The following is a 72,089-nucleotide window of genomic DNA, read 5'->3' on the forward strand; positions in this document are numbered from 1 at the left end:
GTTTCATTGTATTGTTAAGCAATGTTTAATGAGTAATTGTTAGATATATTCTTGTAAGAGGTTTAAGTTATTTTAATCCTGTGTTGGGAATAAAGTTTGTTTTAATATACCATGTCCTTATTTGTGCATGGAATGACTCCTGGAGTGAAGTATTCTTTCCTCACAGACTTACAAATAAAATAAAAGATTGGAGTTTCTGTCCGGTATCCTAGCAACTGTAGGGATCATCCGGGATTGTGATTTAAAAAATCACTTTTACTAGACAATGCAATGCTGCATACAGCTCAAAGCAATTCTACAATCCATAGAACAGATCAAAGCTCTGAATCCCTGCCACATTCAGTCATGAGTGGGGATGGACAATGAGGCAACTGGGAGTCATCTCCATCAATATCCTTAAACTATATTGGATCCCAGAACACACATCAGCAAAGTGAGCAAAGGACCAGTCAACAGTGTGAACACATAACACTTGGGCATTGGTGCTCAGTTTAGGCACCAACCTGGACCCGGTAACTCTAGAGGTCATTTATGACCTTATTCCAAAAAGTGCTGACTTCCTGAGGTGAGGTGAGAGTGATTGCCCTTTCCATCAAGGCAGCTTTCGACCGAGTGTGGCACTAAGAAGCCCTTGTGAGAAAATACATTAAAAAAAATAAATTTAGAGTACCCAATTATCTTTTTTTCCAATTAAGTGGCAATTTAGAGTGGCCAATCCACCTAACCTACACATCTTTTTTGGGTTGTGGGGGTGAAACCCACGCAGACACAGGGAGAATGTGCAAACTCCACACGGACAGTGACCCGGGGCCGGGATTCAAACCTGGGAGTTCAGCGCCGCAGTCCCAGTGCTAACCACTGTGCTACCATGCTGCCCGTGAGAAAATACATTTAATGGGGATCGAGGGCTAATCTCCACCGGCTGCAGTCATACCTTGCTCAAAGGAAGCTGTTGTGTTTGTTGGAAGCCAATCATCTCAAGCCCAATTCACTGCTGCAGGGGTTGCTCAGGGTAGCACCCTGGCTACAATCACCTTCAGCTGCTTCATCAATGGGTTTCCCTCTGTTATCGTTAAAAGTGTGGAACTAACAAAATAATGAAGCAGTCTGTATACATATCCAGCAAGACATGGACAACATGCAGGCTTGGGCTGGTAAGTGATAACATTTAGAAGCACCAACAAGAGAGAATCTAACTATCTCACCTGGATATTCAATGACATGACGAATGTTGACAACTTGGGAGGAGGGTGGGTCTCCACTAGTTAGTAACCAGTTAATGGTATGGCGTTGGGGAGAGTTATAGAACAAAGAGATCAAGGAGTACAGGTTCATAGCTCCTTGAAGGTGGAGTCGCAGGTGGACAGGGTGGTGAAGAAGGCATTCGGCATGCTTGGTTTCATTGGTCAGAACATTGAATACAGGAGTTGGGACGTCTTGTTGAAGTTGTACAAGACATTGGTACGGCCACACTTGGAATACTGTGTGCAGTTCTGGTCACCCTATTATAGAAAGGATATTATTAAACTAGAAGGAGTGCAGAAAAGATTTACTAGGATGTTACCGGGACTTGATGGTTCGAGTTATAAGGAGAGGCTGGATAGACTGGGACTTTTTTTCCCTGGAGAGTAGGAGGCTTAGGGGTGATCTTATAGAGGTCTATAAAATAATGAGGGGCATAGATAAGGGAGATAGTTAACATCTTTTCCCAAAGGTAGGGGAGTCTAAAACTAGAGGGCATAGGTTTAAGGTGAGAGGGGAGAGATTCAGAAGGGCCCAGAGGGGCAATTTCTTCACTCAGAGGGTAGTGAGTGTCTGGAATGTGCTGCCAGAGGTAGTAGTAGAGGCGGGTACAATTGTGTCTTTTAAAAAGCATTTAGATAGTTACATGGGTAAGATGGGTATAGAGGGTTATGGGCCAAGTGCGGGCAACTGGGACTAGCTTAATGGTAAAAACTGGGCGGCATGGACTGGTTGGGCCGAAGGGCCTGTTTCCATGCTGTAAACTTCTATGATTCTATGATTCTATGAACCAAATAGGACTAGCCGCATTATGCTGCAATGCTAAACATAAGAGATAGGAGCAGGAGTAGGGCTGTGGAGTGTACACTGCCATTCAATATGATCATGGCTGATCTCTCTCTCAAGGGCAGCATGGTGGCACAGTGGTTAGCACGACTGCCTCACAGTTCCAGGGACCTTGGTTCGATTTCAGCCTCAAAGAACAAAGAACAAAGAAATGTACAGCACAGGAACAGGCCCTTCGGCCCTCCAAGCCCGTGCCGACCATGCTGCCCGACTAAACTACAATCTTCTACACTTCCTGGGTCCGTATCCCTCTATTCCCATCCTATTCATGTATTTGTCAAGATGCCCCTTAAATGTCACTATCGTCCCTGCTTCCACCACCTCCTCCAGTAGCGAGTTCCAGGCACCCACTACCCTTTGCGTAAAAAACTTGCCTCGTACATCTACTCTAAACCTTGCCCCTCTCACCTTAAACCTATGCCCCCTAGTAATTGACCCCTCTACCCTGGGGAAAAGCCTCTGACTATCCACTCTGTCTATGCCCCTCATAATTTTGTAGACCTCCATCAGGTCTCCCCTCACCCTCCTTCGTTCCAGTGAGAACAAACCGAGTTTATTCAACCGCTCCTCATAGCTAATGCCCTCCATACCAGGCAACATTCTGGTAAATCTCTTCTGCACCCTCTTTAAAGCCTCCACATCCTTCTGGTAGTGTGGCGACCAGAATTGAACACTATACTCCAAGTGTGGCCTAACTAAGGTTCTATACAGCTGCAACATGACTTGCCAATTCTTATACTCAATGCCCCGGCCAATGAAGGCAAGCATGCCGTATGCCTTCTTGACTACCTTCTCCACCTGTGTTGCCCCTTTCAATGACTTGTGGACCTGTACTCCTAGATCTCTTTGACTTTCAATACTCTTGAGGGTTCTACCATTCACTGAATATTCCCGACCTGCATTACCCCTTCCAAATTGCATGACCTCACATTTGTCCGGATTAAACTCCATCTGCCATCTCTCCGCCCAAGTCTCCAAACAATCTAAATCCTGCTGTATCCTCTGACAGTCCTCATCGCTATCCGCAATTCCACCAACCTTTGTGTCGTCTGCAAACTTACCAATCAGACCAGTTACATTTTCCTCCAAATCATTTATATATACTACAAAGAGCAAAGGTCCCAGCACTGATCCCTGTGGAACACCACTGGTCACAGCCCTCCAATTAGAAAAGCATCCTTCCATTGCTACTCTCTGCCTTCTATGACCGAGCCAGTTCTGTATCCACCTTGCCAGCTCACCCCTGATCCCGTGTGACTTCACCTTTTGTACTCGTCTACCATGAAGGACCTTGCAAAAGGCCTTACTGAAGTCCATATAGACAAAATCCACTGCCCTACCTGCATCAATCATCTTAGTGACCTCCTCGAAAAACTCTATCGTTAGTGAGACACGACCTCCCCTTCACAAAACCATGCTGCCTCTCATTAAACGTCCATTTGCTTCCAAATGGAAGTAGATCCTGTCTCGAAGAATTCTCTCCAGTAATTTCCCTACCACTGAAGTAAGGCTCACCGGCCTGTAGTTCCCTGGATTATCCTTGCTACCCTTCTTAAACAGAGGAACAACATTGGCTATTCTCCAGTCCTCCGGGACATCCCCTGAAGACAGTGAGGATCCAAAGATTTCTGTCAAGGCCTCAGCAATTTCCTCTCTAGCCTCCTTCAGTATTCTGGGGTAGATCCCATCAGGCCCTGGGGACTTATCGACCTTAATATTTTTTAAGACACCGAATACCTCGTCTTTTTGGATCTCAATGTGACCCAGGCTATCTACACACCCTTCTCCAGACTCAACATCTACCAATTCCTTCTCTTTGGTATTCATTTAGTACCTCGCCCATTTCCTCTGGCTCCACACATAGATTCCCTTGCCTATCCTTCAGTGGGCCAACCTTTTCCCTGGCTACTCTCTTGCTTTTTATGTACGTGTAAAAAGCCTTGGGATTTTCCTTAACCCTATTTGCCAATGACTTTTCGTGACCCCTTCTAGCCCTCCTGACTCCTTGCTTAAGTTCCTTCCTACTTTCCTTATATTCCACGCAGGCTTCGTCTGTTCCCAGCCTTTCAGCACTGACAAATGCCTCCTTTTTCTTTTTGATGAGGCCTACAATATCTCTCGTTATCCAAGGTTCCCGAAAATTGCCGTATTTATACTTCTTCCTCACAGGAACATGCCGGTCCTGAATTCCTTTCAACTGACACTTGAAAGCCTCCCACATGTCAGATGTTGATTTGCCCTCAAACATCCGCCCCCAATCTATGTTCTTCAGTTCCCGTCTAATATTGTTATAATTAGCCTTCCCCCAATTTAGCACATTCATCCTAGGACCACTCTTATCCTTGTCCACCAGTACTTTAAAACTTACTGAATTGTGGTCACTGTTACCGAAATGCTCCCCTACTGAAACATCTACCACCTGGCCGGGCTCATTCCCCAATACCAGGTCCAGTACCGCCCCTTCCCTAGTTGGACTGTCTACATATTGTTTTAAGAAGCCCTCCTGGATGCTCCTTACAGACTCCGCCCCGTCTCAGCCCCTGGCACTAAGTGAGTCCCAGTCAATATTGGGGAAGTTGAAGTCACCCATCACCACAACCCTGTTGTTTTTACTCTTTTCCAAAATCTGCCTACCTATCTGCTCCTCTATCTCCCGCTGGCTGTTGGGAGGCCTGTAGTAAACCCCCAACATTGTGACTGCACCCTTCTTATTCCTGATCTCTACCCATATAGCCTCACTGCCCTCTGAGGTGTCCTCCCGCAGTACAGCTGTGATATTCTCCCGAACCAGTAGCGCAACTCCGCCTCCCCTTTTACATCCCCCTCTATCCCGCCTGAAACATCTAAATCCTGGAACGTTTAGCTGCCAATCCTGCCCTTCCCTCAACCAGGTCTCTGTAATGGCAACAACATCATAGTTCCAAGTACTAATCCAAGCTCTAAGTTCATCTGCCTTACCCGTAATACTTCTTGCATTAAAACATATGCACTTCAGGCCACCAGACCCGCTATGTTCAGCAACTTCTCCCTGTCTGCTCTGCCTCAGAGCCCCACTATCCCTATTCCCTAGTTCTCCCTCAATGCTCTCACCTTCTGACCTCTTGCTCCCCTGCCACACTCGTTTAAACCCTCCCGTGTGACCCTAGCAAACCTCGCGGCCAGGATATTTATGCCTCTCCGGTTTAGATGCAACCCGTCCTTCTTATATAGGTCACACCTGCCCCAGAAGAGCTCCCAGTGGTCCAGATAACGGAAACCCTCCCTCCTACACCAGCTGTTTAGCCATGTGTTTAGCTGCTCTATCTTCCTATTTCTAGCCTCACTGGCACGTGGCACAGGGAGTAATCCCGAGATTACAACCCTAGAGGTCCTGTCTTTTAACTTTCTGCCTAGCTCCCTGAACTCCTGCTGCAGGACCTCATGCCCCTTCCTGCCTATGTCGTTAGTACCAATATGTACAACGACCTCTGCCTGTTTGCCCTCCCCCTTCAGGATGCCCTCTACCCATTCGGAGACATCCTGGACCCTGGCACCAGGGAGGCAACATACCATCCTGGAGTCTCTTTCACGTCCACAGAAGCGCCTATCTGTACCTCTGACTATAGAGTCCCCTATTACTATTGCTCTTCTGCGCTTTGACCCTCCCTTCTGAACATCAGAGCCAGCCGTGGTGCCACTGCTCTGGCTGCTGCTGTTTTCCCCCCGACAGTATCCAAAGGGGTATACCTGTTCGAGAGGGGGACAACCACAGGGGATTCCTGCACTGACTGCCTGCCCTTTCTGGTGGTCACCCATTTCTCTGCCTGCACCTTGGGTGTGACCACATTTACATAACTGCGATCTATGACGCTTTCCTCCACCTGCATGCTCCTAAGTGCATCCAATTGCTGCTCCAACCGAACCATGCGGTCTGTGAGGAGCTCCAGTTGGGTGCACTTTCTGCAGATGAAGCCATCCGGGACGCTGGAAGCCTCCCGGACCTGCCACATCTCACAGTCAGAGCACTGCACCCCTCTAACTGACATTGCGTCAATTAATTAAAATTAAAATTTAAAAAAAACCCCAAAAAAACGGGTGACTGTATAGAATTTGCACATTGTCCCTGTGTACTGCGTGCGTTTCTTCCGGATGCACATAGTACATGTGGATAAGGTGGGGGAGTGGCAAACAGAGTGATCCTTTGGAGGGTTTGTGCCAAATGGCCTCCTTCTGCACTGTAGGGATGTTCAGAAAAAGTTAATGTTCCCCAGTGCTTACATTAGAATTGGACCATTAATTGTTTAATCAAGCACACTTATTGTTTGATAGTGTGACAAATGCACAATTTTAGATATATTGGATTATAAACTTTTGGGAATTTAAGGGTTAAATGATTGTGGTGTGTATTTGACTGCAGTGGTCATGTTATTAAAATAATCTTGTTTTGCAAGACCAGAAAGCATTTAGGAGCCAGAGCTGAAATAGACCATTTTAAAACCCTGGTGTTTGACTAGGGGGGAATTCCTGGGGAGTTAGTGTGTTCTCAGCCTGGGGAGATGAGGTCATTGCTGGGTGGAACACAGCTACTCAGGCATTTTGAGAAAGGCTTTGGAGTGGAGTTCTGATCTGGCTATCCCTTTAGACCACAATTAATGTATTTGCTCTCAGAGTAGGATAGTTTTAAAAAGTATTTAAAGCTGTGCAGACTTGCCAGAGTACAAGGGTGAAGCTGAAACAATCCAGTTGAAACAGCTTTTTGAAGACATCCAGTCAGAGTCTGAAGGGTTTCCAACAGGATCCAAATCTGTTCTGGAAAGCAAGTATTGCTGTGCCATTGGGTTGTAGGATGGCATGAGAGTCTTCTTATTGTTTAATTGGAAATAGCAATAGTAGTTTCAGCATTTAAAAAAATAAATTTAGAGTACCCAATTCATTTTTTTCCAATTAAGAGACAATTTAGCATGGCCAATCCACCTAACCTGCACACCTTTGGGTTGTGGGGGCGAGACTCACTCAAACACCACACCGACAGTGACCCAGAGCCGGGATCGAACCTGGGACCTTGGAGCCGTGAGGCAGCAATGCTAACAATTGCGCCACCGTGCTGCCCTAGTAATTTTAGTATTTAGCAATATTGTTTAAGAGGTAATTGTAAGCTATTTTTGTGGGGGGGGGGGGGGGGGGGTGAGGTTAAAGAGTGTATTATTGTGTTAATAATAAAGTTTTCCTTTAAATACCAAATCCCATTTCTTTGTGCAATCACTCCTGGAGCAAAGTACTCTTTCTGCACAGTCTTACAAAATAAAATAAAATATTGGGTTTTGGTCCAGTATCCACTGTTGGGGTCTAGTCTGGGATTGCAATAATAAACCGCACACATATATAAAGGAGATACAGGTTGCAGGTTGAAGAGTTGTGATTGTAGAACACAATAAAATTGGAATTGAAGTCAAGACTTTCTGGTGCTTATTACAGATAAACTTAACAAGGGATTCTATGAATTTCACTTTCCCAACTCCTTTAGATTATCTTCTAGTTTAACATCAGCCTGTCACAGCCTTAAATTATTAAATCATAAAGAATCCACAACCCTCCGGGCAGAGAATTCCAATGATTCAGAACCCTCTCAGTGAACTACTTTTGATCATCTCAGCCTTAAATGATTGCCCCCGGATCCTGAAATTGTGAGCCTCGTGTTCTAGGTTCTCCAGCCAAGAGAAAACAGCCTATATCAGTTTCCAGGCTGTCAAGCCTATTCAGAACCTTGCAAGCTTCAAAGAAATCACTTCTTCTTCTTCTCCTAAACTCCAAGAGAGCCCACTTTACTCATTCTTTTATCGTGGGACAACCCTCTCTTCCCAGGGACTGATCGAGTGAACCTTCACTGTATCTCTTCCACTGAAGCATAGCCTTCCTTCGATATGGAAATCAAAACTGCACACAGTACTCCAGATTTGGTCTCAGCAAAAGTCGCCTACAATTGTAACAGGACTTCCTTATTCTCGTGCTCCAATTCCATTGCGATAAAGGCCTTCATGCCATGTTCACTTTCTTAATTGTTTGTTATCCTGCCATTCAAACTTTTATGTTTTGAATGTGAAAGTAAAGTATTGCACACAGAAAATCGGAAACGGGTAACACCGGAAGTACTTTGCAGGTCAGATAGCGAAGAGAGTTAAAATGTTTCAGGTTGATGACTCTTGATCAGTCCCTTTTATGTTAATGACCAGAAAAGTTAATTCAGCTTCTTTCTCCCAAGGAGTATTTCCATCATTTTCTGTTTCTGCTAAACTTCTGTGTTCCTCGTACAAGTATAGCCAAGTCTCTCAAAACATAGACCTTCAAATGTTTCACATCTTTAAAATATTATTCTGCTTCCTTATTGTTACCAAAGCGAAGGATCTTACGCTTGCCCACATGATATTCCATCTGCTGCCTTGCTGCCCACCCAATTAACTTCTCTATATCTCTTCAATGCCTTTGTGTCCTCTTCCCAGCTAACATTCCCACCGAACTTTGTATCATCAGTGAACTTTGATACCTTATGCTCAATTCATTAGTAAAGATTGTATATTTTGTTGAGGTCTCGGTACTGATCCTTGAGGAACTCCACTCATCATAGCCTACCAAGCTGAAAATGCCCCATTTATCCCGGCTCTCCATTTTCTTTCCATTTAATGATCCTCCGTCTATATTTACAGATTACCCCTATAATAATAACCTTTTATTGTCACAAGTATGAAGTTACTGTGAAAAGCTCCGAGTCGTCACATTCCGGCGCCTGTTCGGGTAAGCTGGTAGAGGAATTGAACCCGTTTGCTGGCCTTGTTTTGCATCACAAACCAGCTGTCAACGCCACTGAGCTAAACCAGCCCTACAGACCATAAGATGCAGGAGCTGAAATAGGCCATTCAGTCATCGAGATTGCTCTGCTACTCAAGAAGATTAACATGATCTTGTAGCGTAATCTCCAATTCTATTTTCCTGCCGTATTGCGATAACCCTCGATTCCCTCACTGATTAAAAATCTGTCCATCTGTCATGAACATACTTAATGACCCAGTCTCTACAGCTCTCCGAGATAAACAATTCCACAGCTTTACTGTCCTCTGAGAAATAATTCCTCCACAACTCTGTTTTTAATGGACTACCCCTTACTCTGAGATTATGCCCGCTGGTCCTAGACTCCCACAAGATGAAATATCCTCTCAGTATCTACCCTGTAAGTCTCCTGAGAATCCTACATATCTCAAGAAGGTCACCTCTCATTGTTCTAAACTTCAATGAGTACAGACCTAATCTACTCAACTTCCCTCCATACCTGTGATCAGTAGTGAACATTCTCTGGACTGTCTCGAATGCCATTATATCTTAGTAAGAAGTCTTACAACACCAGGTTAAAGTCCAACTACTTTGTTTTGAACCACTAACTTTCGGAGCACATCACCTGAGGAAGGAGCTGCGCTCCGAAAGTTAGTGATTCGAAACAAACCTGTTGCACATTAACCTCGTGTTGTAAGACTTCTTACTGTGCTCACCCCAGTCCAATGCCGGCATCTCCACATCAAGTAATCTTAGATAAGGGGACCAAATTGTTAACAGTATTTGAGGTGTGGTCCAACTAGTGGCCTTGTAGTTTTAGCAAGATTTCCCTATTTTTGTACTCCATTCCCTTTGAAATAAAGGCCAACATTCTATTTGCCTTCCCAATTAGCTGCTGAACCTGCATGCTAGCTGTTTGTGAATATTGCACGAGGACCCTCAAGTCCCACTGCATGAGCAGCTTTCTTTCACAATTTAAATAGTATTCAACTTCTTTAATCTTCCTACCAAAGTGCACAACTTCACATTTTCTGACATTATATTTCCCCGACTCCATTAGCCCTTATCTTGCATATTAACTAGTTGTGTGGCACCTTAAAGAAATAAAAGTTTACAAATTCTACTGGCTTCCTTTATACATTTTTAAAATTTAGAGTACCCAATTAAGGGGCAATTTAACGTGGCCAATCCACCTAGCCTGCACATCTTTGGGTTGTGGGGGTGAGACCCACGCAAACATGGGGAGAATATGCAAACTCCACATGGACAATGACCCAGGGCCAAGATCAAACCTGGGTCCTTGGCGCCGTGAGGCAGCAGTGCTAACCACTGTGACGCCCTGGCTTCCTTTATCTATCCTCTACATGTTCAAGAAACTAATTTCCCTGATACAAGCCACCTTGATCCTGTCTGGGTACAATTTGATGTTCTTAATGCATTAAGACTTGTTAAATCATAGATTCTGGCATTTTCCCCAATAACTAACGCAAGGTTAACCAGTCTGTAATTACCTCGACCTCCTTTTTTGAAAAGCGGCGTTGTCACCCTCCATTCTTACACGGATCATTCTGGAATCTAGGGAATTTTGGAAAAACATATAGGGTGCATCTGCTACCTTTGCAACTACATCTTTTAGGACCCTGGGGCATCGGTCATCAGTTTGCGCAGATTTGTCAGCTTTTGGTTGCTTAAGTTACTTTCCTGTGCATATTAATTACGCTAAGTTCCTCATTGTTCCTAGCTCCAAAGTTACCCTCCATTTTTGTGACAGTTTTGGTATTTCCCCATTTTCCATGATAATCCCTCCAGTCTTGGAGGAATGTTAATTTTTACTTCCAACAACTTTTATAATCAGTTTTTATATTCCTGGTTAATTTACTCTCATTTCTGCATTTCATCAACTTTTTTTGGCTTTCACTAATTTCTAAAACAGTCCCAATGTTGGGGCTTACTACTATTGTTCACAACATTGTAAGCCTCTTCCTTTAATCTAATAATATCGTTCACCTCCCCAATAACACCAAATGAATCTTCCTCACTGAGCTTCTGGTTTCTAACGGAGTATATTTTGCAGAAAGATTTGAATATGTCCTTGAAACATTTCTGACTGTTCTTTACTGCCATACGTTTTGATCTATTTACCCAAGTTAGGTTCAGTGAGCTCTTGCTTCATACATTTAGGTTGGTTGGCATTTTGCTTTGTACTCACTGTTAAACTGAATAATGAAACTTTTTTTCCAGTGGATCTTTGACTATAAGGTTACAAATGAGGCCTTGCCTCATTGTGCAACAGGAGTTTTAAAATGGTCTAGGGAAGAAACCAGGACAGGTAGAAATGCTTCTTAGAGGAATGAGCAGAGACTGGAACTCTATATGATACATACAGAGAGAATTAGAGAGTTCTGCAATGGATGATTCACACACGTGATCAAAACCAGGGACCGGCAGCCACATGGTAGCCAAGGAGACATGTTGCCAGAGAGCAAGTCAGCACTGAACTCCAGTTTATGAATGCTGATGTCAAGGGCATGGTCTGCAAAGACAGCTGCTTTCAGTACATACCTTTGATGGTGAGGCAGCTCGGAGGATATCACACCATGTCTGAGAGGGTGGGAAATTCTGCATTCTAAGTCTGACACAGAATACACCTAGATGGAGGGTGCCATCAGTGGCACAGTTCCTAGAGCTTTGATGCAAGCTCATAAAGCCCAACTTTGAAAAGCTGCACGAGTTACAAACGGCAGCAAAGGAACATAATCTTATCATGATGAAAGCAGTATCTGCTCTCTCTCAGCACCCTCTCAACCATGGCCTGTGCTGCAGCAAACTGTCCCAGCAACAGCCAAGGCATGCAGACTTCAGCTTGACAGTAAGCTCCAAGGGTTTTTGCCTTCCACCATTTCTGATGAGAAAGCTCCTGTACAAGCCACTCATAGGGGCATTCGATAGTTTCAAAAACATTGTTAGAAATCACTTCCTGTTGACAAAGGGGTGAGAAATAACATCAAGGCTTTTATTGGCTTAGCCATTAAATAAGTCACCTTTTTAAACTTGACAAATGTGTTGCAGTTTGATTTCAGGGCAGGCACTGAGGTTACAATGTCTGCACAGCACACGTCTGATCATTGGCTCAGAGGTTGGAAGATGAATGGATTGGAATTTGAGGTACTGAGAACTGTTGGTCAGGTAAGAATGAGTGAATCAACCAAAGCATTGGGCGATGAACTGATTTCGGATATCTCTGGCTATAAGCTGCTGACTTTCGTCTATCTCTGCTTTTTCTTCTTCGCTCTCATCCAAGTCTTCTTCATCGGATGAGGAGAGGACTTCAGGGACTTCCTCTTCCATGTGCAGCCCCCTTTCCACAGCAAGGTTGTGCAATATGCAGCAGACCACCACAATGCGGGAAACTCTCTGTGGACTGTATTGCAAGGGGCCCCCGGACCTGTCCAGGCAGCGGAAGCGTTTCTTGAGGAGTCCGATGGTGTGCTTAATGACCCTCCTGGTGGTCCCATGGCTCTCATTATATTTCAGCTCAGCTGGCGACCTAGGATTGGAGAGGGGTGTCATGAGCCACGTGTGGAGTGGGTAGTCCTTGTCCCCTATCAGCCAACCTTTGAAGTTCTGGCATGAGTGGAACAGTGGGGGAATGGTTGACTGGTGCAGAATGAAGGCATCATGACAGCTACCTGGAAATCGGGCGCAGACTTGCATGATTCTGTGCAGGTGATCAGTAACCAACTGCACATTGATGGAGTAATAGCCTTTTCTGTTGAAGGCTGCCGGCTGATTGTCAGGGGCCTTGATGGCGATGTGCGTGCAGTCAATGACCCCTTGCACACAGGAGAAACCAGCCATCGCAGCAAAGCCCACCGCTCTGTCGTTCTGACTGCTGGCATCCATTGGGAAACAGATGTAGTCGTTCGCCCGGGCAAAGAGGGCATTGGTGACCTGTTTGATGCACTTGTGTACCGCAGATTGGCTGATGTGCGAAATGTCACCGGTGGCACCCTGAAAGGAACCCGAGGCAAAGAAATTAAGGGCGGTGGTGACTTTCACCGCCACCGGCAACGCATGGCCACCAGGGCCAGCTGGCATTAAGTCTTGTTGGAGAAGCTTGCATAGGTCGCTGACCGCCTCCTTGGAAAAGCGCAGCCTCCTGAGGCAGTCCTCCTCGGACAGCTCCAGGTAAGTGACTCGAGGCCGGTACACCCTGTTTGCCGGGTAAAGCCTCCTCCGCGTTGTCTCCTTTGTGTGCGATCTCCGCTGCGGACCAGCTGCCTGTCGCTGGGCAGTCAGTTTCCGCTGTAGCTGCATCTGCTCATGCTGCAGTCGCTGCTGCTCCTCGCGGAGGCAGTGCCGCCGTTGCTGTTCCTCCTCTTCCTCCTCTTCATGCAGCCAAATTAAAGTTCCTAAAACTGCCCCCATCTGAAGCCCTGAGGTTGGAAAGCAAATCAGTGCAGAGGGGGAAAAAGAAGAAAGGGGCCCAAAAACAATTGGAGCAGACACAATGCTGGCCTCTTGAGCAGACCCAGGCCAATCTCAGCATTATCCAATCCGTAGCACGTTTAGGGTCAGGTGTCCCCACCCCTAGGCTGTCCTCCTGGTCCAATGGCTAGCGGCCTTACTGACCAAGTGGGCGGAGCCGGCGCGATGACGTGTTAAAATCGTACCTGGGGCGCATCAGGACCGCCCGACCCAACCACATTAAAATGGGCGGAGCCAAAGTCGCTGGTTCGATTTTGACTCCGGCCTCGACCTGGCCAAGGAGAGTCTGGGCTCAGTGATTGAAGAGAGGGCGACAGCTCGGTGCCAGGCGTTCGGACCGCTGTATGCCGACCGTTCTTGCCGCACGGGGCTACTGCCCCCAGGCCATGATCTGCAGGTTTCGCCCCAGCCGCTCGCCGCCTGGAACCCACTTCGCCCCGCCCCCACCACCTCTCCAAGCGGTGATGTAATTTGCATCACCCCCTCGTCGCCGGTGACGTAATTGGCACCGCTCATACAACACGCAAAGGGCTTGACGGATTCACGCTCCATCAGCGCGCTTGACGTGATTCGGGCCGCGCTCATCACGCCAAAGGCCAGCTGAAGCCCCTCCCACTCTGACTGAATTTGGCCCCGCCCTCAAATGTCGTTCTGCGTCTGTCCCTGCCCGACTTGGCCAATCCCGAACCCTCAACCCACGTGACCACCATCTTGCTGCAGTTTAGCAGCGGCCTGGCAGCAGAGTTCAGATATTGCTGACACTCCGGCTCTGGGGTGAGTCCATGTTTATACCCGTGCCTCCCATCTTTATAGTTGTCACTCGGGCGCAAAGAAGTCCGAATCGCGATCTCGCCTCAGGAAAAGTACACCCCTTGGAGCCACGGCCACGCAGGCGCGGTGGCGTACGTTTTGGCTAGGGCGGCTCCAGGGCCGCGGGGCAGTGTGGGTAACACAGCCACCATCCAGACATAGACCGACTGACTGACATGGCAGCAGGGGGAGGCCACTCAGCCCTCTAGACTGCTTCACCATTCAATCCGACCATGGCTGATCTGATGGTAATCTCAATCCCATATTCCTCTTTACCCTAATAACTTTTCACCCTCTTGTTCATTGAACCCTTTCAGTGCAAAAGGAGGCCATTCAGCCTATCAAGTCTGCAACGACCCTCCGAAAGAGTACTCCACACAGGCCTACGCCCTTGCCTTATCACTGTAATCCCATAACCAAACCTAACCTTTTTTTAAAAAATGGATTTTATGACATATATCAAAATGGGTTACAGTGAATAAACACCCCAGGAAACATACTTCCCAACAATCAACCATGCGGTCTGGGCAGATTTCCCCCCTTTTTCAACCCCCCCCCTCCCTCCCTACCTCAAACACGGTCACAAACATCCCCCACCTTTCCTCAAACCCCCCTGAAGAGCCCCTTAACTCATACTTTATCTTCTCTAATCGCAGGAAGTCATACAGGTCACCCATCGAAGTCACTACTCTTGGTGGTGATGCCAACTGCCACTCTAGCAAAATTTGCCGCCGTGCAATCAGAGAGGCGAAGCCAAGACATCGGCCTTCCTCCTCTCCATGAGCTCCGGCTTCTCTGAAACCCCAAATATTGCCACCAAAGGGTCTGGGTCCACCTCCTCCTCCACTATCCTGGCTAAGACCGCAAACACTCCCGCCCAGAATCATCCCAATTCGCAACCCCAATACATGTGCGTGTGATTCGTTGGCCCCAGCCCACAACTCTCACATTCATCTGCTACCCCCTGAAAGAACCCACTCATTCTCACCTGACTCATATGCACCCTGTGCATCACCTTAAAATGTATCAGGCTCATCCTTGCACACAAGGAGGTCCTGTTTACCCGAGGCAGTGCCTCACTCCATGCTCCCCAATTGATCTCCCCCTTTCAACTCTGCTTCCCATTTCTCCTTGATCTTCACCACCTGCTCGCCTCCCTGCTCCCCCAGCCACTTGTATATCTCCCCAATTCTTCCCTCCCCTTCCACATCTGGAAGCAGCAGTCGCTCCAGCAGTGTGTAATCCCGCAACCTAGGGAAGCAGAGCCTTTTGATCTTGGGCTGAATTGTGAGAAGTCCACCCGCAGGTCTTGACACTGAAAGCGATCCCTCCTGTTGTTTTTTACATCTGTCAGTATTGAAATTGTGAGCTCCAGTGGCGTGTGTCGGCAACGGCAAGAGTGCAGCAATAGCATGGTCAGAGCCCATCGATATTTATGTGCCACAGTCAGCCGAAACATATCCAAAGACTTCTCCAAACTTTAGCTTCATTGTGCGATCCATCCGCACCTCTGCATAGTCCTCTTTTTCTTTTAATGTCAGCTTTTGTCATGAATTAGAAGAAAGTGAACTGAATGGACCACAAACCCAGCCATAGTCTTCTGCATCTGTCGAGGGGAAGTAGCATTTTGAGATGTTGGAATATGAGACTGTGAACGTTGACAGCCATTGTCGCTTGCCAAAGGCTCAGTTTTGCCCTGAAACCTTGACGTTTACCTGTGATGGTCAGGATCGTCTCCTGCATTTTAGTATTCAGAAGACTGAAAATATCTGTGAGGATATGCAGCTTATCCCTCCAGTTTCAGACCTCATGAACACGGGAGAGAACCTTCCCCCATGAGAACCATCACACTTTGGTGTGTAGCAGTAAAATCCGATGTTCAGCCCCCATCTGTTGCCAATCGGCACAAGAAACGCCAATAATGTTGCTCTTTTTAATGAGTGGAATACTGTCCCGGTGGAGTCGGCCAATAATATTGGCAAATTAACTAGATATGGTAGTTATTAATGATGACATTGCTTTTCAGAGTCGCCAGGTATCAAATGATACCACCACAAGGCTTTACCGGATATCGGTCAAAGACCAAACAACCAGTTAGTTAGTTCAAGTTCAATGATAATTTAATTACACACGAGAATTACTTTGACACGCGACATAAGACACTACAAGTTAAATTACACCTAACACTACAACGACCTGTACTTAACTTCAGGCACCCGGCTTTATGCAGAGAAACAAGGCCTTTGTTCGGATCTGGCGAGGCTGAGTCTGGAGAAGTGACTTCGTTTCTGCTGGGCTCATCTGTCTGGCGGCGATCGTTGGTCTTGAACCTGCTTCTGGTCGTGATGCTGCAATTGGTTTTAGGTGTAAGCCGGGGCCAAGAGAGACTGAACACATGGCAGTGTCTCTTTTTATCCTTCGGGGGTTTCGCGCTCTTTTGGGTGGTCCTTAGCTTTGGACCCAATAATACGGCAGGCTTTGATTACTGCATTCGATTTTAGCCAATAAAGGGGCGGGTGCCTTAATGTCTGGGCGTGTCCTTAGCGGTCATTGATCTAAGCTGTTTGTGCTTCCTGGGTGAAGGGAGTGGCGCTGTACCTGATACCTGAGTACAAGACTTTTGCTCTGTGGAAATGGACCATTCAAATGCAAATTGGCTGAGGGTTTCGATCGTGTCTGGTTGTCTAGTGGCAAATATACACTTAAGCTCTTAGTTCGTCTCGACCCTGCATTGGCCATATTTTCCATGATTCTTTGCAAGTGGTCATATTTCCTTTTGTAAGTGGCCACTCCAGATGGCTACATCCCGTCCTTTTGATCCTAAACGCGCAGCGTGGTCGATCACACTCTTGAACCCTCATCCATCTTTAGTGTGCTGGTTACCCTTGGTCAAGGACAGGTTCTGCACTATGTCCTATGTTTTTGGAGCATTTACCTAAGTTTTTAATACATCACACATTCATAAATTCTAAGGGGCCACTATAAACATTTAATCATACATTTAACTTATTTACACAAGGGAACCTCCTAACTGTCATTACCTAAGCTACACTCATGCTGCTGGCAAATATCAAACGGAACTTATGTACAATACAAAATTTTTAACTACAACAGCAGCATCACATCTCTACTTAATCCATTACAATCATAGAAAAATACGATCTTTATTTCGCCGGTGTAAAGGTTTAAAAGGTGTGTGGGGTTTGGTGGATTCCAAGGAACGTGGCTCGGAGTGTATATATCGGGGAGCGGGAGGCTTTCCTTAGCCATTTTTGGAGTCTTGAGTGTCTGAACGACACTGCAGAATATTGCTATTACCAAAAGGGCGTCTACTGTATAGGAAAGGGAATACCATTTTACAATGTTTTCGCACCATGTGTATTTTCATGTGAGGTATGGTGTCCGGGCTAGGGGTCTCATATTGTGTGGTCATGTTCGGGGCCGGTGTGGTGTAGGGTACAAAAGCTTGTAACGCGCGCAGTTGTAGGAGTCCAGCGATGATCATAATGGGGGTCATCAGTTCTGTCTTCATGTTGTCTTTTTGTTCTTCATCCTTCGTATATTCTTGGGGGTGCAAGCATAATATCTGTTATTATCGTTGGTTAACATCTCGTTTTGTTTGTCTTTCTCTCTTCAACTTCAATTACCCATTAGAATCGTCACCACCTGTGACTCCCTCATTTTTTTTTTGAAATAACCATTTTCGAGACAAGACATCCGAAAAAAAAATCCTGTGTCCAAGGAATCCTGCAGCTTATGGTCAATGCGGTGAGTGTTTCTCCAGGGTCCAGAGGTAGTTCACATATAGCAGCAACTGTGTAACAACCAAATGTGTCAAACATGTAAATAGCAGTTGGGGTAGCAACCAAAGAGTTGCTGAAAGTAAAGAGTTGAGTGCAGAGACTGTGACAAAGAGCATTCTTTAAACCAGACGCAAAAAGAACAGATAAGAGGGAAACAAAGACCTGCCAATGACATTAAGGAGTGTTAAGAACTTTTCCAAATTACTCGCAGCGATGGGAACATGGGGTGCGTGTGAGCCACGGCAGGGCAAGAATGTGTGGGATTCCCCGGTAGGACGGTGATCAGTGCCGTTGCTGCACTACCCGAGCTTGGCTGACCGGACACATAGGGGGTCCTCAGGCAGGGCGGATTAGTGCCGTTACTCCACTGCCTGGGTGACCTGACACGAGCGGAAAGAAGTTGTAACCCATGAACTCCAGCAATGTGTTCCTTTAACTCATTGGGCAGTAAATGGCTTCAAAAGAGTAATCATGATTTCATCAAGAAATTTTGTAACTGGCCGACATTAATTAAACCCATGTGAGATCGGAAGAATAAACTGTATCAAGAAATGTTGTGTCTAACCGACATTAATTAAAACCATGTGAGATCGGAAGAATAAATTGTATCAAGAAATGTGTCTAACCGACATTAGTTAAAACCATGTGGCAATAAGAAAGAAGGAAAGAAAGGAAGCGGGCAGGTTCCATCAGGAAATAGGACACCGTAATTCTCATGCGGTTCCTTTTTCTTATCATCTGGACACCTCCGGGTTCAGTATCAAAAAGAGTCGCAAAAGGCTTACCATAACGGGAGTCAGCCTCTGAGTCATCACCATCCCCCGGTTGCCAAACTCGTGTCTGGCGTTTTCGTGCCTTGGCTGCCTGTTCCATCGTGGGATCCGAATCGTCATTCCTTATTAATCGACAAGAGTTGTCACGGTGCCAATGGGGAATTCTTTAGTCATGAGGGGCGGTAGCTGCAAAGGGCAAATTTCTGTTGTCAGGCAGTGGCGGTGGCTCTGGCTGTGGCACTGAAAGGGAGTACAGGGGGCCAAACATGTCCTGGTCGTGGTTCCAGGGGCTGGAGCAACTGGAGTTGGGGCGGTTGTGCCTGTGGTCATTAATATCAATTAATTCAGGAGTGCTGTCGCTAGCGTCTGAATCAAGTTCAAGTGGAAAGTCATTCCTGTGGGCGGGGACGTGCTGTCCTGCCTGGGGGAGGGTTGGTCTAGGTTGTTGATGGGCGGGGAGGACTCATCTGCCATTGCCAGGGAGATGTGGTGTGAGTGGCTGCATTGGGTTCCATAGACGTTAAGCTGGTTGATATGGAACCAACCTGTTTTTCCATTAGGGTTCGTTATTTTGTACGCCGAGGGGCTCACTTTATCCGAAATGGAGTAGGGTCCTGCAAATTTAGGGGAGAGGAATAAACTGGGATTATACTGGGAAACTATCACTTGCTGACCGACTGTATACTCTACTGGGTGGACTGTTTTATCAAAGCAGGCCTTACTCTGCTTTTTCCTAGCGCCTAGTTGGACAGCTGCAGCGAGCTGTGCTGCTTTAATATTTTCCGTGACTTGTTGGACTACTTTTTCGTGGGTGAGGGCGGTGACTGTGGGGATGGCCAAATCAAGTCCTAAATAATATTCAGTTCCTTTCATGGGTCGTCCGGTCATCAGAGTGTGGGGGATGAATCCTGTGGTACTTGATACTGTGTTCCTAATAAACATAAGGGCGAAGGGGAGAACTGTGTCCCATGTGGTGTTATGCTGTTGCACCATTTTCCTCATAGTCGCTTTCAGGGTCCGATTCATACGTTCCACAATACCGCTGGACTGGGGGTGATAAGCAATATGGAATTTCTGTTTTATTCCAAAAATCGTTAGGACATTCAGCATTACTCTGCCTGTAAAATGAGAACCTTGGTCCGATTCAATGTTGCCGGGGAGTCCCCAGCGTGTTAATATCTACTGCGTTAAAATATTGGCTGTTGCCTTAGCCGTGTTTGTCCTTCACCCATTATGTGAAGGTGTCGATCACTACCGACACATATTTAAACCCATTTCTGCAGGGGCGGAGGGGACCAATGTAATCGAGCTGTAAATTCGTCCATGGGCCATTAACAGGTCGGGTGTGTCTTAATTGTCCTTTCCTGGAGTATCTTTCTGGATTATTCTGTGCGCAGATTAAACAATTGTCAACATAATTTTAAATCGGGCCACCAGCACTAAGGTCTTAAGTGGCAATGGTGGTTTCTATCCCCTGATGTCGTGTCCGTCATGAAACTGGCAAATTATATGGTTTCTGTCCTGGGTGGGGACCACATAAATTCCATTCCTTAATACTATTCCATCCTGTACTGTCAGTTAGTCCTTGAATTTGTAGTAGGGGGCTGGGAAGTTACCTTTTAAAACTTGCTCAAGAGTGTTGTCTGCCTTTTGGGCCTGGGCTAAATCTTCAATATTTGTCTGTGAGACCTGGACTGCGTGCATCGGCTCACTCTTGGTGGGGGAGGGGGTTGCCAAAAGTGACCGTGTTGTGATCCTGCCTTTGCTAAGGCGTCTGCCTTTACGTTACCGGGTGGGGATGAATGATGTTGGCTTCTGACTTTGATTATGCCATATGTACGGTCTTTTGCTGTCTCGAGAATATGCTTCAATAATGGGGCTGAGTGTAGGGGTTTACCATCAGCGGACATGAATCCTCTAGATTCCCACAGGGGCAGGAATTCTGTCAAACTATTACAGACATATAAACTGTCCGAATATATATCTGCGGGGGTAGGGAAAGAATCTGGGTGCTACACTACATATGCAATTGCGGCTAATTTGGCTGCCTGTGATCCTAAGTGACCTGGCAATTTTAAATATATTTCCTCTAATGCGCGTCCCTGCATGTCTTCCACATACATACCACATCCTGTTATTCTTTTTCCATTGTCAATGGTGGAGGAACCATCTACATACATTTTTAAAGAGTTATCTGTTGTCGGGAGATTCTGAGCTTTGCTACCTACACGTGGGTGTAGCGATTTTGGAATAAAGGGTCCTGTGTGGTGTTTGGCTGCAATGATCTGGCACTCATGTGGGGTTCCTTCATACTGTAAATTGTCCGCTAAAAATCTGCGGGACTTTGTCCATTTAACTGTGATGTCCCTTCCTTTTAATAACAGTGTCCAGAGAGCTGCTCTGATCTGGCTAACTGAACCGTCCTTTAACCTACCATCTAACAGTGGCTGCGTTGGGGTGTGCTCGGTTAAAATCGTTACTGGGTTGAGGCCTGTGATATATGCGAAATATTGAATTGCCCAAAGACTGCGAGCAAGTGCCGTTCGCAGGCTGAAAATCCTTGCTCCACTGGATCCAAAACTCGTGAGGCATAGGCTACGGGTCCGAAACGATCATGTCTTTCTTGGAGTAGTACGGCCGATAGGGTTCGGTCGGTGGTCGCTACTTCTGTGGCGTATGGAGAGTGTGCGCCTGGTACTTGCAAAGCTGTGGCTGTACCTAGGGTGCGTTTTAATGCATCAATGGCGTCCGTGTGCTGTGGAAGTCATTCCCATGGGGCGTTCTTTTTAAGGAGCTCGGAAAGTCGGGCTGCCTTTCTGGCAAACCCATCTATATGGTTCCTACAATAACCAACTAATCCTAAAAATGAGCGGAGTGCAGTGACATTGTGGGGCAGGGGCAATTAAACTATCGATTCAATCCGTTTCTGTTCTATCTCTCTTTTTCCGTGTGTGATACTGATACCTAAGTAAAGGACCTTTTCTTTCAGGATCTGGGCTTTTTTCGGGTTAACATCCAATTGAGTGTAGGAGACCTAGTAATTCGGAAAGAAGCTTAACATGCTCTTCCTTTGTGTCACTTTGTAGGAGTAAGTCGTCCACATACTGAATGAGGCATTCAGGTCGGGGGAATTTGGATAGTCCATTGGCCAATTGTCGGTGAAAAATGGAGGGCGGGTTGTGGAAACCTTGCGGGAGGTATGTCCATGTATACTGCTGTCCTTGGAACGTGAACGCAAATTTGTATTGGCAAACCTTATCCAAAGGAATGCACCAAAAGCCATTGCTAATGTCTAGCACAGTAAAGTACTTGGCATGTACTCCCTGTTTAGCATTGTTTCGGGACTCGTGGCAATGGTGGGGGCTGCTGATGGGGTTACTTTATTGAGTTCTTGGTAATCAATGGTTAATCTCCATGAACTGTATGGTTTCTTTACGGGCCAAATTGGGGCATTGTTTGTTGAGGCTACGGGCAAGCTTTGTATTACTTTTGCAATCTCGCCCTCGGCTTGTTGTCAGAAACCGTATTGCTTCTGGGGCTTGGGATTGGGACCTGTAATTGTGACTGTTCCCTGGATTTTCCCACAATCGTGCTTGTGCTGGGCGAAGGATGTTTTATGATTCCTTAGGACCTCTCTAATCATCTTATCTGTGGTAATCGCTTGTGGGTCAAACCAATAATCTCCCACTGAGCATATTCTGTGTTTGTAGTCTCTTACGTGGCGTGGCGGGGGCTCTTGCTGTTCTGGGCATTTTCCAAACAATTATTCACGGGGTCAAAGGAAAGGTTGTGTGAGCTCATAAAGTCGATTCCTAAAATGTGCTCTGCTGTTTGGGCAAATCCACTAAAACAACGGGGTGCTTGGTATTAATGTTTCCGATTTGAATATCTACGGGGGCTGTAATATATCCCTATTGTACGTGTCCTGTAAATCCACTAAGAGTGATGGTGTCTGTGATGGGCCATTTGTCACGCTGAAACATTGTGGAGGAGTTTAAAGTTGTGCGGGACCCTCCTGTGTCCCAAAGGAACTCTACTGGGCGTCCCCGGACTGTGCCTGTGACTACTAGTCTGCCTAATTTGTCCCAGAGTGTGTCGCAGACCCAAGTTGGCGAGTCTGAACACTGTCAATCTGTGCTATTGGTCGCTGCATTATCTGATCAGGCGCTAATGCTATGTCTGGGCCTAACATTGTTCCTAGGTAGGGCATTCGATTGCTGGTTCCGTTGCTGGTTCGGTGGGGTGTTGCATTCGCGGGCATAATGTCCCTTTTGTCCACAATTACAGCAACCTCATGGTGCCTGTGCTTTGGGTGCTGTCCTTCATTTCTGCCCTCATTTACCCATTCGGGGTCCTGATGTGTCTTGACTGGGTTCATATTCTTTTCTGCCTTCTTCTGATCTGCTTTTCTATGTAGGGTTTGTTCCCAAACTCTGGAGAGTCTCTTTAAAACCCACACATCATTATCTGTGAGGTTGTCCATTTTGGAAGGACAAATATGAATGCAGAATACAGGGTTAACGGTAGAGTTCTTGGCAATCTGGAGGAGCAGAGAGATCTTGGGGTCTATGTTCATACATCTTTGAAAGTTGCCACTCAAGTGGATAGAGCTGTGAAGAAGGCCTATGGTGTGCTAGCGTTCATTAACAGAGGGATTGAATTTAAGAGCCGTGAGGTGATGATGCAGCTGCACAAAACTTTGGTAAGGCCACATTTGGAGTACTGTGTACAGTTCTGGTCGCCTCATTTTAGGAAGGATGTGGAAGCTTTGGAAAAGGTGCAAAGGAGATTTACCAGGATGTTGCCTAGAATGGAGAGTAGGTCTTACGAGGAAAGTTTGAGGGTGCTAGGCCTTTTCTCTTTAGAACGGAGAAGGATGAGGGGCGACTTCATAGAGGTTTATAAGTTGATCAGGGGAATAGATAGAGTAGACAGTCAGAGACTTTTTCCCCGGGTGGAACACTCAAGGGGACATAAATTTAAGGTGAATGGTGGAAGATATAGAGGGGATGTCAGAGGTAGGTTCTTTACCCAGACAGTAGTGGGGGCATGGAATGCACTGCCTGTGGAAGTAGTTGAGTCGGAAACATTAGGGACCTTCAAGCAGCTATTGGATAGGTACATGGATTACAGTAGAATGATATAGTGTAGATTAATTTGTTCTTAAGGGCAGCACGGTAGCATTGTGGATAGCACAATTGCTTCACAGCTCCAGGGTCCCAGGTTCGATTCCGGCTTGGGTCACTGTCTGTGTGGAGTCTGCACATCCTCCCCGTGTCTGCGTGGGTTTCCTCCGGGTGCTCCGGTTTCCTCCCACTGTCCAAAGATGTGCAGGTTAGGTGGATTGGCCATGATAAATTGCCCTTAGTGTCCAAAATTGCCCTTAGTGTTGGGTGGAGGTGTTGAGTTTGGGTAGGGTGCTCTTTCCAAGAGCCGGTGCAGACCCAATGGGCCGAATGGCCTCCTTCTGCACTGTAAATTCTATGATAATCTATGATTAATCTAGGACAAAGGTTCGGCACAACATCGTGGGCCGAAGGGCCTGTTCTGTGCTGTATTTTTCTATGTTCTATGTGTGGCATCTGCGGGGTCATAATTCACACAGGCTTTTTGATCTGCGTCTGTGGCGTGGAAGACTGAAGTGCGGGCCCATTTGGTTGTGTTGTCGTTATCTAAGTGTGGGCAGACTAAATCCCCAAAGACCGCTTCAAAGTGTATCCAAAGGTGTCCTGCCTCTGCAGTCGGATGCTCTCCCTTCTTTTGTCTACATCTGTTTAGACCTTCTGCGGGGTCTCCTCTGATGTAACCAATCGCGTCTAAAATAGCTGCCTTCATCTCCTGGAGGCTTCCTCTTCCTACATTCTGTGGATCTGGTAATGCTGAGCTAACGGGCGGGTCAAGGCTCATGACTATAAGCTTAACTTCCTCCGGTTCGTCCAGACCGTACGTAACTGTTTACTGTCTTCACTCGCTCAAAGAAATGATGTGGGTCTGCTGTGGGTTGGAATGATTCTATTTTGTCGCACGCACCTCTCAGTTGTGTGATGGTTAGTGGGGTGGTGTATATGAAATCGGGCTCAACGTCAATCAGTGACTTGCACTTGGTGGTGACTGGATTCATGGGGTTGTGTGCTGCCTGTACAGTCGGTGGTGCGGGTGCTTTCCGTTTCGGGGCCTGGGGGGCCTCTATTCTGATTCTCACTGTCTTCTCCATATCTATGGGCAGTTTCCTTGTTTCCTTAAGTCCTTGCCAATCGGAGCCATTCTCCTGATCTAAATTCGGTCCAAAGGTGTCTGAATTTGTTTTGCACTGAAAGCAGTGACTAACCTTGATATTTGTTGCCTACATTTGGCGTGATCTACTGAACTCTGTCTTTGTTCCGTTATGGAAATATGGAGTGCTCGGAAAGCTGCCTTCAAATCTACGCATTGTTTCTTTAACTGTTCTACCTGTTGTTCCGTCTCTTCTCTTACCAAAACTGCGTGCTGTGTCTCTTGGTAGGCCTTGTCATACTGTGTCTGAAAGCTGCTAAGGTGACCTATACAAGATTGGTGGGCCCGTTTGACATCAGCCATCTCCTTGTCTTTAGCTGCCAACTGTTTCCGGAGTTGCTCATTAATTTTCACACATTCATTAAAGTTTCCCTCATTCTTCTCCTCTTTCTCAACTAGCTGTCTGCGGAGCGTCCTCACAACCTCCTCTGTGCCTCGCAATTGTGCCAAATAGGACACGATTGCCATCGGCTTACAAACTTTCCCTGCGTTCTTTTTATGTATCTCGGTTAGGTTGTCCCACCAGGTTTGTCCTATACTTCCTGGACCTGACTCTTCATTTGAACAAAACTCGGACCAAAGGGGCCATCCTTTCCCCTTCAAATACTTCCGTAATTCCTCTTCCCATATGGGGCACTGCTCTGCTCTACTGGTCGCTGTGACCTCGGGTTCATTAGGCGTTCCATTGGCTTTGCTGCCATTGCTCCTCGTATCTCTTTTCCTACCGTAATCTCTGTTTCTCTACCGTAAATTTGGGACAGGGGGAATAAGGTGGCGATTCGAACAGCGGGTATGGCCTGAGCTATTTTCCGGCTCACAGTACTCCCGATAGTTTTACGCAACAAAATCTAACGAGGTTACCTTATATCCCTGTTAGTTCGAATGTAAGTTAGTACACACTTCCGAATCTTGGAGATTTGATCGATACGGGCCTTACACTTGTGGTTTCTTTCACTTTTCTCAATTGGGTTTCTAATGCAAAGTTTTGCGGGTTCTCTCAGAGTGACAAAATCACTTCTAGGTCGAGTCCCACCAGAATCGCCAATAATGTTGCTAATCGGCACCAGAGAAGCCAATAATGTCGCTCCTTTTAATGAGTGGAATACTGTCTCGGCGGAGTCGGCCAATAATGTTGCCAAATTAACTAATTCTGGTAGTTATTAATGATGACATTGCTTTTCAGAGTCGCCAGGTATCAAATGATACCACCACAAGGCTTTACCGGATATCGATCAAAGACCAAACAACCAGTTAGTTAGTTCAAGTACAATGATAATTTATTTACACACAAGAATTACTTCGACATGCGACATAAGACACTACAAGTTAAATTACACCTAACACTACAACGACCTGTACTTAACTTCAGGCACCCGGCTTTATGCAGAGAAACAAGGCCTTTGTTCGGATCTGGCGAGGCTGAGTCTGGAGAAGTGACTTCGTTTCTGCTGGGCTCATCTGTCTGGCAGCGATCGTTGGTCTTGAACTTGCTTCTGGTCGTGATGCTACAATTGGTTTTTGGCGTAAGCCGGGGCCAAGAGAGACTGAACACATGGCAGTGTCTCTTTTTATCCTTCGGGGGTTTCGCGCTCTTTTGGGCGGTCCTTAGCTTTGGACCCAATAATTCGGCAGGCTTCGATTACTGCCTTCGATTTTAGCCAATAAAAGGGCGGGTGCCTTGATGGCTGGGCGTGTCCTGAGCGGTCATTGACCTTGGCTGTTTGGGCTTCCTGGGTGAAGGGAGTGGCGCCGATGAGTCTGTATCTGATACCCGAGTACAAGTCTTTTGTTCTGGGGAAATGGGCCACTAGAATGTAAATTGGCTGGGGGTTTCGATCGTGTCTGGTTATCTAGTGGCAAATATACACTTAAGCTCTTAGTTCATCTGGATCCTGCATTGGCCATGTTTCCCGCGATGCTTTGCAAGTGGCCATATTTCCCTTTGTAAGTGGCCATCCCAGATGGTTACACATCACTGAACACAAAATAGTGAACAAACGTGATATCAATGGCTGTGATTTGAGATAATTTGCAATTTTCATGGCTTGCACTAATACTTCAGCTAACTCTGGTGCCAATATTTTGGCTACAATGACTTCAAGGTAGAGGTAACAATGGTTGATATGAATTTCAGGATTTTGCTCTTTTACGTTCCTGGCAAATCTTTTGACTTTCGCTGTCATGGAATCTGCTCCACCAGTGCAAATGCTGTAACACATGGCCCAGATAAGTTTTCTTTTCCTTCAAGTATCTGTTCACTGAAGTATTTCCTTACCAGTCACATGTCTCAGTAGCTTCTCACAAAATGAAAAATAATCCTGAATGGAGACCCCCATCAACAAACCGAACATTGGCTAACAGCTGGCAGTGGACTCATCAATCTGCAAAGCAATCCTTCCAATGCTTGCTAACGTCTCTTGCAGCACCTCCCCGATATCATCTGACATGTCTTCAATTCGCCTGTATTATCAGAGAATAGAACATACAGTACACAAGGAGGCCTTTCGGCACATTGAGTCTGTACCGACCCACTTAAGCCCTCACTTCCACACTATCCCCGTAACCCAATAACCCCTCCTAACCTTTTTTGGTCAGTCAGGGCAATTTATCATCGCCAATCCACCTAACCTGCACGTCTTTGGACTGTGGGAGGAAACCGGAGCACCCGCAGGAAACCCACGCAGACACGGGGAGAATGTGCAGACTCCGCACAGACAGTGACCCAGCAGGGAATCGAACCTGGGACCCTGGTGCTGTGAAGCCACAGTGCTAATCACGTTGTGAATGTTTCTTGCAACATTTTTATATGCTGGCATAATTAAGGTTTCCGCAGTGAAGTGAGGTAAGCTTTAGTTTTGCTATAAGCTCAGCCACTCCGTAACTAGCCTCTTTAGCTTTTACCGATATCCTCACACACCCCATCAGGCAAAGGACTGCTTCATGATTTTTTTCTTTCAAGTCCCTGACGTACTGAATGTCTTTGTTCGCAAGAGATGTCTGTTTAGTCTGCAAGTGGCATTTTAACTTGCTCGTTACCAGCGCAGCATTTGACAACATCTCTCTGCAGAAGAGACCTTCAGGCAAAGGGCAAACGGCATCTCGTGTCCATGAAAATTCAACGGCCAGATAGCTCTCATTGCACTGTCTTTGAATATTTCTTGTTGTTTTTTCTTTTGGGGTTCAGATGCTTCCTCGTCGATTCAACGAGTGAGGAATTACCTCTTTTTAACACCAAACCTATCCATTTTTCCTTAGATCGGGGATGTGAAATAAATCCGACGAAGAAATGTGGATATGGTCAATTTTGCTGCGTTTGCTTGTTTTGCGCACAGTAAAAAAGCCGTTTTAGCCGAGGCTTTCACAAGGGCGTTGGATGATTATTTGAAGAGAAAGAATGTGCAGGGGTACAGGAAAAAGCTCTCTCTCTCTCTCCAAAGGCCTTTACAGAAAAGCAAGTAACCTGTTTTGTTAACTTTATTTATGAGTGGCATTTGAACTGCATTGCATTGTTTAATTGGAGTTGGTTGCAGGTGTAGATAGTAAGTTAAAGTTTTTCTTTTTATTTAAGAACTGTTTAACTGTTTATTGTAAAGCTATTTCTTTGATATTAATGTGGTTAATTATTTGTTAAAATTACAGTTTATTTGAACATAAAAGATACCGATTGATCAGAGTCATCGCTCCTGGGGTGAAATATCTTTTCCTCTCAGTTTTACAAATTGAAACATTGTTTGGGGTTCTCGCCCGGGTTTCTAACAAATGTTGAGTCTGGTCCGGTATCCTCAAAATATCATTGAGAATTTCCTCAGGCTGCTCTTCCAACTGGGACCTTGGTATGCTTTTGATGACTGGTCGGCCTGGGCCTTGTTTAAACATTGCCCAAGTGAAGAAGAGACATAATGACTCCCTTTGTCCCCTGGTGCACGGAGCCCAAAATATCCGTTTGGATGGGTGCAACACTCTTGAAGCTAGGGGGTCACCCCTGCTGTTGGATTGGTAGTTTCAGTGGCTGCGCAGACTCCTAGCCCCGGCTTTAGTAAGGGCATGTAACGACCACACACAATGGGACCATCCAAACTTTGAGGCACCAATCCCTGTCTCTTTGTTGGGCAGGGTGGGGGGAAAGGGGTAGTGGTTAACAGACCAGCGAGCGGGAAGGGAGTCAGTCAATGAAAATGAAGTGCTTAGATTGTGGGGCATGTCAGCAATTGCAACACTAATTTTCAAATATGGTAATGTTGTGTGGAATATTGTTGGTCTTACAGATATAAAGACAACACCTCATCGTAACACTGAGCTCCAGCAATCCCAGTTCAGAACCCACAACAAATATTACTGTTTCTATTATAGAAATAACAAATGTAATGGTTTCCTATTAAACAACACTGGAATAAAACGTACAGCTCTCGTGTCGCTTTCACAGGTGAAAAAAACAATACTTGCATTGACAAAGCAATTTTTCTTCTGATAGGGACATTCATTCTGAATCCTTTTTCCAAAGCCTGCCTCGGTGGCAACTTTCATGACCTTCTCGGTAAGCTTTGTGCATGTGAGGTAAGCTTTGTGCACGCGTGATGTGGGAGACAGCCTGAGCGAGGCAGCCAGAATGGGACTGAAATTTGGCAATTTGGAGCAGTGTGGTATTTAAAGAGTGAAGTGGTAAATCTAATTTTCATGTTTTTTCAGTTGTACGTTTAGTGGTCGAGTTAGTTTCTAGAAAGACGCTGCCCCACCCAAATAGCTGAGTGGCAATTATCTGTCAATCATCTGAAGCCTGATCAGAGGCAAAGGGTGTAAATTGCATTCTTCTGTTTGAAGCTTAACTGGTGTGCGAGTAATCTCAGCCCAGCTGAGCTCGAGATGAGAGAGAGGCAGAAGCACTCTCAGTAAGCTTTACGCATGTGAAGCGGGAGACAACCTGAGTGAGGCAGCCAGAGTGGGATTGAAATTTGGTAATTTGGAGCAATGTGGTAATTCGGTGTAGAGTGGGAGGAAGTTCTGCTTTCCTTTTCGTTTTGTTTTCTTTCTTCTTGCTTTGTAACATTTAATCTGCAGGAAGAGATCCAGAGAGCATCTTGGGAAGGTAAGTGATATTAAGACCTATCTCGGTTCAGCGATAAGTGAAGGTAAGAGTTTAATACATTTTCTTCAATACTTTAATTGAACATAGAACATAGAACAGTACAGCACAGAACAGGCCCTTCGACCCTCAATGTTGTGTTGAGCCTTGTTCAAAATCAAGATCAAGCTATCCCACTCCCTGTCATTCTGGTGTGCTCTGTGTCCTATCCAATAAGCACTTGAAAGTTCCTAAAGTGCCAGACTTCACTATCACAGCAGGCAGTCCATTCCACACCCTAACCACTCTCTGAGTAAAGAAGCTACCTCGGACATCCCTCCTATATCTCCCACCCTGAACCTTATAGTTATGCCCCCTTGTAACAGCTACCTCCACCCGAGGAAATAGTCTCTGACTGTCCACTCTCTCTATCCCCCTCATCATCTTAAAATCCTCTATTAAGTCGCCTCTCATTCTCCTCCGCTCCAAAGTGAAAAGCCCTAGCTCCCTCAACCTTTCCTATCCTCCAAACCAGGCAGCATCCTGGTAAATCTCCTTTGCACCCTTTCCAATGCTTCCACATCCTTCCTGTAGTGAAGTGACCAGAACTGCACACAATACTCCAAATGTGGTCTCACCAGGGTCATGTACAGTTGCAGCATAACCCCACGGCTCTTAATAAACGCTAACACACTATAGGCCTTCTTCACGGCTCTGTCCACTTGAGTGGCAACCTTCAGAGATTGATGGACATGAACCCCAAGATCTCTCTGTTCCTCCACATTCCTCAGAACCCTGCCGTTGACCCTGTAATCTGCATTCAAATTTGTCCTACCAAAATGAATCACCTGTCACTTATCAGGGTTAAACTCCATCTACCATTTTTCGGCCCAGCTCTGCATCCTATCAGTGTCTCTTTGCAGCCTACAACATCCCTCCACCTCATCCACTACTCCACCATCTTGATGTCATCAGCAAATTTACTGACCCACCCTTCAGCCCACTCCTCCAAGTCATTGATAAAAATCACAAGTAGCAGAGGACCCAGCACTGATCCCTGTGGTACACCGCTGGTAACTGATCTCTAGTCTGAAAATTTTCCATCCACCACCACTCTCTATCTTCTATGTGATAGCCAGTTACTTATTCAATTGGCCAAATTTCCCTCTATCCCACACCTCCTTACTTTCTTCATGAGCCAACCATGGGGAACCTTATCAAACGCTTTACTAAAATCCATGTATATGACATCAACTACTCTACCTTCATCTACATATCTCGTAACCGCCTCAAAGAATTCAATCTAATTTGTGAGGCAAGACTTACCCTTCACAAATCCGTGTTGACTATCCCGGATTCAGCTGCATCCTTCCAAATGGTCATAAATCCGATCCTTCAGGACCTTTTCCATTAACATACCGACCACCGAAATAAGACTAACCGGCCTATAATTACCAGGGTCATTCCTATTCCCTTTCTTGAACAGAGGAACAACATTCGCCACTCTCCAGTCCTCTGGCACAATCCCCGTGGACAATGAGGACCCAAAGGTCAAAGCCAAAGGCTCGGCAATCTCATCCCTTGCCTCCCAAAGAATCCTAGGATATATCCCATCTGGCCCAGGGGACTTGTCGACCCTAAGGTTTTTCAAAATTGCTAATACATCCTTCCTCAGAACATCTACATCCTCCAGCCTACCCGCCTGTATCACACTCTCATCCTCAAAAACATGGCCCCTCTCCTTGGTGAAACTGAAGAAAATAATTCATTCAACACCTCCGATCTCTTCTGACTCCATGCACAAGTTTCCACTACTGTCCTTGATCGGCCCTAACCTCACCCTGGTCATTCTTTTATTTCTCACATAAGAGCAAAAAGCCTTGGGATTTTCCTTGATCCGACCTGCCAAGGACTTCTTATGCCCCCTCCTGGCTCTCCTAAACCCTTTTTTTTTAGCTCATTCCTTGCTACCTTGTAACCCTCAAGGGACCCAACTGAACCTTGTTTTCTCAATCTTACATACACTTCCTTTTTCCTCTTGACAAGATATTCAACCTCTTTTGTGAACCATGATTCCCTCACACAGCCATTTCTTCCCTGCCTGACAGGGACATACCTATCAAGGACACACAGTATTTGTTCCTTGAACAAGCTCCACTTTTCATTTGTGCCTTTCCCTGACAGTTTCTGTTCCCATTTTATTCTCCCTAATTCTTGCCTAATTGCATCATAATTACTCCTCCCCCAATTATAAAAGTTGCCCTGCCGTATGGCCCTATCCCCCTCCGTTGCAATAGTGAATGACACTGAATTGTGGTCACTATCTCCAAAGTGCTCTCCCGCAAACAAATCTAACACTAGCCCGGTTCATTACCCAATTGGTGACAGAAATGGTGGTTGTGGGGTTAAGTGAGGCACTTGTGAGATGTGGGAGATCCATGGCGCTTCCAGCGTCTTGGACGAATACATCTGTAGGAAGTGCACCCAGTTGCAGCTCCTCACAGACTGCATGCATAGGTTAGAGCAGCAGTTGGATACACTAAGGAGCATGAAAATGGCGGAAAGCGCCATAGAAAGGAGTTTTAGAGACGTGGTGATACCCAAGCTGCAGGAAGATAGGTGGGTGACCACTAGAAGGAGCAAGCAGTCAGTGCAGGAATCCCCTGTGGTCGTCCCTCCCTAACAAGCATACCGTTTTGGATATTGTTGAGGTAGACGGCCTATCAGGGGACACCAGCAGCAGCTAGAGCAGGGGCACCACGGCTTGCTGTGTTGTTAAGCAGGGAGGGACAATGAGTACTAGAGCAATAGTTCTAGGGTACTCTATAGTTTGTGATACAAATAGGTGCTTCTGTGGACGTGAAAGAGACTCCAGGATGGTATGTTGCCTTCCTGTTGTCAGGGTTCAGGATGTCTCTGAATGGGCAGGGGGCATCCTGAAGGGGGAGGGTGAACAGCCAGAGGTTGTACAATTGGTACTAACAACATAGGTAGGAAGAGTGATGAGGTCCTGCAGAAGGAGTTCAGGGAGTTAGGCAGTAACCAGAAAGCAGGACCTCGAGGGTTGTGATCTCAGGATTACTCCCTGTGCCATGTGCCAGTGAGGCTAGAAATGGAAAGATAATACAGATCAACATGTGGCTGAGCAGCTGGTGTAGGAGGGAGGGTTACAGATATCTGGATCATTGGGATCTCTTCCGGGGCAGGCGGGACATGTACAAGAAGGACGGTTGCATCTAAACTGGGTGGCACGTTAGCACAGTGGTTAGCACTGTTGCTTTGCAGCTCCAGGGTCCCAGGTTTGATTCCCAGCTTGGGTCACTGTGCGAAGTCTGCACGTTCGCCCCGTGTCTGCGTGGGTTTCCACCGGGTGCTCCGGTTTCCTCCCACAGTCCAAAGACGTGCAGGTTAGGTAGATTGGCCATGATAAAATTGCCCTAGGTGTGGGGTTACTGGGTTACGGAGATGGGGTGGAATTGTGGGCTTAGTGGGGTGCTCTTTCCAAGGGCCTGTGCAGACTAGATGGTCCGAATGGCCTCCTTCTGCACTGTAAATTCTACGTTCAATGATTCTGGCTGGGAGGTTTGCCAGAGTTGCACGGGAGGATTTAGTCTAGGGGGGTTGGAACCAAAGCAGAGGTAAATTAACTGAAGGGGAACTAGAGATCAGAGACAGTTCGACTCAGAGGGAGAGCAGACAGGGAGTGGTTGCTGATCAAGGGGGGTGGTGGACTGAAATGCATTTGTTTCAATGCGAGAAGTGTAACAGGTAAAGCAGATAAACTTAGAGCTTGGATCAGTACTTGGAACAATGGTATTGTTCCCATTACAGAGATTTAATTAAGGGAAGGACAACATTGGCAGCTAAACGTTCCAGTATTCAGATGTTTTGGGCGGGAGAGAGAGGGACGTAAAGTGATGGGGGAGTTGCACGACTGGTTAAGTAGAATATTACAGCTATACTTCGGGAGGATACCTCGTCGGGCTCATACAGCGAGGCAATATTTGCTGGAGCTCAGGAATAGGAAGGATTTAGTCACAATGTTGGGTCTTTATTGTAGGCCTCCCAGCAGCCATAGAGGAACAAATATGTCGTCAGATTTTGGCAAGGTGTAAAAGTAACAGGGTTCTTGTGGTGGGTGATTTTACCGTCCCCTGGATTGACTGGGACTCACTTCATGCTAGGGGCGTGGATGGGGCAGAATTTGTAAGGATCAAGCAGGAGGGCTTCTTGAAACAGCATGTAGATAGTCGAACTAGGGAAGAGGCTGTACTGGATCTGGTATTGGGAAAGAGCCAGGGTGTTAATATTTCAGTAGGGGTGAAGTTTGAGAACAGTGACCACAATTCAGTAAGCATTAAGGTATTGATGGATAAAGATAGGTGTAGTCTTTACGTGAAGGTGCTAAATTGGAGTAAAGCTAATTACAGAAATGTGGGAGGCTTTCAAGTGTAAGTTGATAGGAATCCCGGACCAGCACATTCCTGTAAGGATGAAGGATAAGTATGGAAAGTTTTGGGGACTTTGGAGAAAGAGATATTGTGAGCCTAGTAAAAAAAGAAAAAGGACCGGTATGGATAGAGTGGATGAGCAGGCACTCTTTCCCAGGGTGGAGGGTCAGTCATGAGGGGGCATAGGTTTAAGGTCCGTGGGGCAAAGTTTAGAGGAGATGTGTGAGGCAGGTTTTTTTACACAGAGCGTGGTGAGTGACTGGAACACGCTGCCAGCAGAGGTTGTGGAAGCAGATACATTAACGACGTTCACAAGGCATCTTGACAAATACCTGGATAGGATGGGTATAGAGGGTTACGGCACTTAGAAGTGCTGAGGGTTTTGGCCAAGGTTGGTATGACCGGGACAGGCTTGGAGGGCCGAAGCGCCTGTTCCTGTGCTGTAATGTTCTTTGTTCTTTGAAACATTTGTCAAGGCTAAGATGCTGGGAACACATAAAGCAAGTGTGGAATACAAGGAAAGTAAAAAGAGACTTAAGCAAGGAGTCAGGAAGGCTAAAAGGGGTAACGAAAAATCATTGGCTAGCATGATTAAGGAAAATCCCAAAGCTTTTTATACATATATCAAGAGCAAGAGGGTAGCCATGGAGAGGGTTGGCCCACTCAAGGACAGGGAAGGGAATCTATGCGTGAAGTCAGAGGAAATGGGCAATGTATTAAATGAGTACTTTGCGTCAGTATTCACCAAAGAGAAGGACTTGGTGGATGATGAATCTGGGGAAGGGTGTGTAGATAGTTTGGGTCATGTTGAGATCAAGAAAGAGGAGGTATTGGTGGTCTTGGAAAAACATTAAGGTAGATAAGTCCCCAGGGCCTGATGGGATATATCCCAGAATACTGAGAGAGGCAAGAGAGGAAATTGCTGGGGCCTTGAGAGAAATCTGTCTCTCCTCACTGGCTACAGGGGAGGTCCCAGAGGACTGGACAATAGCCAATGTTTCTTTGTTTAAGAAGGATAGCAAGGATAATCCAGGTAATTGCAACCCACTGAGCCTTATGCCAGTGGTAGGCAAAATATTAGAGAGGATTCTCTGAGACAGGATTTACTCCCACTTAGAAATAAGTGGACAAATTAGCGAGAGGCAACATGGTTTTGTGAAGGGGAGGTCGTGCCTCACTAACTTGATCGAGCTTTTTGAGGAAGTTACGAAGATGATTGATGAAGGTAGGGCAGTGGAAGTTGTCCACATGGATTTCAGTAAGGCCTCTGACTGTCTCTCATGACCGACTGGTACAGAAGGTGAAGTAATGCAGGATCAGAGGTGAGCTGGCAAGATGGATACAGAACTGGCCCCACAACCCAACGATATGCAGGGTAGGTAGATTGGCCACGCTAAACAATTGCCCCTTAATTGGAAATAATGAATTGGGTACTCTAAAACATTTTTTTTTTAATGATTTGGAGGAAAATGTAACTGGTTTGATTCGTAAGTTTGCAGACGACACAAAGGTTGGTGGAATTGCGGATAGCGATGAGGACTGTCAGAGGATGCAGCAGGATATAAATTGGTTGGAGACTTAGGAGGAGAAATAGCAGATGGAGTTTAATCCGGACAAATCTGAGGTAATGCATTTTGGAAGGTGTAATACAGATGGGAAATATACAGTAAATGGCAGAACCGTTAAGAGGGATCTGGGTGTAGTGGTAGACAGGTTACAGAAAGTGGCAACGCAGGTGCAGAAGGTAGTCCATGAGGCATACGGCATGCTTGCCTTCATCGGAACGGGCATTGAGTTTAAAAATTGGCAAGTCATGTTGCAACTGTAAAGAACCTTAGTTAGGCTGCACTTGGAATATAGTGTTCAATTCTGGTCGCCACACTACCAGAAGGATGTGGAGTCTTTGGGAGGGTACAGAATAGGTTTACCAGGATGGTGCCTGGTATGGAGGGCAGTAGCTATGGGGAGAGGTTGGAGAAACATAGTTTGTTCTCACTGGAACGACGGATGTTGAGGGACAACCTGATAGAAGTCTACAAAATTGAGGGGCATGGACAGAGTGAATAGTCAGAAGCTTTTTCCCAGGGTTACTGGAGAGCATAGGTTTAAGATGTGAGGGGCAAGGTTTAAATCATACAATTTACAATGCAGAAGGAGGCCATTCGGCCCATCGAGTCTCCACCGGCTCTTGGAAAGGGCACCTTACCTAAACCCACACCTCCACCCTATCCCCGTAATCCAGGAACCCCACCTAACCTTTTATAGACACTAATGGCAATTTAGCAGGGACAGTCCACCTAACCTGTACATTCTTAGACTGTGGGAGGAAACCGGAGCACCCGGAAGAAACCCACGTGAAGACTCCACACACAGTGACCCAAGCCTGAACGAACCTGAACCCTGGCGCTGTGAAGCAACAGTGCTATCCATTGTGTTACCGTGCCACCTCCACTGTGCTACGAGGCATATTTTTTACACAGTGTGTGGTGGGAGCCTGGAACCTGCTGCTGGAGGAGGTGGTGGAAGCAAATACGAAAGTGACTTTTAAGAGGTGTCTTGACAAATACATGAATAGGATGGGAATAGAGGGATATGGTCGCCGGAAGGGTCGGGGCCTTTAGCTGAGACGGGCAGCATGGTCAGTGCAGGCGTGGAGGGCCAGCGGACTGTTCCGGGCTGTAATTGTCTTTGTTCTTTGATTTCCAAAGCTTTCTCCCCTGTAACTGTTCAAAACTGCATTCCTTTACTCCCTCTCTCTCTCTTTTTCCTTTCTTCCCTTGCTAATCTTTCAATTTCCACATCAAATTTTCTCATTTCATTTTCCTTTTCAAAGAACAATGAACATGAAAGCCATTTTTTAAAAAGGTCCATCTCGTGCCCGAAGTGCAACCAAATTCTCCCCAAATTGATTTCCCCACTAGAAATTGCTTCTCATGCTACACGACCTGGACTACTTGCTCGTCCACTCCTGTGTTTCTCAGAGACTCGAGCGTAACTAATACATCATAAATCGGTACCTTTACTTTTAATTCACTTACCACTTCAATTAACATGTCTTTTTGAAGCCCTTGTAAAATAATATCCTGAAGATATGCTTCAGCAGTTTCCAAAATCACCCTGTTATACTATTACAAACCTGGTCTCTCTTTAATATCTACTGTCACTATCTACTGTTCCAAAGATCCCAGGACCGAGCGCCCAAACTACGTCATGATACCCTGGGCTAATGCGCAGTAAATTCCAGCTCCAGATCCAGAGTTACAACACAGGTGAAATTAGATTTTAATTAAAATACCCAAGGTGCTTTGTTGAGTCAATAAACTACAGTCACTAGGTTTGTAACCTTCACACAAGTAGCCTTTATATAGTGTTATAATTAAATGGACAGAGAATGTAACCAACTGTCCACACACACACTTTCGAATAACAGAGGGGAAAGGTTGGTGGAAAGGGATTTAAAGTATTTAGAAAAGTAAAAGGATCAGGATCTTTGATGCATTGGGATGACTTTTCAGCCAATTTATTTTTGCAATTCAGGCTTTCATTTTGATATTGTTCCTTCTAGGCATGGGATGGTTTTCTCTGGCAAGGTTGTCTACGTTCTCTGAAATCTCAGCATTATTTAAGGTTCACAGTTAAAAACTCACTTTCTTCAGACCAATAGAGCAGTTCTTTCATTTCAGCAAGCAGGGGAGAGAGAGGGAAAGAGCGAGAGAGAGACAGCGTTACTATCACTTCCAAGTTCTAGAAGCTCCTGCCCAGTTCTCTCAGTAAGCATCACACAGGAACTAATCACTGACCATTGTCAGGAAGAACAAATCACCATCCCTGGCCAACCCACTGGTTGCCAGTTAACCAATCCAACAAACTCCCTCCACAACTTGGTCCCTAAGATTCACCTGGTGCTGAGGAGTCTGGCCTCTGCTGTCCAAAAACAAGACCTGGGAGTACAGGGTGCTGACAAGCAGGCTGTTTCAACTGAGTCTTCTGCTTAAAGGCAAATCCCGATAGTGGGTCCACAGACCAAAAATCATAAAATAAAGGGATGGAAACAAAGGAAATAAAACAAAAGTACTCTTACAACCGTACAGAGACTGGAGTTTGCAGGCTCTGTACGGAGCCAGAAGCCCGCCAGGATTGTGGCACGCAGAAGCAGGAATTCACAGGATCTGTGCCGTCCAGTCAGGCAGGGTTTGTTCACTACAGAGTATGTCACTGCATTCTGGAAGTAAACAGAGTTTTATGGGGAAATGCTTTCAGTTATAACTCTTATAAAATCTGGTGAGAGTCCTCTCTGATCTATGTAACAATGTTCCCTGATGACTGTTTCTTTTTTTATTCTTTGATAGACTGTCTGTGCTCTTGGGGCTGAGGAACTGTGATGGAAGTTAAGAATGAAAGCGAGGCATTCAGGAACGACGGGGGTGAATCCCTAAAACCTGTTGGAGCCCATCAGCCAGCATCCGGGTATCGTGGAGTGGACACCCTTCAGTGCACTGTGTGTGGGAAGGGTTTCCGCTGGCCCAGCCTGCTGGACACCCACCTGCGCGTCCACACAGGAGACAAGCCGTTTGAGTGTACCGTGTGCAAGATGCGCTTTTTCACCTCCAGCGAGGTGACCAAACATCAACGGTTTCACACAGGCGAGAAGCCATTTGAATGTACTGTGTGCGCAAAGCGTTTTCACACGTCCAGCAATTTGATCCAGCATCAGAAAATCCATACCGGAGAGAAACCATTCAAATGCGCCGACTGCGCCAAGAGATTTTACCGCACTTGCGACCTGAGCAAACATCAGCGAATTCACACGGGCGAGAAACCCTTCCAGTGCACCGTGTGCGAGAAGCGATTTCATACGTCCAGCAACTTAATCCAGCATCAGCACATTCATGCGGTGGAGAAACCCTTTGAGTGCGCTGTGTGCACCAAACGATTCTACACATCCAGCCTCCTGACACAGCACCAGAAGATTCATACTGGAGAGAAACCCTTCGAGTGCGGAGTGTGCCAGAAGCGATTTTACCGATCGGGCTACTTGATCGAGCACCAGCGGATTCACACAGGTGAGAAGAGGTTTGAATGCACTGTGTGCAGGAAGAGATTTCACACCTCGAGCAACTTGAACAAACATTTAAAAATTCACACTGGGGAGAAGCCGTTTGAGTGTTCTGTGTGCGAGAAGCGATTTTACACATCCAGTAACTTGACGCAACATCAGCAAATTCACACCGGCGAGAAGGCCTTCAAATGCACCGTGTGTAAAAAGAGATTTAAAAGTTTCAGATACCTGCTGCAGCATCAAGCAAAGCACGTTGAAGAGAAGATATCAACTGCGCTGGGTTGAACTGTGACGATTGTTGTTTGTGCCTTTTTGCTTAAGCAGTAAGTTGCTTCGTGTTTCAGTGGTTCACTCTGGTGATTCAGGAGCTTTTCCAGCCCTTATGAAGTAATTACAGTTATAATCGCAGGATCACCTCCCTGTCGAACAGGATTTGCAGTCCCCATGTATTTTGTTGCTCCTGGTTAACACCAGAAGCCAAGTTAATTTCCCATGGAGGTGGGCAGAGCAAGGGGCGCAGAGTAGACGGCTCTTTAGTGAGCAGTGGGAGGGAGATGCGGAGGAGTGTGATGGTGACTGCTCTTTTGGCAAGCATGTGTATAATTTACAAGCTGTTCTTCGGTACTGTAAAATGCAATGAATTGTCAGAGTTTGCGGCTAATGTTATTTGGGGGTGTTGGCATGAGGAAGCCCCAGACCACTGCATGGCTCGCTCCCTAGCCCTGCAGTGTGCTCTGCTTCAGACATTCACTTTTTTAAATTGAAAGTACCCAATTCTTTTTTTTACCAATTAAGGGGCAATTTAGCGTGGCCAATCCACCTGCCCTGCATATCTTTCGCTGTGGGGGCGAGACCCACGCAGACACGAGGAGGATGTGCAAACTCCACACGGACAGTGACTCGGGGCCAGGATCAAACCCGGGTCCTTGGCATATTGAGGCATCAGTGCTAACCACTGTGCTGTCCTACTTCAGGCATTCGAGTAGTTTTCCCTAAACCCTAAAAGTCTGTCACTCAAATATACCTCCTGCACCACCCACCATTCCCAAAAATACAGCAGAGCATTATATCCTCAATAAGGAAGCTGTAGAATGATCAGCTCTAGAATGTAGCTCCATTATGGAGGACGTATCAATGTTTCGTTTGTGATTCAACTGCAGAAATAAGTTAGGATTTGTACCTGCAGAAGGTGAGATGCGGGATCACAAATTAATTTGGATGGGATGGGGGAGACCACGCTCCATTTCCTCAGTCACATGAGAACATAAAAACATATGGGCTCGGAGCAGGAGTAGGCCATTTGGCCCCTCGAGCCTGCTCCGCCATTCAACAATCTTTTGTGGACTCTGCTCCAATTACCCTCCCACTCACTATAAACCTTAATACCTTTACTCTTCAAAAATCGATCTAGCTTTGCCTTGAAAACATTTAACGAGGTCGCCTGAATTGCTTCACTGGGCAGGGAATTCCACAGATTTACAACTCTTTGGGTGAAGAAGTTTCTCCTCAACTCAGTCCTAAGTCTGCTCCCCTTATTTTGAGGCAATGCCCCCTAGTTCTAGTTTCACTCCACAAACCTTTCCCACCAACATCTCGGACAGCAGCATTTCTCTCAGTGATTTGTCACGGCTTAAGCTGCCAGAGTTTTGAAACTGGAAAGGATGGCGTTGCCTTTCTGCATCAACTGTGATTCCCAGGGGTGCACAGCCTTTACTGACATATCTCCATGTGGCTCCCTTAGTTGCCATCAGCAGCTCTTTCACTGTTGCCTCCGGAAACATTCAGACTGTTGGAATTCCCTGCCAATGCCCTACCTTCATCATTCTTCCCAGTTCACCTAATCCCAACACCTGGACATCAGTTTGTCGCTGATGAGAGCCTAATTTAGGTTTCCCATATCCGTTCACATGTTGATCCAGACATGTGCCTATCGCCTGCTCGTAGTTCTCCTTTTCCTCTACCCATCCCATCATCCTGCCTCCTCTTTTCTCTCCACTCCTGGTTCCTTTACTGCCCCATGGCAAAATCATCCAAGAACACAACTTTAGTTTTAACAAGTAGACAGCTAGCCAGCCACAATTCTCATTACCTGCTACCCTCTCTATAAATTGTCCGACTGCTTGGCCAACATCCAGTACTAGCTGACAGAAATTTGCCGTCATTGAATTTTGCGGAAACCCCCGCTCTAAGCTCAGTTCCCCCAGCTACGCCTGCCAACTGTCAGGACTGACCCCACCTGCTCGCAACCTTTGACCAGGAGATGAGCTTTCTAGCACAAATTCATGCCATCACTGAAACCATTTCCACCTCTGTAACATCGCCCAATTCTATCACAACCTGAGCTGAATAAATCCAGAAGCCCTCCTTCATGTCTTTGTCACATCTAGAATTGATGTATTCCAAGTTTTCTTGGCCAGCCTCTCGAGGACTCCCCTCCATGGACTTGAGGCCATTCAGAATGTTGCAGCCTGTATCTTATTTTGCACCAAGTCCTGTTTGCCTATCACCCTTGCACTTGCTGACCTGTGTTGCCTCCCATCCAGGTTTTCAAAACCTCCATGGCCTCGCCTGTCTCTAATCTCTTCCGGTCCCACAGCCCTGGGAGATCTCTGCACCCTCAAATTCTGGCCTCTTGGGCAATCCTGACTTTAATCAGTCCGCCTTTGGTGTCTTCAGCTCCCAAGGAAGGCCCCAGTATCTCCCCCAATCTCTCGATCTCACTACCTCTCATTTCTGCTTTTAACATCAGAATGGAAGATTTGGGAGCTGGAGTAGACCATTAGGGCCTTTGAGCCTGTCCTGCCTTTCAACAGAAGGCGCGGTGATTTGCACTGCTGCCTTGCACCTCCAGGGACTCGGGTTCAATTCTGAACTAGGGTGTCCATGTGGAGTTCGCACATTCTCCCTGTATCTGAGTGGGTTTCCTCCGGGTGCTCTGGTTTCCTCCCACATGCCAAAGATGTGCAGGTTACATGAATTGGCTATGCTAAATTTCCCCTTGGTTTCCAAAGGTTAGGTGGAGCTAGGGGGTGTGGGCCTCTTTCAGAGGTTAGGTGCTGACTTGAAGCCAAATGGCTTCCATTTGTACTGTGTGGATTTTATGAATATAATCTGATTGTGGTCTCAGCTCTGCTTTGCTGTGTGGACATCACCCGCAATCTTTCCACAGTGCTGTACGATCCGTCCCGCCTCCTCTGTCCCACCAAGGGGAGCCTTCGTCTCATGCATAACTTTTTGGGTTTTCAGCATCCCTTTTCCCTCCTGGAGACCATCAAACATGCAGAAACTACTGACATCAGTCAATCGCATGCCTCTCTTTAAGATCACCTCTCCGGGCTCACCTCTGTAACTCAGTCCTTTGAGTTGAAGGGATCAGTTGTACTTTTTCTACTGTCTCTGACTCAACCATCAGATATGGAAACAGCTCTCGTGCTGTGGTCTCCTCGGAGCACTCTGCTGTGTCATTATGACATGTACCCTCCTGCTTTGGGGACCAACTATTTTGATGGAAAGCAATTAAACTAAATTAAGCAAACTGAGGGACAAATTAAAAGGGCAGACCCTGAAATGGAAATTGCCTTAAACAAAAACAAAGAGCAAATTAAACCTAAAAATTAAACCAAAATGTGATGAGAAGGGTCGATGAAGAACCCCAGATGCAGTGGTGCCCAGCAGGCACGGAAGACCTCGATGGTACCAGTGAGCACTCGATCATCCCTTTGCAGAGATGCTGCGGAAGATGCTGCTTTGGGTACCATCCTGTTAGTTACTAACTGCTGTTCTGGATACGTCAGACTTGGTGAGGGTAGACATGGTCAATCGAGACTCTGTGACCCTTTCTTAATGACCCCTTTTTAAAAAATTAAGATTTTGTTGGAGATGAATGGTTGTGAAAATTTGTGTTGTGGATTTGCGATAACCAACTGAGTGTTGCACCAGGAAGACACAATGTAGATTCTTTAGTTGTACTGTGTTATGTCATTAGATCAATGTATTCCTAGCACTGTAGTTAGTCTTGCTTACTTCATCCTCTGCTGAATATTATATTGAGTAAAAAAGGTACTAACTTTAGTTATAATGTAACAAGTGTGTTATTGAGAATTCTGTAGTTGTATGGATATGTCCATCTATTTGATATTTATTAAATCTGTTTATCTCTCTTTATTATCGGAGAATATCTATCCCAGTTTTGTGACATAACCATGTCTGAGCATTTTATCCATTCATGCGCCATCCTGACCTCAATCCTTCACCCCGTGTCCTTTTATATCTTCTTTCCTCGTTATCCCTCTGCCCCTCACTCCTGACACCATGAATCCCCTGATTTCTTCCCCACTGCTCTGCCCCAGTCAAATTCCTACCCCCAACACTCAGAATTTACAGTGAAGAAGGAGACCAATTGGCCCATCGAGTCTGCACCAGCACTTGGAAAGAGCACCCCACTTAAGCCCACCCCATCCCTGTAACCACACCTTTTTTTGACACTAAGGACAATTTAGCATGGCCAATTCACCTAACCCACACATCTTTGGATGCGCTCCTTCACCTTCTGACTCTTTGTCCTGGGTTTGACTACTTGGATTTGGAAGCATCCTCCGCAGGGTGCGTCAAGGTCCTCGTCACTGCCGACTGACGAGCAGCATCCCAAACATTCCCATCCAGCAGTTTCACTGACAGGGGTGGGAAGCTCATCTTTTCCACCTCTGTCCCTTTCCCTTCACTGCTGTCAGTTCTGACCCTTGACCCCTCTAGCAAAGAACGAAGAAAAGTACAGCACAGTAACTGGCCCTTTGGCCCTCCAAGCCTGCGCCGACCATGCTGCACGTCTAACCTAAAACCTACTGCACTTATTCCTTATTCCTCTTTCCCATACTATTCATTTATTTACCCTTTAGTCGTCACTATTGTACTTGCTTCCATCACCTCCTCCGGCAGTGAGTCACAGGCACCCACTGCTATCTGTGTAAAAAAACTTCCTCGCACATCTCTAAACTTTGCCCCTCGCACCTTAAACCTATGTCCCATAATAATTAACTCTTCCATCCTGGGAAAAAGCTTCTGACTGGCGGATTAGCTATCATTGTAACTGTGCACATCCTCCATCAGAACAAGACCTTCACCCTCCATGAGGTGATTCTGGATGTTGGCATCAATTACATGGCCTTGTTGGGAACTTGGTTGAGCGATGATGATGTTATCCCCATCTACGAAGACTTTCCGGCAGACTTCCACCATCTCTGGAACCCAAACAACCATTTTTCCTGAAAACATTCCCTCCCCCGCATGCGAACAAACACACTTGCTCATTCAGGAGGGAGATCCCCAGAGCTCCTGTTGTAAGAGGGACACAGTATGAAGAAAGAGAGAGACAGCTGTGTCTGTTATGTCCGCCTATGTGGAGCAGTAACTGAAGAATCACAGTCATCCAAAGGAGCACAAGTCAGCCATTCAATTCCGCTCGTCTGTTCTGCCATTCAATAAAACCATGGCTGTTGCCTGAACGATAATATCTATCTACCCGTCCCCTGTCTAACCGCTTGACTATATTTCACAGCCCAGCGTCCACCACTCCCTGGTGAAGAGAATTCTAAAGAGAGGACATCCCTCCTCATCTCAGTAAATAGTCTCTATTCTTCCGACCTCACACTTTTCCACATTGTATACCATCTGCCACTTTGCCCACTCTCCTAGCCTGTCCAAGCCCTTCAGCAGCCTCCCCACTTTCTCAACACTGTCCCTCTAGAGATCTTTGGATCATCTGCAAACTTAACAATAATGGCCTCAGTTCTTTTTTCCAAATCGTTAATGTATATTGTGAAAAGTTGTGGTCCCAGCACAGACACCTGAGGCACACCATTAGGCATACTGAGAGGCCTGGATAGAGTGGATGGAGAGGATGTTTCCATACTGAGAGGCCTGGATAGAGTGGATGGAGAGGATGTTTCCATACTGAGAGGCCTGGATAGAGTGGATGGAGAGGATGTTTCCATACTGAGAGGCCTGGATAGAGTGGATGGAGAGGATGTTTCCATACTGAGAGGCCTGGATAGAGTGGATGGAGAGGATGTTTCCATACTGAGAGGCCTGGATAGAGTGGATGGAGAGGATGTTTCCATACTGAGAGGCCTGGATAGAGTGGATGGAGAGGATGTTTCCATACTGAGAGGCCTGGATAGAGTGGATGGAGAGGATGTTTCCATACTGAGAGGCCTGGATAGAGTGGATGGAGAGGATGTTTCCATACTGAGAGGCCTGGATAGAGTGGATGGAGAGGATGTTTCCATACTGAGAGGCCTGGATAGAGTGGATGGAGAGGATGTTTCCACTGGTAGGAGAAACTAGAACTCGAGGGCGCAGCCTCAGACTGAAGGGACAATCCTTTTAATCAGAGATGAGGAATTTCTTCTTCCAGAGGGTGGTGAATCTGTGAAACCCATTTCTGCAGAAAGCTGTGGAGTTCAAATCACTGAGTGTCTTTAAGACAGAGCTAAAAAAGCTCTTGATTAATAAGGATTCAGGAGTTATACAGAGAAGGCTGGAGAATGGGAGAGAATGCATGAGAATGGGAATGAGAAACTTTTCAGCCATGATTGAATGGTGGAGCAGACTTGATGGGCCAAATGGCCTAATTGTGCTCCTATATGTTATGGTCTTCATATGACACCATGCCAATGTGGCTCTGTGTGGGTACAGGGTGGAGATATGGGACTGAGGGACTCCCCAGGTTTTGAGACCTATCTCTCGTTGGTTCAACCATCCCCAACATTCTCTGAATACAGGCCAAAGTTGTATTTCCGTTCTGTAACAACAACCCCACCTACCCCTCCCAGATCCTCAGCAATGGGTTAGGAGCAGTTAATCCTGTAGAATCAGTCATTGATCAGTTGATCACTCAATACAATCGAATGCTCAGTCTCGGAAAGTGTTTTGATGACAGTTCAGAGTAAAGGGCTGAGTTCAGTTCAGGCGTGGGTAAAGCAAGTGCCTGGAATTCCTTCACCCTGTGAAATACTGAATTTTGTTCATACTCTCATGTGTTTGAATTAATATCAGGGACCTAAGGACAGGAGTAGGCCATTCAGCCTGTTGAACCTACTCCACTATACAATACTTTGCCTCACCAACTTCTCTGGAACCGATCCATCATTTGTTGAGGTGATAGATGTTCCCATGAATGGATTTGTTGGGCCAGAAAAGGCATCAGTGCTTGTGGTGCTGCTGGTTTATCAGTCTGAACTTGTCTCCAAATATCATCATCATACCATTGAATATCTGAATCTAGCCATGTCCATTTTACGTCTTTTGTACAGTCATGTTGTATTTTGCGTAGGTCTTGTAATAAGCTGGTTACCCAATTTGTAGATATAAGAACATAAGAACTAGGAGCAGGAGTGGGCCACCTGGCCCCTCGAGCCTGCTCCACCATTCAATGAGATCATGGCTGATCTTTTGTGGACTCAGCTCCACTTTCTGCCCGAACACCATAACCCTTAATCCCTTTATTCTTCATAGAACATACAGTGCAGAAGGAGGCCATTCGGCCCATCGAGTCTGCACCGACCCACTTAAGCCTTCACTTCCACCCTATCCCCGTAACCCAATAACCCCTCCTATACTTTTTGGTCACTAAGGGCAATTTGTCATGGCCAATCCACCTAACCTGCACGTCTTTGGACTGTGGGAGGAAACTGGAGCACCTGCAGGAAACCCACGCAAACACAGGGAGAACGTGCAGACTCCGCATAGACAGTGACCCAGCGGAGAATCGAACCTGGGACCCTGGAGCTGTGAAGCCACAGTGCTCGCCACTTGTGCTACCGTGCTGCCCCAAAAAACTATCTATCTGTATCTTAAAAACATTTAATGAAGGACCCTTAACTGCTTCACTGGACAAGGAATTCCATAGATTCACAACCCTTTGGGTGAAGACATTACTCCTAAACTCAGTCCTAAATCTACTTCCCCTTATTTTGAGGCTATGCCCACTAGGTCTGCTTTCACCCACCAGTGGAAACAACCTGCCCACATCTATCCTATCTATTCCCTTCATAATTTTATGTTTCTATAAGATCCCCCCACCCCCCACCCCCAATCCTTCTAAATTCCAACGTGTACAGTCCCAGTCTACTCAACCTCTCCTCGTAATCCAACCCCTTCAGCTCTGGGATTAACCTAGTGAATCTCCTCTGCACACCCTCCAGTGCCAGTACGTCCTTTCTCAAGTAAGGAGACCAAAACTGAACTCCAGGTGTGGCCTCAATAACACCTTATACAATTGCAGCATAACCTCCCTAGTCTTAAGCTCCATCCCTCTAGCAATGAAGGACAAAACTCCATTTGCCTTCTCAATCACCTGTTGCACCTGTAAACCAACTTTTTGCGACTCATATACGAGTACACCCAGGTCTCTCTGAACAGCAGCATGTTTTAATATTTGATCATTTAAATAATAATCCCTTTTGCTATTCTTCCTATCAAAATGGATAACCTCACATTTGTCAACATTGTATTCCATCTGCCAGACTCTAGCCCATTCACTTAACCTATTAAATCCCTCTGCAGACTTCCGGTATCCTCTGCACTTTTTGCTTTACCACTCATCTTAGTGTCGTCTGCAAACTTGAACACATTGCCTTTGGTCCCCAACTCCAAATCATCTATGTAAATTGTGAACAGTTGTGGGCCCAACACTGATCCCTGAGGGACACCACTAGCTACTGATTGCCAACCAGAGAAACACCCATTAATCCCCACTCTTTGCTTTCTATTAATTAACCAACCCTCTATCCATGCTACTACTTTACCCTTAATGCCATGCATCTTTATCTTATGCAGCAACCTTTTGTGTGGCACCTTGTCAAAGGCTTTCTGGAAATCCAGGTAGACCACATCCATTGGCTCCCCGTTATCTACCGCACTGGTAATGTCCTCAAAAAATTTCACTAAATTAGTTAGGCACGACCTGCCCATTATGAACCAGTGCTGCATCTGCCCAATGGGACAATTTCCATCCAGACGCCTCGCTATTTCTTCCTTGATGATAGATTCCAGCATCTTCCCTACTACCGAAGTTAAGCTGACTGGCCTATAATTACCCGCTTTCTGCCTACCTCCTTTTTTAAACAGTGGTGTCACGTTTGCTAATTTCCAATCCGCCGGGACCACCCCAGAGTCTAGTGAATTTTGGTAAATTATCACTAGTGCTTTTGCAATTTCCCTAGCCATCTCGTTTAGCAATCTGGGATGCATTCCATCAGGGCCAGGAGACCTGTCTACCTTTAGCCCCATTAGCTTGCCCATCACTACCTCCTTAGAGATAACAATCATCTCAAGGTCCTCACCTGTCATTGCCTCATTTCCATCAGTCACTGGCATGTTATTTGTGTCTTCCACTGTGAAGACCGACCCAAAAAACCTGTTCAGTTCCTCAGCCATTTCCTCATCTCCCATTATTAGATCTCCCTTCTCATCCTCCAAAGGACCAATATTTATCTTTCTGTTCTCTCTAGCTTTTTTAGTAGCTTTCTGTTGCCCCCTAAAGATTTCCCAGTCCTCTAGTCTCCCACTAATCTTTGCCACTTTGTATGCTTTTTCCTTCAATTTGATACTCTCCCTTATTTCCTTAGATATCCACGGTTGATTTTCCCTCTTTCTACCGTCCTTCCTTTTTGTTGGTATAAACCTTTGCTGAGCACTGTGAAAAATCACTTGAAAGGTTCTCCACTGTTCCTCAACTGTTTCACCATAAAGGCTTTGCTCCCAGTCTACCTTAGCTAGCTCTTCTCTCATCCCATTGTAATCCCCTTTGTTTAAGAACAAAACACTAGTGTTTGATTTTACCTTCTCACCCTCCATCTGTATTTTAAATTCCACCATATTGTGATCGCTCCTTCCGAGAGGATCCCTAACTATGAGATCATTAATCAATCCTGTCTCATTACACAGGACCAGATCCTATCAGTGACTTTTTCGCCTTACTATTCCTGATTTCCACCCAAATGGATTCAACCTTGTCCTCCATAGCACCGATGTCATCCCTTACTATTGCCCGGATGTTATCCTTAAATAACAGAGCTACACCACCTCCCTTACCATCCACTCTGTCCTTCTGAATAGTTTGATACCCTTGGATATTTAACTTCCAGTCGTGACCATCCTTTAACCATGTTTCAGTAATGGCCACTGAATCATAGTCATTCACGATGATTTGCGCCATCAACTCATTTACCTTATTCCGAATACTACGAGCATTCAGGTAAAGAACACTTAATGTTGGCTTTTATACGTCTGTTTTGAATCTTAACACCTTGATCTGTAACCTCTCCCAAGTTATTTTTCCTCTTAACTTTTCTCCTAATTTTCCTTGTCATTGAACCCATATCTTCAGGTAACAACCTGCCGCTTCACGTTCGATTAATGTTGTTACTTCCCGTTTTATTCCTTTTAGTATTACTGGACCTATTCACTGAGCTCCCCTCAGTCACTGTACCTTGTACTGTCGCCCTTTTTGATTTTTGACTATGGATTCTCTGCATTACACTTTCCCCCTTACTGCCTTTTGTTTCTGTCCCTGTTTTACTACCTTCCGACTTCCTGCATCGGTTCCCAGCCGATGGATTCTTGGATTCTATGTTAGACTATTGAGAGGCAGCTTCCCTTGCTGCTTGGTCTGCAAGAGTGTTTCCTTTTGCTTCCATAGTGTTTTCATGAGTATGGGCTTTACACGTTAGAATAGATACTTCTTTTGGCAAAGCCATGGTTTCCAGGAGGTCTTGCACTTCCTTCCCATTTCGGATGGGTATCCCTGCTGTTGTGAGGAATCCTCTTTTTCTCCACAGGTGGCCAAACTCATGTGCCACTCCAAAACCATATCTGGAGTCTGTATAGATGTTAGCTGTTTTATCTTTTGCCACACGACATGCTTCTATTAGTGCCTTCAGTTTGGCCTGTTGAGCTGATATTCCTGGGGGCAAACTTCATACGGGTTTGCGACTGCCCATCCGGCCTTTCTGATACCTTCGTCAATAAAAGAGGAACCATCTGTGAATAGAATTAAATCTGGGATTTGTATAGGTTCTTCTGCCAAGCGTGTCTCTTCCATTTCCTCTATTATTTTCACACAGTCATGTTCTTCTACGTCATCTCCTTTTGTTGGAAGCGGGAGCAAAGATGATGGGTTTACTGGACTTGCTCAGTGAAAATAAAGGTTAGGTGTTTCCAAAATTGCTGTCCATCTAGATGATGTAACTTGTGATACTCTGTTCATGGATAGGAGAGAATGTACTGCATGTGGGCATTTAATGGTTAACTGTTGATCTAAGACAAGGCCTGCTGTAACCATTACAGCTCGACACGTGGCTTCCATGACTCTTAAGCAGCTGGCATATGCTAGTGCCACATTGTCAAGTTTAATGGAGTAGTATCCAACCAGTCTTAACTGGTCACCATGTTCTTGGGATAGTACTGCTGTCATGTAATCCTCTTTTTCATGAACAAACATGGTAAAAGGTTTTCCATTGTTTGGAATTCCTAGAGCTGGAGCTGAACAAAGGGCCTTTTTCAGATTTAACAATGATTCCATTTGGTCTGTGTTGAGGTTAACCGTGTCTTTTGATTTTCGGTTACCTTTTTAAAAGATCATTCAATAGCTCCGCTATCTGAGTGAAAGAATCAATCCAGTTCCTGTTAAAATTACACAGTCCCAAAAAAGATCTCACTTCCTGGGTAGTTGTCGGTTCCTTGGCGGCTTTGATGGCAACGTTCTGTCCTGAGTAAGTTCCCTTTTGCCTTTGGATATTTTCTGACCTAAGTATACAACTTCATCCTGGGAAATTTGTGCCTTAGCAGGGCTAGTTTTATGTCCATTATCACTAAGGTGATCCAAAAGTAAACGTAAGACTTTTTCGTGATCATCCTCATTAATAGATGAGGAATGTCATAGAATTTTTTTTTAGAATTTACAGTGCAGAAGGAGGCCATTCGGCCCATCGAGTCTGCACCGGCTCTTGGAAAGAGCACCCTATCCGAGGTCCACACCTCTACCCTATCTCCATAACCCAGTAACCCCACCCAACACTGCTGGCAATTTTGGACACTAAGGGCAATTTATCACGGCCAATCCACCTAACCTGCACATCTTTGGACTGTGGGAGGAAACCGGAGCACCCGGAGGAAACCCACGCACACACGGGGAGGATGTGCAGACTCCGCACAGACAGTGACCCAAGCCGGAATCGAACCTGGGACCCTGGAGCTGTGAAGCAATTATGCTATCCACAAGGCTACCGTGCTGCCCCATACCATATCCAATCTACATATTGGATAATAATGGAGGGCAGAATAAGCATTTGCCTCAGGTGGTTTTGTAGATCCATGTGAAAAACAGTAGGGCTATTGTGAAAACCTTGTGGTCGTCTAGTCCATGTGTACTGTTGTTGATTGATGGTGAAAGCAAACCATGGCTGTACATCCTTAGCTAGTGATACTGACCAAAAGCCATTAGCCACGTCAATAACTGAAAACCATTGAAGGTCTGGTGTTAAAGAGTTAAAGATGGTAGATGGATCTGCCACTAAAGGAGCTTTCCTGACAATGAATTGATTGGCTTTTTTATAGTCAATAGTCAGGCGCCAAGTGCCATTAGCCTTTTTGATAGGCCATACTGGACTGTTTGATGAGCTATGAATTTGCACTAATATTCCCCTTCCTTCAGGTTGTTTCACTATAGGCAATATTCCCTGAATTGAAGTGTTGTTAACAGGGTACTGTTTGGTACAGGGTGGTGCAGCTCCAATGAAGGTTACTGGTTCCATTTTTAATAGTCCACAGTCATTTTTGTCTTCAGCCCAAATTGAGTGGTTCTGTATCTTGCTCTTTTTGATGTCTAATGGACCAAGCAAGGTAGCATTGTGGATAGCACAATTGCTTCACAGCTCCAGGGTAACAGGTTCGATGCCGGCTTGGGTCACTGTCTGTGCGGAGTCTGCACATCCTCCCCGTGTGTGCATGGGTTTCCTCCGGGTGCTCCGGTTTCCTCTCACAGTCCAAAGATGTGCAGGTTCGATGGATTGACCATGATAAATTGCCCTTAGTGTCCAAAATTGCCCTTAATGTTGGGTGGGGTTACTGGGTTATGGGGATAGGGTGGAGGTGTTGACCTTGGGTAGGGTGCTCTTTCCAAGAGCCGGTGCAGACTCGATGGGCCAAATGGCCTCCTTCTGCGCTGTAAATTTTATGATAAGCTATGAAGTGATTTTTCCATTTTTTGAATTAAGAGAAGAATTTAGTTGAGATATTATATCCATGCCCAGAAGTGCTTGTGTAGCCAGACTTACCCAAATTGATGCCATCAGTTGATGTGGTCCAAATTCTTTTTTTTTAATAAACATTTTATTGAGGTATTTTTGGTATAGTAACAACAACAAAATAAACAATACACATGAAACTAGAAACATAGTGCAAACGCCATTTACCTTTTGTACAGGTCCCACCCTTATTAACCCACTTCTCCAATCTAAACTACTCCCCCCCCCCCCCCCCCCTCCCCGTCTGCTGACGATTAATTTTCCGCAAAACGGTTGCCACCTCCGGGTGAACCCGAACAGTGACCCTCTCAAGGCGAACTTGATTTTCTCCAAACAGAGAAAGCTAGGCATGTCCGATAGCCAGGTCTCCGACTTTGGGGGCTTTGAGTCCCTCCATGCTAATAATATCCGTCTGCGGGCTACCAGGGAAGCAAAGGCCAGAACGTCTGCCTCTTTCTCCTCCTGGATTCCCGGGTCTTCTGACGCCCCGAAAATCACCACCTCTGGACTCAGAGCCACCCTTGTTTTTAACACCGTGGACATGATGTCCGCAAACCCCTGCCAAAATCCCCATAGCTTTGGACACGTCTAAAACATGTGGACATGGTTTGCCGGTTCTCCCGCACATTTTGCGCACCTGTCGTCCACCCTAAAGAATCTGCTCATCCGGGCCACTGTCATGTGAGCCCGGTGAACAACCATAAATTGTATCAGGCTGAGCCTGGCACTTGTTGCGGACCCGTTGACTCTACTCAATGCGTCTGCCCATAGACCATCCTCTTTCTCATCTCCCATCTCCTCCCACTTGTGATTCAGCCCCTCGGTCTGCGTCTTCTCCGACCCCATAAGTTCCTTATAAATGTCCGAGATGCTCCCTTCTCCGACCCACCATCTGGAAACTACCCTGTCCTGAATCCCCCTTAGCGGCATAAACACCTGTTTACGAAGGAAGTCCCGCACCTGCAGATACCTGAATTTGTTTCCCCTCGCCAACCCAAATTTTCCCTCCAACGCCCTCCTACTCGGAAAGCTCTCCTCTATGAACATATCCCCCATCCTCTCAATCCCCGCTCTCCGCCATAACTGGAACCCCCCCGTCCATACTCCCCAGGGCAAACCGGTGATTATCACAGATTGGGGCCCAGACCGATGCTCCCACATACCTCCTCCATTGGCCCCAAACCCTCAGGGCCGCCACCACCACTGGACTGGTGGAGCACCATGCCGGCGGGAACGGCAGAGGTGCAGTTACCAACGCCCCAAGACTGGTGCCCTTACGTGAAGCCACCTCCATATGCACCCATGCCGACTCCTCCCCCACCACCCACTTCCTGATCATGGCTATATTAGCCGCCCAGTAATAGTTGCTAAAATTTGGCAGCGCCAGCCCGCCCTCTCCCCGACTCCGCTCAAGCATTACCTTCCTCACCCGTGGGGTCTTGCTCACCCAGAAGAAGCCCGTGATCACTCTGTTGACCCACTTAAAAAAGGACTGCGGAATAAAGATAGGGAGACACTGAAATACAAAGAGGAATCTCGGGAGGACCGTCATCTTCACCGTTTGCACCCTCCCAGCCAGAGACAACGGAAGTGTGTCCCATCTCCGAACATCGTCCTTCATTTGGTCCACTAGTCGGGTCAGATTCAATTTATGCAGCTGGTCCCATTCCCCCGCCACCTGGATGCCTAGGTACCTAAAGCTTCCCTATGAACCTAAGCGGCAGCTCTCCCAGTCGCCTCTCCTGTCCCCTCGCCTGGACCACAAACATCACACTTTTCCCCATATTTAGGTTATACCCCGAAAACCGGCCAAATTCCCCGACAATCCTCATGATTTCTTCCATCCCCTCTATTGCATCCGAAACGTACAGAAGCAGGTCATCTGCATAGAGCGAAACCCTGTACTCCACCCCTCCCTCCGGACCAGTCCGCTCCAGCCCCTTGAGGCTCTCAGAGCAATTGCCAACGGCTCTATAGCCAGCGCACACAACAATGGGGCGAGGGGGCATCCCTGTCTTGTTCCAGGTGCAGTCTAAAATAGTCTGATGTTGTCCTATTCATCTGTACACTTGCCACAGGAGCCTGATACAGCAACCTGACCCAGTCAATAAAGCCCCACCCAAATCCGAACCGTCCCAGTACCTCCCACAGATAATCCCATTCTACCCGATCAAAACCCTTTTCTGCATTCATTGCGATCACTACCTCCACCTCCCTACCTTCCGGGGGCATCATGATCACATTTAACAGCCTTCTTACATTGGCCACCAACTGCCTGCCCTTAACAAACCCCGTCTGATCCTCCCCAATAACATCCGGAACACAATCCTCGACCCTGGAGGACAAGATTTTGGCCAGCAACTTGGCATCTACATTCAACAGGGAGATCGGCCTGGAGGACCCACACAGCTCCGGGTTTTTGTCCCGCTTAAGAATCAGTGAAATCGTTGCCTGTGACATCGTCGCGGGCAACACCCCTCTTTCCCTTGCCTCATTGAACATCCTCAACAACACCGGCCCCAATATCCCTGAGAACGTTTTATAAAACTCCACTGGGTACCCGTCTGAACCCGGGTCCTTACCCGCCTGCATGGCCTTCAAGCCCTCCACTATCTCTTCCAGGCCCCCAGCCCTTCTACCCGCTCCCTGTCCACCTTTGGGAAATTCAGCCCCTCCAAGAAATGCCTCATCCCCTCCGGCCCCGTAGGGGGTTGCGACCTGTACAGCCTGCTGTAGAAATCCCTAAACGCCTTATTCATCCCTACTGAATCACCAACCAGGTTCCAATCTCTGTCCTTTACTTTCCCTATCTCCCTAGCTGCCTCCCTCTTCCGAAGCTGCTGTGCAAGCATTCTGCTGGCCTTCTCTCCATGTTCATAGATCGCCCCCCCTCGCCTTTTTCAGCTGCTCCACTGCCCTCCCTGTGGTCAGCAAGCTAAACTTCACCTGTAACCTCTGCCGTTCCCTTAAAAGCCCTGCCTCTGGGGTCTCCGCATACCTCTTATCAATTTGTAGTATCTCCTTTACCAGTCGGTCCATCTCTGCCCTGTCCACCTTCTCCCTATGGCCCCGGATCGAGATCAGCCCCCCCCCCTGACCGCCTTCAGTGCTTCCCACACCACCGCTGCTGAAATTTCCCCCGGGGCATTGACCCGCAGGTAGCTCTGAATACATTTCCTCAGCCGCTCGCACACCCCTTCGTCAGCCAAAAGTCCCACATCCAATCTCCAATGCGGTTGCCGGTTACGGTCTTTACTAACCTGCAGGTCAACACAGTGCGGATCCGGCATGGTCTGAGATTGTAATCGCCAAGTACCTCGTGTCCACCAACCTAGCCAGCAAGCCCCTGCTCAAAACAAAGAAATCAATCCGGGAGTACACTTTATGCACGTGTGAGTAGAAGGAAAACTCCTTCACCCTCGGCTACCCAAATCTCCAGGGATCCACCCCCCATCAGCTCCATGAACCCTCTTAGTTCCTTTGCCATTGCTGGCACCCTGCCCATTTTCGAGCTTGACCGGTCCAAGCCAGGGTACAGAACTGTGTTGACGTCCCCTCCCATGACCAACCTGTGCGAATCCAGGACCGGTATCTTCCCCAGCACCCGCTTTATAAACTCCACATCATCCCAATTTGGCGCATATACATTAACTAATACCACCTGCACCCCCTCCAGTTTCCCACTGACCATAATATACCGACCTCCCACGTCCGAGACTATTCTACCCGCCTCAAACACCACCCGCTTATTGATCAGGATCGCGACCCCTCTAGTCTTTGAATCTAGTCCCGAATGAAAGACCTGACTGACCCAGCCTTTCCTCAGTTTAACCTGGTCCGTTACTCTAAGGTGAGTCTCCTTCAACATTACCACGTCCACCTTCAATCCCCTAAGATGCACGAACAGATGTGCCCTTTTGACCGGCCCATTTCACCCTCAAACGTTCCAGGTGATCAGCCTCGTTGGGGGGCACCTCTGCCGATCAGCCATCCCCTTTTTTAGGCCTGCCTCTAGCCCGTGCTCTGCGCCTCGACCCGTCCGTCCCCAGGCAGCCCCCGCCCCCAACCTCCTCTCTGTCCCTCAGCCCAAGTCCCTCCCTCGTCAGCAGAGCATTCACCCCCCCCCCCCAAAGGAACAACACCCTGTAACCCAACCCCTCTACTAAACTAAACATATGCACACCTCCCACTGCGTTTCCGAGAGCTAGCTCGCCCAGCTAGCTTGGTGGCCCCCATCCCCGGTGCCAAATAGTCTCCCACCTATTCTTCCCCTACCCCCGCCCCCCGCTCATACAAACAAACTCCAACATCAAACAATCCCCACACAATTGCCCAACAGAAAAACACTAAGATCTAAACAAGCACACCTCCATCCCCCAACAGTGCAAATGAAAACCTTAACTCACTCAGCTCTACTTCTGGTTCCAAATCAATGCAAACAGCATTACAAACATCTTCCAGGAAACGCAAAACGAGAAACCTTTCACAAAAACAGGGAAACAGAAAGAAGAAACAAAAATGTGAATGTTGCCGCCAAGTTCAAATGTTCTCAATCCATAACCAGCACTTTATTTTTCGCAAAGTCCAATGCTTCCTCAGGCAGCTCGAAGTAGAAGTGCTGATCCTCATGCGTGACCCAGAGACGGGCTGGGTATAACAGTCCAAACTTCACCTTTTTCTGAAGAAGGATCGACCTGATCTGGTTGAAGCCTCCTAGCCACCTCTATACTCAGGTCCTGGTAAACCCGCAGGATGCTATTGTCCCATTTACAGCTTCATATCTGCTTGGCCCTCTGTAGAATGCGCTCCTTATCCGAGAACTTGTGGAATCTCACCACCATTGCCCTCAGGGGGAATGGGGAGGTCTCCTCTTTGTGGTTTCCTCGCGAGTGCTCTGTGAGCCCTATCCACCTCCAATGCACAACATTGTGGGCCGAAGGGCCTATTCTGTGCTGTATTTTTCTATGTTCTAAGGGCCGGGAGAATGCTCCATCCCCCAGCAGCTTCACAAACATGTCTGCGATGTATGCCCCAGCGTTCGTTCCTTCGGACCCCTCCGGGTGCCCGATGATTCTTAGGTTCTGCCGGCGGGACCTATTCTCTTGGTCCTCCACCATCTCCAGAAGCTTCTTCTGCTGGGCCCTCAGCATCCCCACCTCCAGCTCCACCTCAGCCTGATGGTGGAGCTGGATGGTGCAGCTCCACCGGGGCTGGTTTAGCACAGGGCTAAATCGCTGGCTTTGAAAGCAGACCAAAGCAGGCCAGCAGCACGGTTCAATTCCCGTACCAGCCTCCCCGAACAGGTGCCGGAATGTGGCGACTAGGGGCTTTTCACAGTAACTTAATTTGAAGGCTACTTGTGGCAATAAGCGATTTTCAATTTTCATTTCATGTTCCTCCTGCTCAGCCAACGCCTTCTCCACCTTCTGGATCGCCCGATCCTGGGCGTCCAATCTATTCTCCAAACGCTCAATCGACTCTTTTATCGAGTCCAAGCAGTCCCGTTTCTGCGTAGCAAAGTCTTCCTGAATGACTTGCATAAGCTGCTCCATAGACAAGACAGAGATCCGAACCTCCGCCATGCTGTCTTCTGTTGCAGCTACAGCCCAAGCCTTCTCTATCTTTTTGTTTCTGCCCAGACGAACATTTCTAGTTCTTCTCTCCATGCACCGAAGTGGGAATTCAGTAAACAATTGCCACTAACATCCGTTTTACAATTCAAGTCCGGTAGAAAAACGGGGGAAAGGTCCAAAAGTCCGACCAGAGCGGTAGCCACCAAATGTGCGACTTACTCCTTCATAGCTGCCACCGGAAGTCCAAATTCTAATAACATTGGTTCAGTCCTTCGAAGGGTTAATGAATCTCCCCCTGCTGCAAAAGCTTTAATCTTTTCTGTGTTAAAGGGAAACAAATTGGCATAATTTTGTGTAACACAGGTTAATTCTGCTCCAGTGTCAAAAAGTTAATCGATATTATTTCCTCCCACACTCTATGAAAGATATAATCCATCCTTTTTTTGTTCAAGCAATGCATGCGATGGAACGTGAATAGAGTCACCGAGAGTGGGGTCCATTAGTTTTTTGATGCTTCAAACAAAGCTCTTCTGTGTTGTGGGGCTAGTCTCTTAAACATTTCATTAATTTCCTCATCGTCATTCTGTGTGTCCCTATGTGGTAATGCTTGGAGGGGCCTAGGTTGTTCCTGTACATGTTGTGCTAGTACGTGACTCTGGGCGTGTCTCTTTTGTATGAATCACGTGACTGACCTTGGGGCGGAAACGTATTGTATGAGTCATAGGACGTTTCACGAGGCGGATTGTTATTAGGACTACTGTTATTTCTTTGTTCATCCTGTTGTTTGAAATAACATGTTTTCATCCAATGGCCTATATTACCACAATAAAGACATTGTCCGGTTCTTTTATAGTCTTTTAATGGGGCAAGAACACAGGTGGAAGCTGGTGTTTCTGGAGAAGGAGTGGTTGTATTTACTGCTAGTATTCCTGCAGCATTTGCAGCAGTTGCCGCTGGAGCGACTGCTGTCTCAGGCTGAGCCTGCAGGTTGTTATGGTGCTGACTATGCATGCCCCGATCTATTTGAATATATCGGTCAACTATGTTTCTGTATGTACTGACTTGTGCCCAAGTGGATAGGACCAGGTTTAAAGCGTTAGCTACTTTGGGTTTTAAGCCAGCGACAAAAGCAGTTTTGATCGGTCCTAAAGTACTCACCCCAATTATCTTGTCCGTGTAGAAGTTCTATTCCTGAATATTCTATCCAAGTATTTCTAAATCTTTCTTCGTAATCTTGTAGGTCTTCACAACTCTTTTGTATACAGGATGTAATTTTTGCCCAATCGGTTTTAGGTGGATTAAATCTTAATAGCCAGTTTTTAATTGCACCCCACCCTGCTTCTAAATTTTGTAAATCTGCTCCGAGGGATACATTCACTTCATCCGCAAGAATTTGGCTGCCACAGCTGCCTACCATAACAGACAGAACTTGCACACCATCTAGTGGATGAAGATCGTAAATGTTTTGGAGCCGATGGAGCTGTTCCCACGTGGTTATCCCTCCTTCCTGGGATGTGTCCGGTCTTTAGACTATTTGTCTATTTTATCGGGATCGGCTGCGTCATGTAACCACTGTCGGCCATATTGGGATCTTGTAGTCATTACCTCATTCACTGTTGTTTCTTAGATCCAAGTTGAAACCTTTTGCTTCGTAATGGAGCTAATCGAATAACCTTTGTAGTTACTTTTTCAGGTACGTTAATACAAAGAACAAAGAACAAAGAAATGTACAGCACAGGAACAGGCCCTTCGGCCCTCCAAGCCCGTGCCGACCATGCTGCCCGACTAAACTACAATCTTCTACACTTCCTGGGTCCGTATCCTTCTATTCCCATCCTATTCATATATTTGTCAAGATGCCCCTTAAATGTCCCTATCGTCCCTGCTTCCACTACCTCCTCCGGTAGCGAGTTCCAGGCAACCACTACCCTCTGCGTAAAAAACTTGCCTCGTACATCTACTCTAAACCTTGCCCCTCTCACCTTAAACCTATGCCCCCTAGTAATTGACCCCTCTACCCTGGGAAAAAGCCTCTGACTATCCACTCTGTCTATGCCCCTCATAATTTTGTATACCTCTATCAGGTCGCCCCTCAACCTCCTTCGTTCCAGTGAGAACAAACCGAGTTTATTCAATCGCTCCTCATAGCTAATGCCCTCCATACCAGGCAACATTCTGGTAAATCTCTTCTGCACCCTCTCTAAAGCCTCCACATCCTTCTGGTAGTGTGGCGACCAGAATTGAACACTATACTCCAAGTGTGGCCTAACTAAGGTTCTATACAGCTGCAACATGACTTGCCAATTCTTATACTCAATGCCCCGGCCAATGAAGGCAAGCATGCCGTATGCCTTCTTGACTACCTTCTCCAACTGTGTTGCCCCTTTCAATGACCTGTGGACCTGTACTCCTAGATCTCTTTGACTTTCAATACTCTTGAGGGTTCTACCATTCACTGTATATTCCCTACCTGCATTAGACCTTCCAAAATGCATTACCTCACATTTGTCCGGATTAAACTCCATCTGCCATCTCTCCGCCCAAGTCTCCAGACAATCTAAATCCTGCTGTATCCTCCGACAGTCCTCATCGCTATCCGCAATTCCACCAACCTTTGTGTCGTCTGCAAAGTTACTAATCAGACCAGTTACATTTTCCTCCAAATCATTTACATATACTACAAAGAGCAAAGGTCCCAGCACTGATCCCTGTGGAACACCACTGGTCACAGCCCTCCAATTAGAAAAGCATCCCTCCATTGCTACTCTCTGCCTTCTATGGCCTAGCCAGTTCTGTATCCACCTTGCCAGCTCACCCCTGATCCCGTGTGACTTCACCTTTTGTGCTAGTCTACCATGAGGGACCTTGTCAAAGGCCTTACTGAAGTCCATATAGACAACATCTACTGCCCTACCTGCATCAATCATCTTGGTGACCTCCTCGAAAAACTCTATCAAGTTAGTGAGACACGACCTCCCCTTCACAAAACCGTGCTGCCTCTCACTAATATGTCCATTTGCTTCCAAATGGGAGTAGATCCTGTCTCGAAGAATTCTCTCCAGTAATTTCCCTACCACTGAAGTAAGGCTCACCGGCCTGTAGTTCCCGGGTTTATCCTTGCTACCTTTCTTAAACAGAGGAACAACATTGGCTATTCTCCAGTCCTCCGGGACATCCCCTGAAGACAGCGAGGATCCAAAGATTTCTGTCAAGGCCTCAGCAATTTCCTCTCCAGCCTCCTTCAGTATTCTGGGGTAGATCCCATCAGGCCCTGGGGACTTATCTACCTTAATATTTTTTAAGACACCCAACACCTCGTCTTTTTGGATCACAATGTGACCCAGGCTATCTACACCCCCTTCTCCAGACTCAACATCTACCAATTCCTTCTCTTTGGTGAATACTGATGCAAAGTATTCATTTAGTACCTCGCCCATTTCCTCTGGCTCCACACATAGATTCCCTTGCCTATCCTTCAGTGGGCCAACCCTTTCCCTGGCTACCCTCTTGCTTTTTATGTACGTGTAAAAAGCCTTGGGATTTTCCTTAACCCTATTTGCCAATGACTTTTTGTGACCCCTTCTAGCCCTCCTGACTCCTTGCTTAAGTTCCTTCCTACTTTCCTTATATTCCACGCAGGCTTCGTCTGTTCCCAGCCTTTTAGCCCTGACAAATGCCTCCTTTTTCTTTTTGACGAGGCCTACAATATCACTCGTCATCCAAGGTTCGTCACTATGTTCGTCTGAGTCAATTGGTTTATTGTTTTTAACATTCTTTGATCTTAGTGGTGGAATTGGAATTTCCACTGTACTTAGTGGGGTGTTTCCGCTAACTTTGGAATTGATAGTAGAGTTTAAACTAGGATTGTTTGTTTTCTGAGCCAAATTGTGAGCTGTGAGATTGTCTGTTAAAACTTTGCAGTAACCTTTCATGTTGTTCATTTCACTCTCCCAAATACATTTTTCCTCAAGTAACTGGCAATTTTGAGTTTTTAGACCATCAGCTTCTGATTTTAACCGTTGAAGATTGTAATTTGATTCATTATTTTCTTGTTGTAATTCACCAATTTGGAATGATAGCTGTTGAACTTTGAAGGTTTCATTTTCTAGTAATGTTTTAGTTTGTTCACATTTTTCAAGCTTCGGTTTTGCATCTCGTAATTGTTCAACAACTGCCACTAGTTGTTCTTTGGTGGATTTAAGATCATGATCGTATTTTGAGTTTGTGATTGTCTCTTGTTGTCTACAGAGCTGTGACATTACTTTAAAAAAAAAATTTAGAGTACCCAATTCATTTTTTCCAATTAAGGGGCAATTTAGCATGATCAATCCACCTACCCTGCACATCTTTGGGTTGTGGGGGCGAAACCCACGCAACACGGGGAGAATGTGCAAACTCCACACGGACAGTGACCCAGAGTCGGGTTTGAACCTGGGACCTCGGCGCCGTGAGGCAGCAATGCTAACCATTGCGCCACCGTGCTGCCCCGAGCAGTGACATTACTGCAAAAGACCATTTCATACGTTTCCCTTTGGTCAATCGTGTGGTTTTTCCCCAAACTCTTTTAATGTCGTCAATGGACCAGTGTCCTTTAGGGATGTCATATTTTGATTCAATTTTTGTAGTTACTTTAGACAGTCCAAAATGTCAATAAATAGAAGATTTAAGGTCTCCCAAAATATCGTCAATAGATATCTCTGGTACAGCTCGGCCTCCCTTTGAAGTTGTGGGAAGCTGTTCTCTACCCTTGGAAGGAACAGGGTCTATTTTAGGACATCCGCCATAAATCCTGCCTGAAAATCGAATTTCTTTGGTTGCAAACAGGTGGTTGCAATTCAAACTTATCGTAGCGAGCACATAAACCAGTATAACACTGATGTCGTCGCACGCCATTTGAAATTACACCTTCACAACTTGGCAGTTGTATTTTATTTAGTTGTGCGGCCTGCAGCTGATTGAATAGCTCTTTCTTTACAGGTCCTTTCTAGAGGGGGTTGTTGCACTACCCGGTGCAGCTTTAAGACTTTTCATGAGGCAAAACAATATTTTCTTACCACAGTTTAGCTGTTTTTCAGATAGATGTCATTTGGTCTTCCTTCCTTCTGGTCTTTCCGTTAACGGTACGATCTTCGGTCTTCCGATTTCCTATGATTCATAAGAACATAAGAACTAGGAACAGGAGTAGGCCATCTGGCCCCTCGAGCCTGCTCCGCCATTTAATGAGATCATGGCTGATCTTTGTGGACTCAGCTCCACTCTCTGGCCCGTACACCATATCCCCGAATCCCTTTATTCTTTAGAAAGGCATCTATCTTTTTCTTAAAAACGTTTAAAGAAGGAGCCTCAACTGCTTCACTGGGCAAGGAATTCCAGAGATTCACAACCCTTTGGGTGAAGAAGTTCCTCCTACACTCCATCCTAAATCTACCTCCCCTTATTTTGAGGCTATGCCCCCTAGCTCTGCTTTCCCCGACCAGTGGAAACAACCTGCCCGCATCTATCCTATCTATTCCCTTCATAATTTTATATGTCTCAATAAGATCCCCCCCCCCCCCCGCTTCCTTCTAAACTCCAATGAGTACAGTCCCTGTCTACTCAACCTCTCGTCATAATCTAATCCCCTCAACTCTGGGATCAACCTAGTGAATCTCCTCTGCACTCACTCCAGTGCCAATATGTCCTTTCTCAGGTAAGGAGACCAAAACTGAACACAATACTCCAGATGCGGCCTCACCAACACCCTATACAATTGCAGCATAACCTCACTAGTCTTGAACTCCATTCCTCTAGCAATGAAAGACAAAACTCGATTAGCCTTCTTAATCACACCTGCACACCAACTTTTTGCGACTCGTGCACCAGCACACCCAGGTCCCTCTGCACAGCAGCATGTTTTAACATCTTACCGTTTAAATAATAATCCATTCTGCTGTTATTCCTCCCAAAATGGATAGCCTCACACTTGGGAACATTGAATTCCATCTGCCAGACCCTAGCCCATTCACCTAACCTATCCAAATCCTTCTGCAGACTTCTGGTATCCTCTGCACTTTTTGCTTTACCACTCATCTTCGTGTCGTCTGCAAACTTTGACACATTGCACTTGGTCCCCAACTCCAAATCGTCGATGTAAATTGTGAACAACTGCGGGCCCAACACTGATCCTTGAGGGACCCCACTAGTTACAGGTTGCCAACCAGAGAAACACCCATTTATCTCCACTCTCTGCTTTCTGTTAGTTAACCAATCCTCTACCCATGCTACCACTTTACCCTTAATGCCATGCATCTTTAGTTTATGCAGCAACCTTTTGTGTGGCACCTTGTCAAAAGCTTTCTGGAAATCCAGATATACCACATCCATTGGCTCCCCGTTATCTACTGCACTGGTAATGTCCTCAAAAAATTCTACCAAATTAGTCAGACACGATTCCTTCCGACCGTCTTCGACTCTTTCCGATCATCTCCGACTCTGCTATCGCCTCCCTTCTGCCGACTCCACCAATTGATGAAGAATGCCCTTGTGTTAATATATTCTCCGATACACTTAACTAGGCAGAGGTTTGCACTAAACTTGTCGGATGCGAAATGAAATTTTATTTGGTATCTATTGATTACAAAAGAGAATAATCTTCTTATGTTACAAAATCAAATGTTCTCAATACAGGCCCCTGCAGAAGGCTTTACTTGAGATGGTTATACTTAGTAACTTACATAACAACTTGAATCCAAAATACAGTAGCATTAATGGTTTCTTTGCTCAAAGCAAAATAGCTGCGCAGGTTAGAAGTGGAAATGGAAAATATGAAACAAAGATAGTAGATAGCTAGGCAAACAGTGTAAGATGATTCTAGAATGGAAATGGTAGCCTAAAACTACCACCTTTAAGGAATTTGTTATCAGTCTAAGTCAATCTGTTCCTACCCCTGTAACATGCTGATTGGTTTGGGTGAGTCTTCAATACGTTTGATTCGATGACTGGGTTGTCAGTCTTCAATATGCAACATTAACTTTGAATTATCAGCCATGTTGCATCTTAGAATTCTTTAGTGTGTCTTGGAATGCAAACTCTGTTCTAATCATTGGACGGGTATGTGCTGAATCCTACAATTCCTTCTTTCGGACAATGGAAAGCTCTTATGAACTATAATGTCAACTTGACCTTCAGTAGAAAGATTGCAATTGCTTTTAGCTCGTTTGCAAATTGTTTCAAATGCTGTGTCTTATTTCTGCAAGCTATGTGCTTTGCAAACTGATCAGTTTGTACAGTTTTGCAGTGTCATGATGGAATCCATTTTTAAATGATTTTAAAACTGAGCTTTTTCAATCTATAATTTAAATGCTAATTAAATTAGCCTTAATTAAATTCAGTGACCACAGGTCACTGAAAGGGGCAACACAGGTGGAGAAGGTAGTCAAGAAGGCATACGGCATGCTTGCCTTCATTGGCCGGGGCATTGAGTATAAGAATTGGCAAGTCATGTTGCAGCTGTATAGAACCTTAGCTAGGTCACACTTGGAGTATCGTGTTCAATTCTGATCGCCACACTACCAGAAGGATGTGGAGGCTTTAGAGAGGGTGCAGAAGAGATTTACCAGAATGTTGCCTGGTATGGGGGGCATTAGCTATGAGGAGCGGTTGAATAAACTTGGTTTGTTCTCACTGGAGCGAAGGAAGTTGAGGGGTGACCTGATAGAGGTCTACAAAATTATGAGGGGCATAGACAGAGTGGATAATCAGAGGCTTTTCCCTGGGCTAGAGGGGTCAATTACTAGGGGGCATAGGTTTAAGGTGAGAGGGGCAAGGTTTAGAGTAGATGTACGAGGCAAGTTTTTTACGCAGAGGATAGTGGGTGCCTGGAACTCGCTACCGGAGGAGGTGATGGAAGCAGGGACGATAGTGACATTTAAGGGGCATCTTGACAAATACATGAATAGGATGGGAATAGAGGGATACGGACCCAGGAAGTGTAGAAGATTGTATTTTAGTCGGGCAGCATGGTCGGCACGGGCTTGGAGGGCCGAAGGGCCTGTTCCTGTGCTGTACATTTCTTTGTTCTTTGTTCTTTCTAATTAACAATTCTTTTTACCTATCAGAAATAGTGGGTTTACTTCAGAGATCCAAGTCTGGTTGGTTCAAACCTCCCAACATTCTCTGAATACAGGTCAAAGTTGTATTTCCTTTCTGTAGCGACACCCTCACCTACCCCCTCCACAGATCCTCAGCACTGGGTTAGGAGCAATTAGTCCTGTAGAATCAGTCATTGATCACTCAATACATTTGAGGGCTCAGTCTCGGAAAGTGTTTTGATGAAAGTTCAAAGTAAAGGGCTGAGTTCAGTTCAGGCGTGGGTAAAGCAAGTGCCTGGAATTCCTTCACCCTGTGAAATATTAAATTTTGTTAATACTCTCATATGTTTGAATTACTATCAGGGACCTAGGGACAGGAGTAGGCCATTCAGCCCGTTGAACCTACTCCACTATACAATGCTATCATGGTTCATCATCCACTTCAATGCCTTTTTCCCCACACGCATCCGAATGCTCCTTATGTCATTGGGAATTAGAAATCTGTCCATCTCAGTGACTGAGCTTCAGTGGTCCTCTGGGCTGGAGAATTACTAAGATTCACAGCTCTCTTAGTAAAATGAACTCTCACCTAGCTCCTCAGTGCTTTACCCCTTTTTCAAAACTATTGTTTCCTGTTCACCCAGGGGAAACATCTTACCTGCATCTATCCTGTGTATTACATTAAGTGTTTTGTAGGTGTCAATGTGATCACCTCTCATTCTTTGAAACTCTGGAGAATGCAGGCCGGTTTGTCCAATTGCTTCATAAGTCAAGGAACTTACTAGGGGGCATAGGTTTAAGGTGAGAGGAACAAGTCTGGTGAACCTTCATTCCACTCTCTCTATGGCAATAATTTCCTTCCTCAGATTAAGACCAGAAGACATTGGAGCAGAATTAAGCCATTCAGCCCATTTATTCTGCTCCGCCATTTAATCATGGCTGACATGTTTCTCATCCCCATTTTCCTGCCTTCACCCCGTAACCCCTGATCCCCTTATTAATCAAGAACCTGGCGATCTCTGTCTTAAAGACACTCACTGATTTGGCCTCCACAGTCTTCTGCAGCAAAGAGTTCCAGAGATTCACCAACCTCTGGCTGAAGAAATTCCTCCTCAGCTCTGTTTTAAAGGATCATCCCTTTATTCCGAGATTGTGCCCTCTAGGTCTAGTTTTTCCTCCCAGTGGAAATATCCTCTCCATGTCCACTTTATCTGTGCCTCGCAGTAGTTTAAATAAGTTCCCCCCTCATCCTTCCAATCTCCAACAAGTACACACCTAAAGTCTTCAACCTTTCCTCATATGACAAGCTCTTCTTTCCAGGGATCGTTCTTGTGAACCTCCTCTGGACCCTTTCCAAGACCAGCAGTTCCTTCCTTAGTTTGGGGCCCAAAACTGCTCACCATACTCCAAATGGGGTCTGACCAGAGCCTTATACAGCCCCAGAAGTACATCCCTGCTCTTGTATTCTAGTCCTCTCAACGTGAATGCTAACATTGCATACCTTCCGAACTGCCGACTGAACCTGCACATTAAGCTTAAGAGAATCTTGAACAAGGATTCCCAAGTCCCTTTGTGCTTCTGATTTCCTCAGCATTTCCCCATTTAGAAAATAGCCTTTGTCTCCATTCCTCCTTCCAAAGTCCATAACTGCACACTTTTCCACATTGTATTCCATCTGCCACTTCTTTGCCCTTAACATCAAGGCAGCATTTGACCGAGCATCAACTGGCCCTAGCAAAATTAGAGTCAATGGGAATCAAGAGGAAAACCCTCTGCTGGTCGGAGTTGTACCTGGCATAAAAGATGGTTGTGATGGTGAGAGGTCAATCATTTTAGTTCCAGGACATCACTGAGAACACGCAATAACAGATTCAAAAAAATTCTCTTTCCCGCTGTTACTAGACTACTGAAATTACCCTTATGAACTGAACGCATCTTCTCTACTGTTGTTAGCACTATACTCTGTATGCCTCACCTGATGTCTACGCCTATGTTTTAACATTGTATATTTATGGGTGGCATGGTGGCACAGTGGTTAGCACTGCTGCCTCACAGCGCCATTTACCCAGGTTCAGTTGCAGCCTCGGGTGACTGTCTTGTGTGGAGTTTGCACTTTCTCCCCATGTCTGCATAGGTTTCCTCCGGGTGCTCCCGTTTCCTCCCATAGTCCAGATGTGCGGGTTAGATGGATTGGCCATGCTAAATTGGCCTTAGTATCCACAAAGGTTAGGTTGGGTTACGGGGATAGGGTGAAAAATGAAATGAAAATCGCTTATTGTCACAATGAAGTTACTGTGAAAAGCCCCTAGTCACCACATTCCGGCGCCTGATCGGTAGGCTGGTACGGGAATTGAACCGTGCTGCTGGCCTGCCTTGGTCTGCTTTAAAAGCCAGCAATTTAGCCCAGTGTGCTAAACCAGCCCCTTTGTGAGTTGAGGTGTGAGCTTTAGTAGGGTGCTCTTTTCAAAGGCTGGTGCAGACTCGATGAGCTGAATAGCCTCCTTCTGCACTGTCCATTCTATGATTCTATCGTATGTCCTATGTTTGTACATGCATGGAATGATCTGCCTGGTCTGTACGCAGATCGATACTGTACCTCAGGACATGTGTCAATAAATCTAAATCACAGCAAGAGTTCCTCGGGTAGTGTCCGAGGCTCAACCATCTTCAGTTGTTTCATCAATGACCTCCGTTCCATCATAAGGTCAGAAGTGGGAATGTTTGTTCATTCACGGCACTTCAGATATTGAAGCCGTCTGTGTACAAATGCAGCTAGACCTGGACAATATCCATTTCGCCTTGTACACAATGCTGTGGTCAGTTTACTCATCCTCCTCACAGTACCTGCTCTCATCCACACAGGGGACAAGTAACGGAACCAAACCTGCCCACGGCACTCCAGGTGGGGTGGTCTATGCAAGGTTCTGTAGAATTGAAGCAAGACCTCACTACTGTACTCAAATCCTCTTGTAATAAATGTAAACACTCCAGGAGTCTTCCTAATAGTTTGCTGCACATTCATGTTAGCCCTCAATGACTTATTGACAGCATAGCCAGGTATCTTTGTACATGTACACTTTCTAATCTCTCACCATTTAAGAAATTTCTACACATCTGTTCCCCCTACAAACGGTGTGAATCCCCGAGGTAAGTTACTTTATATACTCACCGCTCTGTGCTCCACCCTCCGAGACTGCTCCCTGCAGACTAGGCAGCAAATTCCAAAAGTAAGTTACTTTATATACTTTTTAAAAATGAATTTGGGGTACCCAATTATTTTTGTCCAATTATGGGGCAATTTAGCGTGGCCAATCCACCTCCTCTGCACATCTTCATGTTGTGGGGGTGATACCCATGAAGACACGGGCGAATGTGCAAATTCCTCACGAACAGTGACCTGGGGTTGGGATCGAAACTGGGTCCTCAGCAGCTTAAGGCGGCAGTGCTAAGCACTATGCCACTGTGCCACCCCAAGTTACTTTATATACTCAGTGCCCTGTGCACTGCCCTCTTAGACTGCTCCCGGAAGACTAGGCCATGAATCCTAGAGGTAAGTTACTTTATAGAAACACCACTCCAATTCTTCGCGCTCTGAGACTGCTACCTGGAGACAAGGCCGCAAATCCCCAAGGTAGGTTACTTTACATACTCACCGCTCCGATCATTCACTCTCCAAGACTGCTGTCTGAAGATTCGGCTGCCAATCCCCGAGGTAAGTTACTTCATATATTCACTGCCCCGAGGTTCCTCCCTCCGAGACGGCACCTCGGAGACTAGGCACCTCGGAGACTAGGCCCCAATCCCCGAGGTAAGTTACTTTAGACACCAACAGTGCCAATGCTTCGCGTTCTGAGTCTGCTCCCTGGAGACTAGGCCTTGAATCCCCGAGGGAGGTTACTTCATGTACTCACCACTCCAATCCTCCGCCCTCTGTGACTGCTCCATGGAGTCGAGGCAAGTTACTTTATATATTCACCACCCCGAGGCTCCTCCCTCCGAGACAGCGCCCTGGAGACTAGGCCACGAATTGTCGAGGTAGGTTACCTTATATAGTCACTGCTCCAAACCTCCACCCTCTGAGACTGCTCCCTGGAGTCTAGGCAAATCCCCGAGATAAGTTACTTTATATACTCACTGCTCCAGTTCTCCACCCGCAGAGACTGCTCCCTTGACACTGGGTCGCAATCCCTAGGGTAATTTACTGTATACACTGACTGTCCCACTGCTGCTCCCTCCGAGAATGCGCCCTAGAGACTTTGCCCTGAATCTCCGAGGGAAGTTACTTTATGTACTCACCGCTCTGTACCTCCGCCCATCGAGACTGATCCCTGGTGTCTTGGCCGCGACTCCTCGCAGCAAGTTACTTGATATAATAATAATTGCCTATTGTCACAAGTCGGCTTCAGTGAAGTTACTGTGAAAAGCACCTACTCACCGCTCTGATGATCCACCCTCCAAAACTGCTCCTTGGAGGCTAGGCCGCAAATCACTAAGATAGGTTACTTTACATACTCACCACTCCAATGCTCTGTCTTCCAGGACTGGTGCCTGGAGACTAGTCTGCGAATCCTCAAGGTTAATTACTTTATATATTCAGTGCTCCATGCTTTTCCCTCCAAAACTGCTACCTGCAGACTAGGCCGCAAATCAATGAGTTATTTTATAGACCCACCGCTCCAATGCTCCTCCCTCCAAGACTTCTCTCTGAAGACATGGCCGCCAATCCCCGAGGTAAGATACACTATATACTCACTGCTGCAATGCTCCACCCTCCGAGTCCGCTCCCTCGGGGCAAGGTCACGAATCCCCGGGGTAAGTACATTATATACTCACCACTCCGAGTCTCTGCCTTCTGAAACTGCTCCCTGGAGAATAGACCGCAAATTCCAGAGGAAATTTACATTATATATTCACCGCTAAACTGCTCCGCCCTCCGAGACTGCTCACTGAAGAATAGGCCGCGAATCCCTGCGGTAAATTACTTTATATACTCACCGCTCTGATGCTCCGCCCTCTGAGACTGATCCCTGGAGCTTGGGCCACGAATCACAAAGTAAGTTACTTTAACTTACCGCTCCGATACTCCGCCCTCCACAGACTGGAGTCTAGGCTGTGAATCGGTGAAGCAAGTTAATTGATATATTCAATGCTCTAATGCTCCGCCCTCTGTGACTGCCCTCTGGGGTCTAGGCCACAAATTCGCGAGGTAAGGTACTTTATGTGGACACCACTCCAACGCTGCGCCCAGTGAGACTTCTCCCTGGAGACTAGGCTGTGAATTCCCGAGGTAAATTACTATATATTCTCACCGCTCTGATGCTCTGCCCTCTGAACCTGCTCCTTGGAGTCTAGGCCACAAATCACTGAGGTATGTCACTCTATAAATTCACCATTTCGATGCTCTGCCCTCTGAGACTCCTCCCTGGAGACTAGGCGACGAATCCCTGAGATCAGTTGGGCGGCACGGTCGCACAATGGTTAGCATTGTTGCTTCACAGTGCCAGGATCCCAGGTTTCATTCCCCAGCTTGGGTCACTG

General features: G+C 46.3%; 2 protein-coding genes across 8 annotated transcripts; one reads left to right on the forward strand and one right to left on the reverse strand.

The window, feature by feature from the left end:
* Positions 1-11,881: 11,881 nt before the first annotated feature.
* Positions 11,882-13,770, reverse strand: LOC140390100 (putative nuclease HARBI1). The gene has a single exon (XM_072475007.1). The coding sequence runs from the start codon at positions 13,315-13,317 to the stop codon at positions 12,091-12,093; it is 1,227 nt and encodes a 408-aa protein (XP_072331108.1). The 5' UTR covers positions 13,318-13,770; the 3' UTR covers positions 11,882-12,090.
* A 266-nt stretch (positions 13,771-14,036) lies between these two features.
* Positions 14,037-43,772, forward strand: LOC140390101 (uncharacterized). 7 transcript variants are annotated; one of them, XM_072475009.1, is made up of 4 exons: positions 14,037-14,151; positions 21,850-21,960; positions 28,292-28,487; positions 38,896-43,772. In XM_072475009.1, the coding sequence occupies exon 4, from the start codon at positions 38,928-38,930 to the stop codon at positions 39,888-39,890; it is 963 nt and encodes a 320-aa protein (XP_072331110.1). In that variant the 5' UTR covers positions 14,037-14,151; positions 21,850-21,960; positions 28,292-28,487; positions 38,896-38,927; the 3' UTR covers positions 39,891-43,772. The 7 variants fall into 7 exon arrangements, with proteins under 7 accessions (XP_072331110.1, XP_072331113.1, XP_072331109.1 ...); XM_072475012.1 differs by lacking the exon at positions 21,850-21,960 and adding an exon at positions 29,508-29,570 and having other exon boundaries at positions 14,042-14,151; XM_072475010.1 differs by lacking the exon at positions 14,037-14,151 and adding an exon at positions 14,160-14,435.
* Positions 43,773-72,089: the final 28,317 nt, after the last annotated feature.

Source organism: Scyliorhinus torazame, chromosome 14 (assembly GCF_047496885.1).
Source record: "Scyliorhinus torazame isolate Kashiwa2021f chromosome 14, sScyTor2.1, whole genome shotgun sequence".
Taxonomy (NCBI): Eukaryota; Metazoa; Chordata; class Chondrichthyes; order Carcharhiniformes; family Scyliorhinidae; genus Scyliorhinus; species Scyliorhinus torazame.

Excerpts from the sequence above, each read along its gene's own strand:
- LOC140390100 (XM_072475007.1), bottom strand. The coding sequence starts at position 13,317 with ATGGGGGCAGTTTTAGGAACTTTAATTTGGCTGCATGAAGAGGAGGAA.
- LOC140390101 (XM_072475009.1), top strand. The coding sequence starts at position 38,928 with ATGGAAGTTAAGAATGAAAGCGAGGCATTCAGGAACGACGGGGGTGAA.